We start from the raw sequence: 64827 nt of genomic DNA, 5'->3' as shown, positions 1-64827 counted from the left end.
TATACATTCGGAAATACGAATAAGAATGTGCCATGAACGCAAATACGATTTTCAGGATCGTAAATCCCGAAAATACGAATACGCATAGGATCACGGATTCAGTATTGAGTCCCGGCGGTCGGGATCCCGGCGTTCAGAATCCCGACGCCGGAATCCCGACAGCCGAAATCCCGACAAGGAGGGGACGTGGATCGCCCCCCCCTTGCGGGCTCGCTGCGCTCGCCACGCAGCGGGCCCGGTGCCTCGCTACGCTCGGCACACTAATTTATTCTCCCTCCAGGGGTGTCGTGGACACCCACTGAGGGAGAATGTGTCGGCATTTCGGCGGTCGGGATTCCGGCGTCGGGATTCTGAACGCCGGGATCCCGACCGCCGGGATTGTAACTGCATCCCGGTATCACATGGTTACAACACTGCATGCTGGTAAAACACAATGCTACATAGGGAGAGTAAAAAAAAAAAATTATGAAAAAAAAAATCAGAATATATTTATATAGGCAATAATAAACATACAAAATTTATTTATAAGCAAAATGACAATAAATGACATTGATTCATTTAAATACTACATAAATAAAATACTATTTTATGTTTTGTAGAGCAGTCCCGACAGAAGAAATTGTCTAGTTCATTTTGTCTAAAGCCTGCCTGAAAACTGTAGAATCCATTTAGACAATCACACACTGAATAGGCTAAATCAGATTAACATGGCTGAGTTTAGACAAAGCGAAACAAAAAGTCCAAATGACTCATTTAGACAGGCGAGGCAAACGAAAAGAGTTGACAGGTGAAATGCTTTAGACTGTCTAGAAAAAATGATAGTGAATACTACAATTCATCTAGACTTTTTTTTCAGGCGTAAAATATGCTGTTTTAGACAGAATGGACCTAACGACCAACAGTGAATACACCCCTGTGCGCGGAAGCCTTACATCCCTGCCTATTATTGGTTTCATTTGGTGGACACCAGTCCACAAACTCCTCAGGTGACATACAATATATCAAGCCACCTCATGAGAGGATATACACCTTTGTGAGCGGAAGCCTATTCATCACCTCCAGCGGCAGCCCACAGCTTGGTAACAATTGTGAGGATAACCAGCATATAAAAAAGGGAAACAATTAATACTGATTAATGGTATACAAGTATCGGTAATGTGCACATACCTAAATTGTTTTGGGCAATCCAATATTTCTTTATCATTCTAATCCTGTGGCACAGAACTATTTCTATTCATTTTATTATTTTTCATGTTTTTGTGAAAGTAAATTCTATATTGTTTCAAACACTGAATATTGGTAATTTATGTCCTAGCACTGCTCACATACCTTGTGTGTGAATCCTGATATTCTAGAGCATGTGGTCCTCCAGATGTTGTGAAACTATAAATCCCAGCATGCCCTGCCGCAGTTTTAACTCTCCCTTATAGCAAAACTGTGGCAAGGCATGCTGGGATTTGTAGTTTCACAACATCTGGAGGGCCACAGTTTGAAGACCCATGTTCTAGAGGCTGCAGCAATCTCCACACAGCATTTATGTGACGTAAGATATACAACCTGGTTCCCTCCATAGCTGCAACTTCCATTAGCCGAGCATGCATATATATATTTGGTTATGGCAGCACCCAGAAGCAAAGGCATACCCAGAGGCAAAATTGCATATATAATTCAGTCAGCAACCTAACAGTCATGATGCCGGCATCGGTATACTTAATGCCGGCATGCTGCCTTTAGAAGACTGGCGCCAGAGTGCCAAAATCTTGATTCCTAATTGGTGAGTATGCAGAGAGGGTTAGGTTTAAGGACTAGTGGGGGGACATAGGAAATAGACTGCGGGGAATATGCCCATTAAATAATTATGGTTGACTAATTGGCATGCAGTGTATTTGGCCATGGACCAAATTGCATGTAGACAAAATCGGCTCCATGCACTTTACTGGCCATAGCCAGAATTGCACCATGTACAGTATATGCCCCATCTGAGTACTTTGTTGTACTCAATTTAAGTCAGGCAGCTGAAAAACATGAGATGCCGCCTGTGCACTCTCACCTGACTGGCCAGAAAAGGGGTAATGGGGCGGAGGCGCAGTTGGTAGAAGTTTTGCCTAGGGTGCCAAGAACCTTTGCACCAGCCCTGTTCTTTCCTCTTACAATCATCTCTTTATGAACTTCTAGAGTGGGCGTAGTTGAAATGTTTATCTTCGATGGTTGTCCTGCTTCTAGATTTGGCTTCTGCTAGGAGAGTTTCGGACTTAGGAGCTCTGTATTGCCATCCTCCATATTTAATATTTCATCCTGATGGAGTAGATGTACTAGGAGGTCTTTTCTTCCTAAAGTCATTCCAGTTTCCACATGGTTCCTGTCTTCTCAGATGATTCTCCTTCTTCAAGGTCTCTAAACATGGTATGTAGACAGAACTGCTTCTTTGTGGAAGTGAGATCTGCCATTTGTATGGTATGAGGTTGCTTGGCCGTCTTCTAACAGATGTTGGTGTGTTTGATTCGTCTAATGATTAGGCAAGCTGTCCTGGCTGCATCCAAGTTTTTTCTGGTGGTGAAAGCTCACTTCACTTCAGTCACTCAGTGCGACCCTCATGGGCAACTGCTTATGGGGGTCTCCATCGACCAATCTGTGAAGAGCGGCTATGTGGTCAAACCGCCATGCAACCTTTGCAGCTTCTGTGCCGCAATTTGGCTGTGTAGTTTTGCAGGGTTCTCAGCGCTCTTACACCCTGGTTGGGAGCTCTGGGATGTCCCCATTGTAAAAATCACTCCAGTGTCCCCTGCTAGATGAAAGAGCAAACATTTTCCTAGCTCTTCTCGGACATGATAAATAAAATGGCATGTAGGAGGGTGTACACACTAACCCAGAGGTTCCCAACCCTGGTCCTCAAGTACCCCTAACAGTGCACGTTTTCCATGTCTCCACACAGAATCACAAGTTAAATAATTAGCGTCACATGCAGATCTTTTAAAATGTGTCTGAATAATGAGTGTGCCTGTGCATTTGCTGGGTGACCTAGAAAACATGCATTGTTAGGACTCCTTTCGTCTGCAGGGACATACATTTGTCCAAAAGGATCACATAGCAATATGGATAGATCCTGTCTGGATCTCTTTGCATAAGCAATACAATCCTCCCTACTGTCCCAATTTTCACAGGGCCATCTTGGTTTCTTGGGACTGGCCTGGCAGTGTCCTGCAGTGGGGGGGGGGGGGGGGCAGTTGGGAGTCCCCCTAATTTCCAGTGCACACCACTCATGTCCCTTCTCCACTGCCACCAATGTTGAGAGGTATGTGCAATCCTATAATAAAATAAGAAATGGCCATCAACACATCCCCCATCAATGGCTTTTTGAAAAGCAACTATCAATGATTATAAAGTATGCTATCATCTACCAGTGATGGTTCCCACTATCGAATAGCTGCGCATGAGTGATGCATGGGCGTACCTCCCAGCTGGCTGCTGGCGCTGTGTAACCACATGATGTGTGCATTCAGTTTCATCATTGCAGCCTGCCTCTGTGCGCTGCAGTACAGCACCATTTCAGACTGCATAATGTGTCTGTGGAACCGCAGTGCACATTGGTCTTGTGGCTGCAGCAGCAGTGATATGTATGACAGGACAGCAAAATCACTCAGTCACTGCATGATCAGCTAGTGCTGGCAAGGATGGAGGAGGTAGGGACTGGGAGGGTGCGGGGTCCGGTACGGGTCCGGGGGAATATCAGATTATGGAAAAGTCCAGAGCTGGCTCTAGCCAATATGATGCCCTAGGTAAACTTTTGCCTGGTGCCCCCTAGCACTGCTGCTAGTTCCACCTCTGATCCAGTTCCCCTCTCCCTGCAAAGCACCCATAACTGAACAGCACAGATCACAGAAACAGTCAGCAACACTCAACATCCACTGGCATATATAATGGGTGCAAGGTTTGCAACGTACGCGGTCACCTGGGGGCCCTACACACTGTACACCCTGCACCCATTTCATTTAATTCTACTCACCTCTCCATTGCTTCGGCATAGCAGCGTTAACAATCACTGGGAAAATGGCTGCCTATACATAACGCCCACACCAGTTGTCAACAGTAGTAGCGCTGCCTATACACATGCCCACACCAGTTGACGACAGTAGTAGCGCCACTTATACATATGCTCACACCAGTTGCCAATGGTAGTAGCGCTGCCTATACATAATGCCCACACCAGTTGCCAACAGTAGTAGCGCTGCCGAAACATATGCCCACACCAGTTGCTGACAGTAGTAGTGCTGCTGATACATATACCCACACCAGTTTCCATCAGTAGCAGCACTGCTTACACACATGCCCACACTAGTTGCCGACAATAGTAGTGCTGCCTATACACATGCCCACACCAGTTGCCAATGGTAGTAGCACTGCCTATACACATGCCCACACCAGTTGCTGACAGTAGTAGCGCTGCCTAAACATATACCCACACCAGTTATAGTCAGTAGTATGCTTACACTTTACTCACCTAGTTTAGGTTGGCAGATCATCCTCTCTTGCTTCCTTTTTCAACACTCTTGCTCCCATATAGCCCCGCCCCCTATGTTCTGAGTAGCCCTGCCCCACCCATGTAGCCCCGCCCGTTTTTGGTATCTGCCGCTGGCAACTGGGTTTAGGGGCTGGGAAGGAGCTTTGTGCTGCCTGTCATGCAGTGTGACAGGCACAGTGGCAGACGGCAACCACAGAGGACCACAGGGAATGTAGGCAGGAAGAGCGCCTCTACTGCCCAGCATCCTCTGCTGAGTGGGTAGCACTGGCCCTAAGCGACATGATTCTTACGGTAGCTAGCAGAACCTCTGCAGTAGCCCCGGCGCTCCCCCTCCTTGTAGACTAAACTCAGTCAACTCTGCTGTGTTCACTGTGCTGCTGGCTACCCCAATCTCCGCTCATTCAGGCTGCGCGATCGGGTGTCCCACCAATTTAAAATGAGCTGCCCCTAGCCATGGCAAGTGCTCTAGACCACAGGTCTTCAACCTGTGGCCCTCCAGATGTTGTGGAACTACATGTCCCAGCATGCCCTGACAGTTTTGGCATGCTCTTATAGGAAAAAATGTGGCAATGCATGTTGGGACATGTAGTTTCACAACATCTGGGGGGCCATAGGTTGAAGACCCATGCTCTAGACAATTGCCTAATTTGGGTATGCCTAGGGCCAACTATGGATACGGCCGCAGTACGTAGTGTGCACACGCCCATACCATAGGCTGGCTGCACTAAATCGCTGATTGCACAGCAGTGTGAGAGTGATGGCAGTGCTTCCACCATTGAAACTTTCGATGCGATGGTAACTAACCATCGCATCAAAAGTATTCGATGGTGAAAACTAGTTATATGACTAGCGCATGCGCAAAAGCCTGTATTGCCATTTGTAAGCTGGTAATTGGGTTTGGTGACAGGGCCCAGGCTCTGAGCAACATATTACTTTATCACTGGACATTGTGTGTATAATATACATATATAATATTCACACAATGCCCAATGATGAAATAGTATATTAATTTTGTACACATTATTAACACTTTAACAGCAAGTAATCAAAATGTAATAAAATTAGATAAATTGTAAACCAACTCGCTTTAGGTTTCACTATATTTTCCAGATAGGAAATTGTCTTTTTATTAAGGCAAGTGTAACTACACACACAAATAATGGAGATGACGGTACAGTGGTCATCACATCATTTTTATGGTGAGATAAATATTGCAAAGAGCAGGGCCAGCTCTACCATTAGGCAGCTGCCTAGGGTGCCAAGATCTGTGGGGCTCTACTAATAATGCTACACACTAGGCGATTCTAGCTTCCATCGTCAGCTATATGGTCGCTCAGTGACCATATTGCCGGTGATACCTAGCAACCTTCGCCGTGTGTGCGCTCCCACCGCAGCCCAGCGGTCGCAGGAACTTGCTAGAATCGCTGGTCACCAGTAAAATACTGATAACCAGCAATTCAGTCGCTGAGCGACCAATCGCTAGCGACCAGGTCACGTAATATAAAAAATAGTTCACTATATATAAAAACAGTTAAGGTGCCCCTACACTGAGGCGATTTGGTCCGATTTTGGCCAATTGCGACCAATCGACCCGTTAAATCGGACCAAATCGCCTCTCCCTGACATGCTGTTGGGTCCCGTGCGCATCGGACCCGACCAGGTGGTCGGACCGGCAGGCCGTCCACCCGTTCCTCCTGTCGGTGAGGCGGGCCGGAAGCAGGGACGCATGCAATCTATCACAACGGATCGCATGCGTCCGTGCATGCAGGCTGTCGGGTGTCCGTACACTGCTGCGAGGCGTCACAGCAGTGTATGGGCACCTTTAGCTTGGTCGATTCCACTGGTACCCCAGGACTGTGTATATTGTTCCTCACTATATTGACAGAAACAGACAATCTCTGACCAACACTTCACTGATGATCATATAGTGGTTGCTGCCTGGTAATACTAATGCAGCTTATTAATGAGTGTTGTATGTGACTGACATTCACAAATATCTGTAGCTAGTTGTATTGTGTACTTATTATTATTATTTTAGCTTGCCTGAGCTGGTATAACATTCAGTGACGTCACTGTCTCCTCCTCTCTGAATCCTCCAGGGCTCAGTGTGTCTGTGAAATTTGCTGCTGTTTGAGTGACTGGTGCTGCAGGGTGAGGTTTGTGCTCTGATTGGCTCTCTGAGTCAGTGAGAGCCAATAAGAACTAGCAGTGGGCCCTGTTGCCTAGCAGCTACAGCAATCATAGAGAGGGAGGGAAGCAGAGAGAAAGTCAGACAGCCTCCAACGTACCTAGGAAGTAGGGATGGGACATCGAAAGAAAACATCGGTCAAATGATGTTTTTCAACATTGGTTGCAAAACATCATTTAGACCTAAACATTGGTACTGTGAACCCAATGTTAACCGATGTTTCGATATTTTTTAAAATAAACTGGTTACCAAAGCATATAATACACTTAAAAGCTTCTGAAATGATAAATAATCCCTCTATTAAGTTTATCTTGTTGGGGTGGGTGCAGTTGCACTCTCAAATCCACCACTTAAGTATAAAAGATGCAACATTGGCAAAATCAAACATATGAGCAACCCTATTGTTGCTTAGAATAACCATCAGAACAAAGACGCTGGAGCCAGTACAACTGCAAATTAATGTTTGAAACACGTCTGCATTTGACAAACCAGCCCCCATCCCCTCCCTCAAATAGAAACTACTGTACCTGTCACTCAGTATCTGCGTCCGAAGTCACTGCACATGTGCATTGTGACTGACATTGCATTTCAAAGAAATAAACTGTGCAAATGTCTGCATCCACAACTGAATCAGGCCCTTTGTAAGGTGCTGTGATATGCTTGCTGCATAATAATAAATCAATTGATAGATTGTAAGCTTGTGAGCAGGGCCCTCATACCTTTGACTGACTGTAAATACCCTGTTTGTTGTATCACTGTCTCCTATTGCAAAGCGCAAGTGAATATGCTGCGCTATATAGGAAACTATTAATAAATAAATAAATATGAAGGGAGTTCACCACAATGTCACTACTAGTGACTATCGTACTATACTGTTCATTCTAGCACCCACTATCTTTGAAAACCCATGCAGTTCCTCTTCCCTGCCTGGAGTGTCGCTGCCTGCTGTAGTGCTTCTAGCACAGTGTGGTCTGTATATCAGCACTGATATGCAAACCAGACCTGTGCTAGAAACACCACAGCAGACAGCGACAGTGACTCACTAACAGCACCAGTTGCAGTGAGGCAGGGGTGGGGCTGTCCTGTGTGCTGCTGCTGAATGGCTGGCCAGACTGTCTTTCACTGTCAGCTACCACTCACAGCAGCAGCACACAGCCACACACACATATGAAAGCCCAGCCAGCAGTGATACTGTCATGTTTGTTAATGTTTTTTATCAGTCTCTTAAGTTTTTAATGAATATAAATCAAGGAGAGAGTGAGCTGGCTGCAAAGCATTGAAAGCATCACACATTGACACACAAAAGAAAAAACATTGGAAGATTGAGAAAAACATTGGGGGAGAAATCTAGCGATGTTGATGAAACATTGGATCCTCAACATTGCAGGGTTAAACATCGAACATTGGAACCATAAATCCGATGTTACCGATGAAACATCATATGATTACCCATCCCTACTAGGAAGTTTCCCTGACACAGACACAGCAGCCAGGGGAGGCATATCTTTTGGGAATTACAAAAAATAAGCCACCATCGGTACACCATCGAATGATTAGCATTCGATGGTGACAAACATCGGAAGGTCACCATTAAATGGCAAAAACACTAACATCGAAAGAAAAACATCGATGTTTCTGAAACACCGACCATCGATGTCTATCCCTAGAGTGATGCAGCAGCGGGAGAGACGGGATATACGGGGCATGCCAAGGACATGAGATGAAAACTATTTTGGGTACGTATGTAATATCTGGGCTCCCGTTTTTCTTATGAGACAGCGTGCGCTCGCCACACTATATAAAATCAACTCCATGCGTCGTTGGATAGTAGGGGTATGAAAAAATGGGGTGCATTTAACATGGGAGCCCAGATAATACATAAGTACCCTATTTTGCTATTATATATTAAGTTTCTTATATAGTGCATACATACTCTGCAGCGCTTTACAGAGTATTGTTGAACAGTCACATCAAAACATAGAGCAATAGGTCTCAACCATCTATGTATCTGGGACATCGATAGCTCAGCTGATGACCATCCCTACCTAGCTGAATGATGTATAAAAGATAACACAGATAGAACTCTCCCCCTATTAAAAATGACAGGAAGGCTCAGCAATCAGCACACACATGCAGTGCAGGGAAGAAATGTCGCTTATGGCGTGCTTATCGGTGAAATAAGACATAACAAACCCTATGTATCACACTGTATAGCCTTTATCCATTGTATGACACGCAAAACGGTACAGGGGTCGTCAACAATATCGCGCAGCGCACACGTTTTCCGTCATGCGTCTACTAGTGGTCACATGATACAGTGACGTTTCGCAGACGGGTGCCACATGACTTCGATGTCATCGCGGGCGTTGTTCTGTGTGCTGGGGTGAGCATGGAGGGGACATTGGTGTCCGCTGATGGGAAGAACTCGCGTGCGGTTCTGTGCCAGTGCTGCGGCTGCCGGGTCCTGTCGGTCGGTATGGCCACCCTGGCGAAGCGAGAGGTCAGAATGTGTGGCTGGCTCTCGATGCGGGGTGGGAGGTGTGACTGCCCAGGGCGGGCTTACCCAGCCACTGTCGCTTTCTGAGTAACTCAGAATGCATTGGGGGGTCAGAACATGGGTCCCCTCCCTGGGTTACCATAAGTAATCTGCTTCAGAACATCATTAAATGTGTTCAGAACAGTAAATGTCTATCCGCGCCATCATTTAGTTTCACTGCTATAGGGATGGACATCCAAATGATTTTTAACTTCGATACGCTCTAACCATCAAATCAAAAATAATTTGATAGAAAGGTATGTGATTTGCGCATGCACAAAAGCAACTTGTGGTTGATTGTGATGGTAAACAGTTGAATTATGGTGTATTTAAACATTAGATGGCTATAGAATCCTCAGCGTTCAATAGCTGCTACCACCAGAAAGTCGCCATCAAATGGGAAAAAAACACAAACATCCGAAAATAACATGGTTATGAACCATCCGAATCTGATGTCTATCCCTATGCTGTAATGCTAGACCAGGGTAACCCTTTCCCTGAACTAGGTAAAGGCTGCAGTATTTAACCAAATGCTATATTACTGATAAAAAGTTAAAATTATTTTAAACTCAAGACAAATGCGTGTTTGCTCTGTCTGCAACTCCATTTATCAATATTACTGCTGAGTTGCTGAAAGCCTTTTTAAACAGGGTGCATGCGTCCATGGCGAATAAACTGTTCGCTTGGTGCACATACCTATCCTTGCAGGGGTCGGCCTATTAGCATATGGAAATGGCCAGTGTTTAATGGGCATTCCCATGACAATGCTGGGCGTTCTCATGCTGTCGATGACGCGGGGGGCGGATGTCAGCTGCCTGCCCACTTCCCTCCGAATGTGCTTGCAGATCTAAGGTTGCTTTTTTCCATTCACAAGGAGGGATCTGGTTCACTAGCAAGGGTGTGAATTCGCATCCGAGCGAATGAACCAGAATAAGGTTGGCTATCCAACCTCCACCACAGCCGATATAGTATGTGATATTGGCCACGAGTGGCCAAATTTTGTGTACACTAAATGATATAGTTCAGTGGTGTATCGGGACCTGCGTAACTTGCGTGTCCTTGGCAATATAGCCAAATTGACCTGCATGTTAAGCCTAGAGGGGGGGTCATTAGCGATGCTTGGGAGTGTACATCATTAATGAGATTTAGCATACTTTTATTTTAAAAGTTACTGTTCAGAATCCCCTTTCTGAACTAAGGACCAGATGCACTAAGCTTCAAAAGTGATAAAATGGAGAGTTATAAACAGTCAGCCAATCAGCTCCTACCTGTCATGTCACAGACTGTGTTGGAAAATGTCAGGCAGGAGCTGATTGGTTGGTTGTTCATCACTTAGTGTATCTGGCCCTATATCTTTTACAATATCCTATCGTGTGTATGGGGCTTTATCACAGTGATGCCAACAAATCTGCTGCTACTTTATAACATAGCCTTCTCTGTGTTGACTTTCACTCTGCTGGTCAGTCTGCTACTGTCAGCACCCTGTCACCATGTAATGCTTATGCACAATGTCCATATGCGCATTGCATTTCCACCCTGATGGGATTACGCTGGGGCCCCTTTGCTGATATTGGTCACTGTACCAATAATATCTGTAGATTTTGCACAGCGAGCGATCTGAGCTATGCTGAGCGATCTAACTAGATTTATCCAATGTGCTGGATCTTTATCTCCGGGTGATAGTGGTGCATGGGGCTGCACATCGCTATCGCCATAGCCCCAACACACGATGTAGAGACATTTTCTAAGTGATCCAGTCAAATTAAGTCCGATCACTTAGAAAATGCCCTGAAATTGCCCCATAGGATTGGTGAGTGCTAAATGAACAGGGGTCATAATTGGTGAGTGCTAAATGGCTTATGTCAGTGATGGCTAACCTTGACACTCCAGCTGTTGTTGAACTACACATCCCAGCATGCCCTGCTACAGTTTTACTATTTGGCCATGCTAAAATTGATGCAGGGCATGCTGGGTTGTGTAGTTCAATAACAGCTGGAGTGTCAAGATTAGCCATCACTGGCTTATGTGTTCTTAAATGGAACCCAAAGTTTAAAGTTATAATGACATCATAATACTAAAAATATTTTTGTTTCTTGAATTCTTTATCTCTAGCTCCTTTTGCCTTCAATGAAGAAGAAATCCTCCTTGGCTGAGGGTTCGCATCCAGATTGTGAGCTTCTTGTTGAGCACTGGCTAGTACATGATATGTTCACTTTTGACAATGTTGGATTCACCAAGGATGTGGGAAGTGTAAAGTTCCTGGTCTGTGCAGACTGCGAAGTGGGACCTATTGGCTGGCACAGTCTGGAGGAGAAGAGTAACTTTTATGTAGCATTGGAACGCGTTCGGCATGAGTGAGGAGCACAAGCTTTACAGTAGTCATAAGGGAACAGCAAATTAAACCAGACTGACAATACAACCTTTTGATTTGATTGGTTTTACCTGCACTTTACATCTGTGCCATGCTCATCTTACAAATACTAACAGAGTGTTTTAAACAAATGTAAACAACCATATAATATGGTTATCTTCTTTGTATTTTAGGCCTATGTGTTCTAAGGTTTGGAGTTGAAATAGACTCTGCACTCTGTTCCATTGTTATTATGGAGATTTCACAGCAGCTTTTTGTTGGACTCCTATCACAGAATTTCCTTTACATTTGCATTTTTATGTCATTTGTAACCATAATGTGGAGTTGCTTGTTGTACTGTATCCATTGATTCTGTTTATGCCCCAGCTCTGTGTATTACCCCTATACAATCCAACAACAAACAGAAACTTACGTTTACAAATCAGTTTTGAGTGGAAAACTGGTGAGTGATTGACCATTTGTGTAAATTTGTATTTGGTGGGTTTAATAAACCTATTCATAAGGAGTGTCTATAGGTAAAGTTGTTCTTTAAGAAAAAAAATCGGTACTTGTTTCCTAGCAGGGTGCCCAGATTTCTTATGTACGCCCCGAAGTGTGGCGAGCGGCAGCGGAACGCGTCCTCCTACCTTTTCATACCCCCACTATCCATGTCGGCGTGGAGTTGAAGTTAGATAGTGTGGCGAGCCCGAAGAATGTTAAATGCACCCCATTGGCAACGCCACCCCAACTATCAACACCAACCCGAAGCGTGTTGAGCGGCGGCGGTACGCGTCCTCCGACCTTTTCATACCCCCACTATCCAACGTCAGGCTTGGAGTTGATTTTAGATAGTGTGGAGAGCGCAGCGAGCGGACACGGATTACTTTACATGTATTGTGCGTCCGCTCGCCACGCTTCGGGCTTGTATTGCGCGTCCCCTCGCGGACCAGCGCTCTCTCGCCATTCTTCGGAATCGCTGCGCTCGCCACACTATCTAACATCAACTCCACTCCGATGTGGATAGTGCGGGTATGAAAAGGTCAGAGGATGCGTTCCGCCTCCGCTCGCCGCGCTTCTGGGTGGCGTGGATAATGGGGTTGATGCTAAACAATGGCGTAGTTGCAGGTGCTTACAATTGTAAGCACCCATCACATACTATGCACACATCACATAGCATCACATCTCATTGTAAGCACCCATCACATCTCATGACTTGTACAATCAAATATCGCATTGCATCTGGTGCCATGCGATCCTATGCAATATTTCATTGTATAAGCACTCCTGTGCAGTTAACATGGACATCGCATCGCACAGCACTATAGATGGTACGCAATGCAATGCGATGCGATTTTCCTACGCAGAATAGCACACTAAGCTATTTGCTTAGTGGGCGCCCTGCTAGTACCAAAAAATCTAAATAGCAGAGGCAACTCTATTTCTTTATTTACAGTTTCTTATGTAGTGCCACATATTCCATTGCACTTTACAATTGGGAACAACAGTGATTAAACTAACTGGGTAGATACAAACCGACATGGAGGTAGGAGGACCCTGCTCGCAAGCTTACAATCTATAGGGATAATAGGAGGGATACATAAGGATAGAATTCCATAGCATGGCAGTCCCATCAGATTACAAGCCAGTCCTGATGAGATGCAATTAGATATAAATTCTACTGGAGGTTCCTGAATATGATCAGCTTGCCTGAAGAGGTGAGTTTTCAGCGAGCAGTCACAGGGACACTGCGTAAGAAATTCCAAAGTTCTTCTTTTACTTTGTGCTACAGGTGAGACTATTCACATCATAAACACATTGCCGCTTTTGGGGGTTTGGTAAACACGTATTCAAAATCCAGCCAATAGAAGCAGGGGAAGAGGATAGCTGAAGGGTGAGATGTGGAGGCATTAAGAAAAGCTAGTCTCTTAAATTGGGTACACACTGGCTGATCTTTTGGCTATTCAATTGAACGACCAACATAGTGTGAATGTGCTTCGGCAGTTGTCACAGACATATTGCAGCACATGTACAGCACAGTTATCTTCAGATATATTTTTTCATAATGTCTTTGGTGACTGACATCAAAAAGGGGCGGATACATTGTGACATTAGGCACAGTACATCAGTCTAACGCAGTGGTAGCCAACCCTAGCCCTCGAGAGCTACCAACAGTTCACATTTTCCAGACAACCTAGCTGCTGCACAGCTGCACTCATTACTCACTAACACATTTTAAAAGATACACAGATGGAGCTAATTAGCTCACTTGTGATTCTGTGAGGAGACCTGCAAAACATGCACTGTTGATAGCTCTCGAGGACTAGGGTTGGCTACCCCAGGTCTAACGAGTCACCAGAGATGGATTATATCAAAACAGACTGTTGGCTTTATTATGCATTTTAGAGGGGGGAAGTCTGCTCTGAAAGAGCAATTGAAGAGTTTGAGATCCAGCGTGAGAGATGCTTCTATTAGACTTCAAATCTCGATATTCATTACCAAGATAAGAGTTGGAAATTATGTGGTTGTCCTTATAACTATCATTGACATAGGTGACCCATGCTTAGATCTAGCCTAAAGAATCATGGTTAGTAAAGCTAGACATAGATTTCAGTCTTTATGTTCTCATTCAGCTTTGGTATAAAAATCACTTTTTGGTAACGCAATGTTATGGTAACGTGGTAATCTTTATTATAGATGTCATTGCTGAAAAACACATTTTGTTGTGATTATTCACCTGAGTAATATTATTATGGGAATTCTTTACAGCAAAAGCACCTTCGTCACTCAGCTTTGGTAGAATTTCAGTGCTTAGTAATGAAATGCCAAAAACAAGCTGAATCTGCTCATATAATATCTCCCATTTTAAGGTTAACTTGTGTTATTCTTAATTTTATTAAAAAAAAAAAAAAAGTTAAATGGCTAGCTTTATGCAAAGAGATGCACATAAAAAATACATAGGGGTATATTCAATTGCAGTCGGAAAGATGGCACTTTCTGTCTGATTTCGGTCGGAAGGGGTTCCGACCTATTCATTGCTGGCTACTTTTTTCAGACAGGTCGGAATGTTCCTACCTGTTGGAAACCAAATGGATTGGCCAAATCCTGGTAACCAAGTGGATTGGCGGATTAGGTCCGACAGGTTTTGGCCCCATATCCAGGAATCTCAATCTGACTTGAGGATGGTGCCTTGTGAGTAGCAGAAGCTCACCTGGTGCCAGCCCGGCTCCCGCTGCCTCACCCAGTTGCTCAACCAATCCCGCCTCACGCCGTTGCTCACCCAGCCGGATAAGCAGAAATTTGCTGCCAAATCAACATTCAGATTTGGCCACTAATTTGAATAGGTAGTGGCGGATACAGGCCCTTATTCAGATCTGATCGCAGTACAAATTTGTTCTCAAAATGGGGAAAACCATGTGCACTGCAGGTGGGGCGGATGTAACATGTGCAGAGAGTTACATATGGGTGTGGTGTGTTGAATCTACAACACAAAAAGAAGCTAAATTGCAGTGTAAAAATAATGCAGCTAGTATTTACTCTGCACAGAAACAAAATAACTCGCACTAATGTAGCTCTCTCTATACATGTTATATCTGCCCCACCTGCAGTGCACATGGTTTTGCCCATTTTGAGAACAAATTTGTACTGCGATAAGATCTGAATAAGGACTACAGTCCAACAAATGAGTGTGGGAATGGATCCAACACTAATTGAATGTATGCCGTTGTTGGATATATAATCCAGGTGGACTAAACATAGAAACGTAGAATTTGACAGCAGATAAGAACCACTTGGCCCATCTAGTCTGCCCTTTTTAAAATATGTTACCTCAAACCATATTTGATCCTTATTTTTTTTTGTAAGGATATCAATATGCCTATCCCAAGCATGTTTAAATTGTACTACTATATTTGCAGGGATCAAAAAAGGGGTGGGGCTAAAGCCCAGAGGGGGTGGAGCTACAGGACTTTCTATTGGAAAAGGAAGGAGAGGATGAGCTGCCAGCCTCAGCCTGAAGTGCCCTGAACTAGTTAAGTAAAATGTGAGTGTACTTTAACTGGTGTGGGCATGTGTACAAGCAGCGCTACTAGTGTCCGCAACTGGTGTGAGCATATGTACATGCAGCGCTACTAGCGTCGGCAACTGGTGTGGACATATGTATAATCAGCGCTACTAGTGTCGGCAACTGGTGTGGACAAATGTACAGACAGCGTTACTAGTGTCGGCAACTGGTGTGAGCATATGTATAATCAGCGCTACTAGTGTCTGCAACTGGTGTGGGCATGTGTACAAGCAGCGCTACTAGTGTCGGCAACTGCTGTGGGCATATGTACAAGCAGCGCTACTAGTGTCGGCAACTGGTATGGGCATATGTACATGCAGCGCTACTAGCGTCGGCAACTGCTGTGGGCATATGTATAATCAGCGCTATTAGTGTCGGCAACTGGTGTGAGCATATGTATAATCAGCGCTACTAGTGTCGGCAACTGGTGTGGACAAATGTACAGACAGCGTTACTAGTGTCGGCAACTGGTGTGAGCATATGTATAATCAGCGCTACTAGTGTCTGCAACTGGTGTGGGCATGTGTACAAGCAGCACTACTAGTATCGGCAACTGGTGTGGGCTTATGTACATGCAGCGCTACTAGTGTCGGCAATTGGTGTGGGCATATGTACAAGCAGCGCTACTAGTGTCGGCAAGTGGTATGGGCATATGTACATGCAGCGCTACTAGCGTCGGCATATGTACAAGCAGCACTACTAGTGTCGGCAACTGGTGTGGGCATATGTACATGCAGCGCTACTAGCATCGGCAACTGGTGTGGGCATATGTATAATCAGCGCTACTAGTGTCGGCAACTGGTGTGGACATAAGTACAGGCAGCGTTACTAGTGTCTGCAACTGGTATGGGCATTTGTACATGCAGCGCTACTAGCGTCGGCAACTGGTGTGGGCATATGTATAATCAGCGCTATTAGTGTCGGCAACTGGTGTGGACATATGTACAGGCAGCGTTACTAGTGTCGGCAACTGGTGTGAGCATATGTATAATCAGCGTTACTAGTGTCTGCAACTGGTGTGGGCATGTGTACAAGCAGCGCTACTAGTGTCGGCAACTGGTGTGGGCATATGTACAAGCAGCACTACTAGTGTCGGCAACTGGTGTGGGCATATGTACATGCAGTGCTACTAGTGTCGGCAACTGGTGTGGGCATATGTATAATCAGCGCTACTAGTGTCGGCAACTGGTGTGGACATATGTACAGGCAGCGTTACTAGTTTCGGCAACTGGTGTGGGCATATGTACAGGTAGTGCTACTAGCGTTGGCAACTTGTGTGGGCATATGTATAATCAGCGCTACTTGTGTCTGCAACTGGTGTGGACATATGTACAGGCAGCGTTACTAGTGTCGGCAACTGGTGTGGGCATATGTATAATCAGCGCTAGTAGTGTCGGCAACTGGTGTGGACATATGTACAGGCAGCGTTACTAGTGTCGGCAACTGGTGGGGGCATATGTATAGGCAGCACTACTGCTGTTGCGACTGGTGTCGGTGTGGGCGTTACGTATAAGCAGCGCTACTACTGTCAGAAACTGGTGCGGGTGTTATGTATAGGCAACGCTACTATTGTCGGCAACTGGTGTGGGTGTTACGTATAAGCAGCGCTATTATTTTTGGCAACTGGTGTGGGTAATACGTATAAGCAGCGTTACTCCTTTCGGCAACTGGTTTGGGCATTACATATAAGTTGTGATACTACTACTGTCGGCAACTGATGTGGACGTTATCTACAGTATAAGTTGCGCTGCTACTGTCGGTAACTCTGGGCATTATGTAGTCATATGCAGGTGTACTCGGGGCATTGCGTGGAGCATAATGTGTGTCGTAATATCATATGGGTATTATGGTGTGCTGCATGTTGTGTGGCATAATACATAATGGGCATTACTGTGTGTGGTATAATGTGTTATGAACATTATAATGTTATTAGTACTTTTACTAACTCCTCTTCCCCATGAAGTATCACTCCTACATTTTGCAGTGCGCCTTCGGCTCTTTCTCCTATTTTTAGTGTGGTGGTGGGGCATGCACCAATTTACTTTCTGGCACAGGGTACCAAAATGGCTAGTTATGCCACTGGTTCTGGCATAACTAGCCATTTTGGTACCCTGTGCCAGAAAGTGGGAGCATCCTGTGGGGGTCCTAATATTATACAGGGGAGCAGCCTGTGGTGTCCTATTCTTGTTTTTTTATTTATTAATACATATACAAAAAAACTTTTATTAATACATATACGAAAAACCTCCATTTAACGATGCGCTGTTACTTAAGTGCCGGTGCTCTGGCCTTGCCCCCCAGGCTAAAAGTTGCCAGCCAGCCAGCCCCTGTCTCTCATCCAAATACTAACCAGGCCAAACACTGCTTAGCTGCCAAGACTGGACTTGATTGGGACTATCCAGTGTGATAGAGCTGTAGGTGAAGACTATAAACTTTTTTGCCCCCTTATACTTATATCTAACAGCTGGAATTGGGCCTATGCAGTGTGCTAAAGATTTTGTTCAAGGATAAGGTGTCTGTTTGACCCCTTCCTTTTCTCTATACTATTAATCCAAAGAAAAAAAATCCAATTCGAATAGCTACAGAAAAGAAGCATTTTCCAGAAATGTCAAAGTCGCTACTGCACCTGGTGTTCCCATTTGGTCTCCCATCCAATTACTAAACAGGACAAACACTGCTTAGCTGCCAAGACTGGACATGATTGGGACTATCCAGTGTTATACAGCTGCAGGTGAAGACTATCAACTATTTTGCCCCCTTATACTTATATCTACAAGTAATCTACTGAAAAAAATTCCAAACTGTATTGTTGGAGATAAAAAAATCATGTGTTGGTAATGTAAAAAGATCTACAGGACCTGGTACAAGCAGATGGTCTCAAGTAAAACTACTAATCAGACACAGCACAGTTTAGCTGCCAAAAGCAGATGGAATTGGGCCTAAGCAGTGTGGTAAAGATTTTGTTCAAGGATACAGTGTCTGTTTGACTCCTTTCATTTCTCTCTACTATTAATCCAAAGAAAAAATTTGAATAGCTACAGAAAAGAAGCATTTTCCAGAAATGTCAAAATTCCTACCGCACCTGGTGTTCCCATGTGGTCTCCCATCCAAATTCTAACCAGGCCAAAAACTGCTTAGCTTCCAAGAATAGACCTGATTGGGATTATCCAGTGTGATACAGCTGTAGGTGGAGACTGTCAACTTCTTTGCCCCCTTTTACTTATATCTACAAGTAATCTACTGAAAAAGTTTCCAAACTGTATTATTGGAGATAAAAAATATCATGTGTTGGTAATGTAAAAAGACCTACAGGACCTGGCACTAGCAGATGGTCTAAAATAAAACTACTTTCCCCAAAGAAAAAGTTATCAAATTGAATAGCTGGAGAAAATAAGCATTTGCTAGTAATGTCAAAATGCTTACAGCACCTGGTGTTCCCACGTGGTCTCCCATCCAAGTACTAACCAGGCCTAACACTGCTTAGCTGCCAAGATTGGACATGATTGGGCCTAGCCAGCGTGGTACAGCTGTAGGTAAAGACTAACAACGTTTTTGCCCTCTTTTACTTACTTTATATCTACAAGTAATCTACTGAAAAAGTTTCCAAACTGTATTGTTGGAGATAAAAAAAATCGGTACTCTTTACTTAGTTGGGCGCCCATCGCGGGCATCGCGGCCAGTACATTAACGGCCGCGACGCGATGCCCGCGATCACCGCGATCACCGCGATTTCCCATAGGGTTCAATGTTAAATTTAGTGCTGCCCGCGATTTTACATTCAATGCTTCAATGGCCGCGATTTGGCCATAGGAATCAATGTTAAATGGGCTACAGAGCCCAAATAGGCACAATTAACACTTAAATGTCCCCCCAAATTTGTAACGCCACCCCACGATCCACGGCAACCCAAAGCGCAGCGAGCCCGCGAGGGGCGGCGTGATGCGTCCTCCGACCTTTTCATACCCCCACTATCCACGTCGGCGTGGAGTTGAGAATAGAATAGTGTGGCGAGCGCAGCGAGGGGACGTGGATACCTGTGAAGCCCGCGTAGGGCCACGTTTACCTGTGAAGGTATCCGCGTCCCCTCGCGGGGCTCGCTGCGCTCGCCACGCTTCGGGCCTCGGTGGCTCGCTGCGCTCGCCACACTATTCTATTCTCAACTCCACGCCGACGTGGATAGTGGGGGTATGAAAAGGTCGGAGGACGCATCACGCCGCCCCTCGCGGGCTCGCTGCGCTTCGGGTTGGCGTGGATCGTGGGGTGGCGTTACAAGTAATCTACTGAAAAAATTTCCAAACTGTATTGTTGGAGATAAAAAAAATCATGTGTTGGTAATGTAAAAAGATCTACAGGACCTGGTACTAGCAGGTGGTCTCAAATAAAACTACTAACTAGGCACAGCGCGGTTAAGCTGCCAAAAACAGCTGGAATTGGGCCTAAGCAGTGTGGTAAAGATGTTGTTCAAAGATACAGTGTCTGTTTGACCCCTTCCTTTTCTCTATACTATTAATCCAAAGACAAAAAATTCCAATTTGAATAGCTACAGAAAAGAAGCATTTTCCAGAAATGTCAAAATTATTACTGCATCTGGTGTTCTAATGTGGTCTCCCATCCAAGTACTAACCATGCAAACCACTGCTTAGCTGCCAAGACTGTACATGATCGGGACTATCCAGTGTGATACAGCTGTACGTGAAGACTGTCAACTTTTTTGCCCCCTTATACTTATATCTACAAGTAATCTACTGAAAAAGTTTCCAAACTGTATTGTTGGAGATAAAAAAATCATGTGTTGGTAATGTAAAAAGACCTACAGGACCTGGTACTAACAGATGGTCTAAAATAAAACTACTCTCACCAAAGAAAAAGTTATCAATTTGAATAGCTGGAGAAAAGAAGCATTTGCTAGTAATGTCAAAATTCTTATAGCACCTGGTGTTCCCACGTGGTCCCCCATCCAAGTACTAACCAGGCCTAACACTGCTTAGCTGCCTAGATTGGACATGATCGGGCCTAGCCAGTATGGTACAGGTGTAGGTGAAGATTGGCAACAGTTTTCCCTCTTCTACTTACAGGTATATCTACAAGTAATCTACTAAAAAAGTTTCCAAACTGTATTGTTGGAGATAAAAAAAATCATGTGTTGGTAATGTAAAAAGACCTACAGGACCTGGTACTAACAGATGGTCTAAAATAAAACTACTCTCCCCAAAGAAAAAGTTATCAATTTGAATAGCTGGAGAAAAGAAGCATTTGCTAGTAATGTCAAAATTCTTATAGCACCTGGTGTTCCAACGTGGTCTCCCATCCAAGTACTAACCAGGCCTAACACTGCTTAGCTGCCAAGATTGGGCCTAGCCAGTATGGTACAGCTTTAGGTGAAGACTAGCAACGGTTTTGCCCTCTTTTACTTACAGGTATTTCTACAAGTAATCTACTGAAAAAGTTTTCATACTGTATTGTTGGAGTTAAATAAAATCATGTGTTGGTAATGTAAAAAGACCTACAGGACCTGGTACTAGCTGGTGTTCTCAAATAAAACTACTAATCAGACACAGCACTGTTTAGCTGACAAAAGCAGATGGAATGGGGCCTAAGAAGTGTGGTAAAGATTTTGTTCATGGATATATTGTCTGTTTGACCCATTCCTTTTCTCTATACTATTAATCCAAAGAAAAAAAAATCAAATTTGAATAGCTACAGAGAAGAAGCATTTTCCAGAAATGTCAAAATTCCTACTGCACCTGGTGTTCCCATTTGGTCTCCCATCCAAGTACTAACCAGGCCAAACACTGCTTAGCTGCCAAGACTGGACATGATTGGGACTATCCAGTGTGATACAGCTGGAGATGAAAACTATCAACTATTTTGCCCCTTTATACTTATATCTACAAGTAATCTACTGAAAAAGTTTCCAAACTGTATTGTTGGAGATAAAAAAATCATGTGTTGGTAATGTAAAAAGACCTACAGGACCTGGTACTAACAGATGGCCTAAAATAAAACTACTCTCCCCAAAGAAAAAGTTATCAATTTGAATAGCTGGAGAAAAGAAGTATTTGCTAGTAATGTCAAAATCTTACAGCACCTGGTGTTTTCACGTGGTCTCCCATCCAAGTACTAACCAGACCTATCACTGCTTAGCTGCCAAGATTGGACATGATTGGGCCAAGCCAGTATGCTACAGCTGAAGGTGAAGACTAGCAACGGTTTTGCCCTCTTCTACTTACAGGTATATCTACAAGTAATCTACTGAAAAAGTTTCCAAACTGTATTGTTGGAGTTAAATAAAATAATGTGTTGGTAATGTAAAAAGACCTACAGGACCTGATACTAGGTGGTGGTCTAAAATAAAACTACTAATCAGACACAGCACTGTTTAGCTGCCAAAAGCAGATGGAATGGGGCCAAAGAAGTGTGGTAAAGATTTTGTTCATGGATATATTGTCTGTTTGACCCCTTCCTTTTCTCTATACTATTAATCCAAAGAAAAAAAAATCCAATTTGAATAGCTACAGAGAAAAAGCATTTTCCAGAAATGTCAAAATTCCTACTGCACCTGGTGTTCCCATTTGGTCTCCCATCCAAGTACTAACCAGGCCAAACACTGCTTAGCTGCCAAGACTGGACATGATTGGGACTATCCAGTGTGATACAGATGGAGACGAAAACTATCAACTTTTTTGCCCCCTTATACTTATATCTACAAGTAATCTACTGAAAAAGTTTCCAAACTGTATTGTTGGAGATAAAAAAATCATGTGTTGGTAATGTAAAAAGACCTACAGAACCTGGTACTAACAGATGGTCTAAAATAAAACTACTCTCCCCAAAGAAAAAGTTATCAATTTGAATAGCTGGAGAAAATAAGCATTTGCTAGTAATGTCAAAATTCTTATAGCACCTGGTGTTCCAACGTGGTCTCTAATCCAAGTACTAACCAGGCCTAACACTGCTTAGCTGCCAAGATTGGACATGATTGGGCCTAGCCAGTATGGTACAGCTGTAGGTGAAGACTAGCAACGGTTTTGCCCTCTTCTACTTACAGGTATATCTACAAGTAATCTACTGAAAAAGTTTTCATACTGTATTGTTGGAGTTAAATAAAATAATGTGTTGGTAATGTAAAAAGACCTACAGGACCTGGTACTAGCTGGTGGTCTCAAGTAAAACTACTAACCAGGCACAACACTGTTTAGCTGCCAAAAACAGATGGAATTGGGCCTAAGCAGTGTGGTAAAGATTTTGTTCAAGGATACAGTGTCTGTTTGACCCCTTCCATTTCTCTCTACTATTAATCCAAAGAAAAAAATTCAAATTTGAATGGCTACAGAAAAGAAGCATTTTCCAGAAATGTCAAAATTTCTACTGCACCTGGTGTTCCCATGTGGTCTCCCATTCAATTAATAACCAGGCCAAACACTGCTTAGCTGCAAAGACTGGACCTGATTGGGACTATCCAGTGTGATACAGCTGTAGGTGAAGCCTATCAACTTTATGCCCCCTTATACTTATATCTACAAGTAATCTACTGAAAAAGTTTCCAAACTGTATTTTTGGAGATAAAAAAAATCATGTGTTGGTAATGTAAAAAGACCTACAGGACCTGATACTAACCGGTGGTCTCAAATAAAACTACTAATCAGACACAGCACTGTTTAGCTGCCAAAAGCAGATGGAATGGGGCCTAAGTTGTGAGGTAAAGATTTTGTTCATGGATATATTGTCTGTTTGACCCCTTCCTTTTCTCTATACTATTAATCCAAAGGAAAAAAATCCAATATGAATAGCTACAGAGAAGAAGCATTTTCCAGAAATGTCAAAATTCCTACTGCACCTGGTGTTCCCATTTGGTCTCCCATCCAAGTACTAACCAGGCCAACTGCTTAGCTGCCAAGACTGGACATGATTGGGACTATCCAGTGTGATTTTGCCCACTTATACTTATATCTACAAGTAATCTACTGAAAAAGTTTCCAAACTGTATTGTTGGAGATAAAAAAAATCATGTGTTGGTAATGTAAAAAGACCTACAGAACCTGGTACTAACAGATGGTCTAAAATAAAACTACTCTCCCCAAAGAAAAAGTTATCAATTTGAATAGCTGGAGAAAAGAAGCATTTGCTAGTAATGTCAAAATTCCTACAGCACCTGGTGTTCCCACATGGTCTCCCATCCAAGTACTAACCAGGCCTAACACTGCTTAGCTGTCAAGAATGGACATGATTGGAGCTATCCAGTGTGATACAGCTGTAGGTGAAGACTATCAACTTTTTTGCCCCCTTATACTTATATCTACAAGTAATCTACTGAAAAAGTTTCCAAACTGTATTGTTGGAGATCAAAAAATCATGTGTTGGTAATGTAAAAAGACCTACAGGACCTGATAGTAGCCGGTGGTCTCAAATAAAACTACTAATCAGACACAGCACTGTTTAGCTGCTAAAAGCAGATGGAATTGTGGTAAAGAAGTGTGGTAAAGATTTTGTTCATGGATATATTGTCTGTTTGACCCCTTCCTTTTCTCTATACTATTAATCCAAAGGAAAAAAAAAATCAAATTTGAATAGCTACAGAAAATAAGCATTTTCCAGAAATGTCAAAATTCCTACAGCACCTGGTGTTCCCATTTGGTCTCCCATCCAATTACTAACCAGGCAAAACACTGCTTAGCTGCCAAGACTGGACATGATTGGGACTATCCAGTGTGATACAGCTGGAGGTGAAAACTATCAACTATTTTGCCCACTTATACTTATATCTACAAGTAATCTACTGAAAAAGTTTCCAAACTGTAATGTTGGAGATAAAAAAAATCATGTGTTGGTAATGTAAAAAGACGTACAGGACCTGGTACTAACAGATGGTCTAAAATAAAACTACTCTTCCCCAAAGAAAAAGTTATCAATTTGAATAGCTGGAGAAAAGAAGCATTTGTTAGTAATGTCAAAATTCGTACCGCACCTGGTGTTCCCATGTGGTCTCCCATCCAAGTACTAACCAGGCAAAACACTGCTTAGCTGCCAAGACTGGACATGATTGGGACTATCCAGTGTGATACAGCTGGAGGTGAAAACTTTCAACTATTTTGCCCCCTTATACTTATATCTACAAGTAATCTACTTAAAAAGTTTCCAAACTGTAATGTTGGAGATAAAAAAAATCATGTGTCGGTAATGTAAAAAGACCTACAGGACCTGGTACTAACAGATGGTCTAAAATAAAACTACTCTCCCCAAAGAAAAAGTTATCAATTTGAATAGCTGGAGAAAATAAGCATTTGCTAGTAATGTCAAAATTCTTATAGCACCTGGTGTTCCAACGTGGTCTCTAACCCAAGTACTAACCAGGCCTAACACTGCTTAGCTGCCAAGATTGGACATGATTGGGCCTAGCCAGTATAGTACAGCTGTAGGTGAAGACTAGCAACGGTTTTGCCCTCTTCTACTTACAGGTATATCTACAAGTAATCTACTGAAAAAGTTTTCATACTGTATTGTTGGAGTTAAATAAAATAATGTGTTGGTAATGTAAAAAGACCTACAGGACCTGGTACTAGCTGGTGGTCTCAAGTAAAACTACTAACCAGGCACAACACTGTTTAGCTGCCTAAAACAGATGGAATTGGGCCTAAGCAGTGTGGTAAAGATTTTGTTCAAGGATACAGTGTCTGTTTGACCCCTTCCATTTCTCTCTACTATTAATCCAAAGAAACAAAATTCAAATTTGAATGGCTACAGAAAAGAAGCATTTTCCAGAAATGTCAAAATTTCTACTGCACCTGGTGTTCCCATGTGGTCTCCCATTCAATTAATAACCAGGCCAAACACTGCTTAGCTGCAAAGACTGGACCTGATTGGGACTATCCAGTGTGATACAACTGTAGGTGAAGCCTATCAACTTTATGCCCCCTTATACTTATATCTACAAGTAATCTACTGAAAAAGTTTCCAAACTGTATTTTTGGAGATAAAAAAATCATGTGTTGGTAATGTAAAAAGACCTACAGGACCTGATACTAACCGGTGGTCTCAAATAAAACTACTAATCAGACACAGCACTGTTTAGCTGCCAAAAGCAGATGGAATGGGGCCTAAGTTGTGAGGTAAAGATTTTGTTCATGGATATATTGACTGTTTGACCCCTTCCTTTTCTCTATACTATTAATCCATTTGAACAGCTACAGAGAAGAAGCATTTTCCAGAAATGTCAAAATTCCTACTGCACCTGGTGTTCCCATTTGGTCTCCCATCCAAGTACTAACCAGGCCAACTGCTTAGCTGCCAAGACTGGACATGATTGGGACTATCCAGTGTGATACAGCTGGAGATGAAACCTATCAACTATTTTGCCCCCTTATACTTATATCTACAAGTGATCTACTGAAAAAGTTTCCAAACTGTATTGTTGGAGATAAAAAAAATCATGTGTTGGTAATGTAAAAAGACCTACAGAACCTGGTACTAACAGATGGTCTAAAATAAAACTACTCTCCCCAAAGAAAAAGTTATCAATTTGAATAGCTGGAGAAAAGAAGCATTTGCTAGTAATGTCAAAATTCCTACAGCACCTGGTGTTCCCATGTGGTCTTGTATCCAAGTACTAACCAGGCCTAACACTGCTAAGCTGTCAAGAATGGACATGATTGGAGCTATCCAGTGTGATACAGCTGTAGTTGAAGACTATCAACTTTTTTGCCCCCTTATACTTATATCTACAAGTAATCTACTGAAAAAGTTTCCAAACTGTATTGTTGGAGATAAAAAAAATCATGTGTCGGTAATGTAAAAAGACCTACAGGACCTGGTACTAACAGATGGTCTAAAATAAAACTACTCTCCCCAAAGAAAAAGTTATCAATTTGAATAGCTGGAGAAAATAAGCATTTGCTAGTAATGTCAAAATTCTTATAGCACCTGGTGTTCCAACGTGGTCTCTAACCCAAGTACTAACCAGGCCTAACACTGCTTAGCTGCCAAGATTGGACATGATTGGGCCTAGCCAGTATGGTACAGCTGTAGGTGAAGACTAGCAACGGTTTTGCCCTCTTCTACTTACAGGTATATCTACAAGTAATCTACTGAAAAAGTTTTCATACTGTATTGCTGGAGTTAAATAAAATAATGTGTTGGTAATGTAAAAAGACCTACAGGACCTGGTACTAGCTGGTGGTCTCAAGTAAAACTACTAACCAGGCACAACACTGTTTAGCTGCCAAAAACAGATGGAATTGGGCCTAAGCAGTGTGGTAAAGATTTTGTTCAAGGATACAGTGTCTGTTTGACCCCTTCCATTTCTCTCTACTATTAATCCAAAGAAACAAAATTCAAATTTGAATGGCTACAGAAAAGAAACATTTTCCAGAAATGTCAAAATTTCTACTGCACCTGGTGTTCCCATGTGGTCTCCCATTCAATTACTAACCAGGCCAAACACTGCTTAGCTGCAAAGACTGGACCTGATTGGGACTATCCAGTGTGATACAACTGTAGGTGAAGCCTATCAACTTTATGCCCCCTTATACTTATATCTACAAGTAATCTACTGAAAAAGTTTCCAAACTGTATTTTTGGAGATAAAAAAAATCATGTGTTGGTAATGTAAAAAGACCTACAGGACCTGATACTAACCGGTGGTCTCAAATAAAACTACTAATCAGACACAGCACTGTTTAGCTGCCAAAAGCAGATGGAATGGGGCCTAAGTTGTGAGGTAAAGATTTTGTTCATGGATATATTGTCTGTTTGACCCCTTCCTTTTCTCTATACTATTAATCCATTCGAACAAATTTGAATAGCTACAGAGAAGATGCATTTTCCAGAAATGTCAAAATTCCTACTGCACCTGGTGTTCCCATTTGGTCTCCCATCCAATTACTAACCAGGCCAACTGCTTAGCTGCCAAGACTGGACATGATTGGGACTATCCAGTATGATACAGCTGGAGATGAAAACTATCAACTATTTTGCCCCCTTATACTTATATCTACAAGTAATCTACTGAAAAAGTTTCCAAACTGTATTGTTGGAGATAAAAAAAATCATGTGTTGGTAATGTAAAAAGACCTACAGGACCTGATAGTAGCTGGTGTTCTCAAATAAAACTACTAATCAGACACAGCACTGTTTAGCTGCCAAAAGCAGATGGAATGGGTCCTAAGCAGTGTGGTAAAGATTTTGTTCATGGATATATTGTCTGTTTGACCCCTTCCTTTTCTCTATACAATTAATCCAAAGAAAAAAAAATCCAATTTGAATAGCTACAGAAAATAAGCATTTTCCAGAAATGTCAAAATTCCTACCGCACCTGGTGTTACCATGTGGTCTCCCATCCAAGTACTAACCAGGCAAAACACTGCTTAGCTGCCAAGACTGGACATGATTGGGACTATCCAGTGTGATACAGCTGGAGGTGAAAGCTATCAACATTTTGCCCACTTATACTTATATCTACAAGTAATCTACTGAAAAAGTTTCCAAACTGTAATGTTGGAGATAAAAAAAATCATGTGTCGGTAATGTAAAAAGACCTACAGGACCTGGTACTAACAGATGGTCTAAAATAAAACTACTCTTCCCCAAAGAAAAAGTTATCAATTTGAATAGCTGGAGAAAATAAGCATTTGCTAGTAATGTCAAAATTCCTACAGCACCAGGTGTTCCCATGTGGTCTCCAATCCAAGTACTAACCAGGCAATACACTGCTTAGCTGCATGGACTGGACATGATTGGGACTATCCAGTGTTAAACAGCTGGAGGTGAAAACTATCAACTATTTTGCCCCCTTATACTTATATCTACAAGTAATCTACTGAAAAAATTTTCAAACTCTATTGTTGGAGATAAAAAAATCATGTGTTGGTAATGTAAAAAGATCTACAGGACCTGGTACTAGCAGGTGGTCTCAAATAAAACTACTAACTAGGCACCAGCGCGGTCTAGCTGCCAAAAACAGCTGGAATTGGGCCTAAGCAGTGTGGTAAAGATGTTGTTCAAAGATACTGTGTCTGTTTGACCCCTTCCTTTTCTGTATAATATTAATCCAAAGAAAAAAAATCCAATTTGAATAGCTACAGAAAAGAAGCATTTTCCAGAAATGTAAAAATTCCTACTGCATCTGGTGTTCCCATGTGATCTCCCATCCAAGTACTAACCAGGCAAAACCCTGCTTAGCTGCCAAGACTGTACATGAGCGGGACTATCCAGAGTGATACAGCTGTATGAGAGGATTATCAACTTTTTTGCCCCCTTATACTTATATCTACAAGTAATCTACTGAAAAAGTTTCCAAACTGTATTGTTGGAGATAAAAAAATCATGTGTTGGTAATGTAAAAAGACCTACAGGACCTGGTGCTAGCAGATGGTCTAAAATAAAACTACTCTCCCCAAAGAAAAAGTTATCAATTTGAATAGCTGGAGAGAAGAAGCATTTGCTAGTAATGTCAAAATTCCTACCGCACCTGGTGTTCCCACGTGGTCTCCCATCCAAGTACTAACCAGGCCTAACACTGCTTAGCTGCCAAGATTGGACATGATTGGGCCTAGCCAGTGTGGTACAGCTGTAGGTGAAGACTGACAACGTTTTTGCCCTCTTCTACTTACTGTATATCTACAAGTAAACTACTGAAAAAGTTTCCAACTGTATTGTTGGAGTTAAATAAAATAATGTGTTGGTAATGTTAAAAGATCTACAGGACCTGGTACTAGCAGGTGGTCTCAAATAAAACAACTAACTAGGCACAGCGCGGTTTAGCTGCCAAAAACAGCTGGAATTGGGCCTAAGCAGTGTGGTAAAGATGTTGTTCAAAGATACAGTGTCTGTTTGACCCCTTCCTTTTCTCTATACTATTAATCCAAAGAAAAAAAATTCCAATTTGAATAGCTAAAGAAAAGAAGCATTTTCCAGAAATGTCAAAATTACTACTGCATCTGGTGTTCTAATGTGGTCTCCCATCCAAGTACTAACCAGGCAAAACACTGCTTAGCTGCCAAGACTGTACACGATCAGGACTATCCAGTATGATACAGCTGTCAACTTTTTTGCCCCCTTATACTTATATCTACAAGTAATCTACTGAATGAGTTTCCAAACTGTATTGTTGGAGATAAAAAAATCATGTGTTGGTAATGTAAAAAGACCTACAGGACCTGATAGTAGCCGGTGGTCTCAAATAAAACTACTCTCCATAAAGAAAAAGTTATCAATTTGAATAGCTGGAGAAAAGAAGCATTTGCTAGTAATGTCAAAATTCTTACAGCACCTGGTTTTACCACGTGGTCTCCCATCCAAGTACTAACCAGGCCCATCACTGCTTAGCTGCCAAGATTGGACATGATTGGGCCTAGCCAGTATGGTACAGCTGTAGGTGAAGACTAGCAACTGTTTTGCCCTCTTCTACTTACAGGTATATCTACAAGTAATCTACTGAAAAAGTTTGCAAACTGTATTGTTGGAGTTAAATAAAATAATGTGTTGGTAATGTAAAAAGACCTACAGGACCTGATAGTAGCCGGTGGTCTCAAATAAAACTACTAATCAGACACAGCACTGTTTAGCTGCCAAAAGCAGATGGAATGGGGCCTAAGAAGTGTGGTAAAGATTTTGTTCATGGATATATTGTCTGTTTGACCCCTTCCTTTTCTCTATACTATTAATCCAAAGGAAAAAAAAAAAAATCAAATTTGAATAGCTACAGAAAATAAGCATTTTCCAGAAATGTCAAAATTCCTACAGCACCTGGTGTTCCCATTTGGTCTCCCATCCAAGTAATAACCAGGCAAAACACTGCTTAGCTGCCAAGACTGGACATGATTGGGACTATCCAGTGTGATACAGCTGGAGGTGAAAACTATCAACTATTTTGCCCACTTATACTTATATCTACAAGTAATCTACTGAAAAAGTTTCCAAACTGTATTGTTGGAGATAAAAAAAATCATGTGTTGGTAATGTAAAAAGACCTACAGAACCTGGTACTAACAGATGGTCTAAAATAAAACTACTCTCCCCAAAAAAAAAGTTATCAATTTGAATAGCTGGAGAAAAGAAGCATTTGCTAGTAATGTCAAAATTCCTACAGCACCTGGTGTTCCCACGTAGTCTCCCATCCAAATACTAACCAGGCCTAACACTGCTTAGCTGTCAAGAATGGACATGATTGGAGCTATCCAGTGTGATACAGCTGTAGTTGAAGACTATCAACTTTTTTGCCCCCTTATACTTATATCTACAAGTAATCTACTGAAAAAGTTTCCAAACTGTATTGTTGGAGATAAAAAAATCATGTGTCGGTAATGTAAAAAGACCTACAGGACCTGGTACTAACAGATGGTCTAAAATAAAACTACTCTCCCCAAAGAAAAAGTTATCAATTTGAATAGCTGGAGAAAATAAGCATTTGCTAGTAATGTCAAAATTCTTATAGCACCTGGTGTTCCAACGTGGTCTCTAACCCAAGTACTAACCAGGCCTAACACTGCTTAGCTGCCAAGATTGGACATGATTGGGCCTAGCCAGTATGGTACAGCTGTAGGTGAAGACTAGCAACGGTTTTGCCCTCTTCTACTTACAGGTATATCTACAAGTAATCTACTGAAAAAGTTTTCATACTGTATTGCTGGAGTTAAATAAAATAATGTGTTGGTAATGTAAAAAGACCTACAGGACCTGGTACTAGCTGGTGGTCTCAAGTAAAACTACTAACCAGGCACAACACTGTTTAGCTGCCAAAAACAGATGGAATTGGGCCTAAGCAGTGTGGTAAAGATTTTCTTCAAGGATACAGTGTCTGTTTGACCCCTTCCATTTCTCTCTACTATTAATCCAAAGAAACAAAATTCAAATTTGAATAGCTACAGAAAAGAAGCATTTTCCAGAAATGTCAAAATTTCTACTGCACCTGGTGTTCCCATGTGGTCTCCCATTCAATTACTAACCAGGCCAAACACTGCTTAGCTGCAAAGACTGGACCTGATTGGGACTATCCAGTGTGATACAACTGTAGGTGAAGCCTATCAACTTTATGCCCCCTTATACTTATATCTACAAGTAATCTACTGAAAAAGTTTCCAAACTGTATTTTTGGAGATAAAAAAAATCATGTGTTGGTAATGTAAAAAGACCTACAGGACCTGATACTAACCGGTGGTCTCAAATAAAACTACTAATCAGACACAGCACTGTTTAGCTGCCAAAAGCAGATGGAATGGGGCCTAAGTTGTGAGGTAAAGATTTTGTTCATGGATATATTGTCTGTTTGACCCCTTCCTTTTCTCTATACTATTAATCCATTTGAACAGCTACAGAGAAGAAGCATTTTCCAGAAATGTCAAAATTCCTACTGCACCTGGTGTTCCCATTTGGTCTCCCATCCAATTACTAACCAGGCCAACTGCTTAGCTGCCAAGACTGGACATGATTGGGACTATCCAGTGTGATACAGCTGGAGTTGAAAACTATCAACTATTTTGCCCCCTTATACTTATATCTACAAGTTATCTACTGAAAAAGTTTCCAAACTGTATTGTTGGAGATAAAAAAAATCATGTGTTGGTAATGTAAAAAGACCTACAGAACCTGGTACTAACAGATGGTCTAAAATAAAACTACTCTCCCCAAAGAAAAAGTTATCAATTTGAATAGCTGGAGAAAAGAAGCATTTGCTAGTAATGTCAAAATTCCTACAGCACCTGGTGTTCCCACGTGTCCTCCTATCCAAGTACTAACCAGTCGTAACACTGCTTAGCTGTCAAGATTGGACATGATTGGGGCTATCCAATGTGATACAGCTGGAGGTGAAGACTATCAACATTTTGCCCCTTATACTTATATCTACAAGTAATCTACTGAAAAAGTTTCCAAACTGTATTGTTGGAGATAAAAAAAATCATGTGTTGGTAATGTAAAAAGACCTACAGGACCTGATAGTAGCCGGTGGTCTCAAATAAAACTACTAATCAGACACAGCACTGTTTAGCTGCCAAAAGCAGATGGAATGGGGCCTAAGAAGTGTGGTAAAGATTTTGTTCATGGATATATTGTCTGTTTGACCCCTTCCTTTTCTCTATACTATTAATCCAAAGGAAAAAAAAAAATCAAATTTGAATAGCTACAGAAAATAAGCATTTTCCAGAAATGTCAAAATTCCTACCGCACCTGGTGTTACCATGTGGTCTCCCATCCAAGTACTAACCAGGCAAAACACTGCTTAGCTGCCAAGACTGGACATGATTGGGACTATCCAGTGTGATACAGCTGGAGTTGAAAACTATCAACTATTTTGCCCCCTTATACTTATATCTACAAGTAATCTACTGAAAAAGTTTCTAAACTGTAATGTTGGAGATAAAAAAAATCATGTGTCGGTAATGTAAAAAGACCTACAGGACCTGGTACTAACAGATGGTCTAAAATAAAACTACTCTTCCCCAAAGAAAAAGTTATCAATTTGAATAGCTGGAGAAAAGAAGCATTTGCTAGTAATGTCAAAATTCCTACAGCACTTGGTGCTCCCATGTGGTCTCCCATCCAGGTACTAATCAGGCAATACACTGCTTAGCTGCATGGACTGGACATGATTGGGACTATCCAGTGTGAAACAGCTGGAGGTGAAAACTATCAACTATTTTGCCCCCTTATACTTATATCTACAAGTAATCTACTGAAAAAATTTCCAAACTCTATTGTTGGAGATAAAAAAATCATGTGTTGGTAATGTAAAAAGATCTACAGGACCTGGTACTAGCAGGTGGTCTCAAATAAAACTACTAACTAGGCACCAGCGCGGTTTAGCTGCCAAAAACAGCTGGAATTGGGCCTAAGCAGTGTGGTAAAGATGTTGTTCAAAGATACTGTGTCTGTTTGACGCCTTTCTTTTCTCTATACTATTAATCCAAAGAAAAAAAATCCAATTTGAATAGCTACAGAAAAGAAGCTTTTTCCAGAAATGTAAAAATTCCTACTGCATCTGGTGTTCCCATGTGATCTCGCATCCAAGTACTAACCAGACAAAACACTGCTTAGCTGCCAAGACTGTACATGATTGGGACTATCCAGAGTGATACAGCTGTAGGTGAGGATTATCAACTTTTTTGCCCCCTTATACTTATATCTACAAGTAATCTACTGAAAAGGTTTCCAAACTGTATTGTTGGAGATAAAAAAATCATGTGTCGGTAATGTAAAAAGACCTACAGGACCTGGTGCTAGCAGATGGTCTAAAATAAAACTACTCTCCCCAAAGAAAAAGTTATCAATTTGAATAGCTGGAGAAAAGAAGCATTTGCTAGTAATGTCAAAATGCTTACAGCACCTGCTGTTCCCACGTGGTCTCCCATCCAAGTACTAACCAGGCCTAACACTGCTTAGCTGCCAAGATTGGACATGATTGGGCCTAGCCAGTGTGGTACAGCTGTAGGTGAAGACTAACAACGTTTTTGCCCTCTTCTACTTACTGTATATCTACAAGTAATCTACAGAAAAAGTTTCCAAACTGTATTGTTGTAGTTAAAAAAAAGAATGTGTTGGTAATGTAAAAAGATCTACAGGACCTGGTACTAGTAGGTGGTCTCAAATAAAACTACTAACTAGGCACAGCGCGGTTTAGCTGCCAAAATCAGCTGGAATTGGGCCTAAGCAGTGTGGTAAAGATGTTGTTCAAAGATACAGTGTCTGTTTGACCCCTTCCTTTTCTCTATACTATTAATCCAAAGAAAAAAAATTCCAATTTGAATAGCTACAGAAAAGAAGCATTTTCCAGAAATGTCAAAATTACTACTGCATCTGGTGTTCTAATGTGGTCTCCCATCCAAGTACTAACCAGGCAAAACACTGCTTAGCTGCCAAGACTGTACACGATCGGGACTATCCAGTATGATACAGCTGTAGGTGAAGACTATCAACTTTTTTGCCCCCTTATACTTATATCTACAAGTAATCTACTGAAAGAGTTTCCAAACTGTATTGTTGGAGATAAAAAAATCATGTGTTGGTAATGTAAAAAGACCTACAGGACCTGGTACTAACAGATGGTCTAAAATAAAACTACTCTCCATAAAGAAAAAGTTATCAATTTGAATAGCTGGAGAAAAGAAGCATTTGCTAGTAATTTCAAAATTCTTACAGCACCTGGTTTTCCCACTTGGTCTCCCATCCAAGTACTAACCAGGCCTATCACTGCTTAGCTGCCAAGATTGGACATGATTGGGCCTAGCCAGTATTGTACAGCTGTAGGTGAAGACCAGCAACGGTTTTGCCCTCTTCTACTTACAGGTATATCTACAAGTAATCTACTGAAAAAGTTTGCAAACTGTATTGTTGGAGTTAAATAAAATAATGTGTTGGTAATGTAAAAAGACCTACAGGACCTGATACTAGCCGGTGGTCTCAAATAAAACTACTAATGAGACACAGCACTGTTTAGCTGCCAAAAGCAGATGGAATGGGTCCTAAGCAGTGTGGTAAAGATTTTGTTCATGGATATATTGTCTGTTTGACCCCTTCCTTTTCTCTATACTATTAATCCAAAGAAAACAAAATCCAATTTGAATAACTACAGAGAAGAAGCATTTTCCAGAAATGTCAAAATTCCTACTGCACCTGGGGTGAAATGTAATAGGGTGAGAGATTCAGAAAGTGAGAGATTTGGTAAGAAATCTCCAGTTTTTTTAAAGCGGCAATCATTCACACTGCAAAATCAAACTGGTTTTGCAGTGTGAATGATTGCCGCTTTAAAAAAACTGGAGATTTCTTACCAAATCTCTCACTTTCTGAATCTCTCAACCTATTACATTTCACCCCTGATGTTCCCATTTGGTCTCCCATCCAAGTACTAACCAGGCAAAACACTGCTTAGCTGCCAAGACTGGACATGATTGGGACTTTCCAGTGTGATACAGCTGGAGGTGAAAGCTATCAACATTTTGCCCACTTATACTTATATCTACAAGTAATCTACTGAAAAAGTTTCCAAACTGTAATGTTGGAGATAAAAAAAATCATGTGTCGGTAATGTAAAAAGACCTACAGGACCTGGTACTAACAGATGGTCTAAAATAAAACTACTCTTCCCCAAAGAAAAAGTTATCAATTTGAATAGCTGGAGAAAATAAGCATTTGCTAGTAATGTCAAAATTCCTACAGCACCTGGTGTTCCCATGTGGTCTCCCATCCAAGTACTAACCAGGCAATACACTGCTTAGCTGCATGGACTGGACATGATTGGGACTATCCAGTGTGAAACAGCTGGAGGTGAAAACTATCAACTATTTTGCCCCCTTATACTTATATCTACAAGTAATCTACTGAAAAAATTTCAAAACTCTATTGTTGGAGATAAAAAAATCATGTGTTGGTAATGTAAAAAGATCTACAGGACCTGGTACTAGCAGGTGGTCTCAAATAAAACTACTAACTAGGCACCAGGGCGGTTTAGCTGCCAAAAACAGCTGGAATTGGGCCTAAGCAGTGTGGTAAAGATGTTGTTCAAAGATACTGTGTCTGTTTGACCCCTTTCTTTTCTGTATAATATTAATCCAAAGAAAAAAAATCCAAATTGAATAGCTACAGAAAAGAAGCATTTTCCAGAAATGTAAAATTCCTACTGCATCTGGTGTTTCCATGTGATCTCCCATCCAAGTACTAACCAGGGAAAACCCTGCTTAGCTGCCAAGACTGTACATGATCGGGACTATCCAGAGTGATACAGCTGTATGAGAGGATTATCAACTTTTTTGCCCCCTTATACTTATATCTACAAGTTATCTACTGAAAAAGTTTCCAAACTGTATTGTTGGAGATAAAAAAATCATGTGTTGGTAATGTAAAAAGACCTACAGGACCTGGTGCTTGCAGATGGTCTAAAATAAAACTACTCTCCCCAAAGAAAAAGTTATCAATTTGAATAGCTGGAGAGAAGAAGCATTTGCTAGTAATGTCAAAATTCCTACCGCACCTGGTGTTCCCACGTGGTCTCCCATCCAAGTACTAACCAGGCCTAACTCTGCTTAGCTGCCAAGATTGGACATGATTGGGCATAGCCAGTGTGGTACAGCTGTAGGTGAAGACTGACAACGTTTTTGCCCTCTTCTACTTACTGTATATCTACAAGTAATCTACTGAAAAAGTTTCCAACTGTATTGTTGGAGTTAAATAAAATAATGTGTTGGTAATGTTAAAAGATCTACAGGACCTGGTACTAGCAGGTGGTCTCAAATAAAACAACTAACTAGGCACAGCGCGGTTTAGCTGCCAAAAACAGCTGGAATTGGGCCTAAGCAGTGTGGTAAAGATGTTGTTCAAAGATACAGTGTCTGTTTGACCCCTTCCTTTTCTTTATACTATTAATCCAAAGAAAAAAAATTCCAATTTGAATAGCTAAAGATAAGAAGCATTTTCCAGAAATGTCAAAATTCCTACCGCACCTGGTGTTACCATGTGGTCTCCCATCCAAGTACTAACCAGGCAAAACACTGCTTAGCTGCCAAGACTGGACATGATTGGGACTATCCAGTGTGATACAGCTGGAGTTGAAAACTATCAACTATTTTGCCCCCTTATACTTATATCTACAAGTAATCTACTGAAAAAGTTTCTAAACTGTAATGTTGGAGATAAAAAAAATCATGTGTCGGTAATGTAAAAAGACCTACAGGACCTGGTACTAACAGATGGTCTAAAATAAAACTACTCTTCCCCAAAGAAAAAGTTATCAATTTGAATAGCTGGAGAAAAGAAGCATTTGCTAGTAATGTCAAAATTCCTACAGCACTTGGTGCTCCCATGTGGTCTCCCATCCAGGTACTAATCAGGCAATACACTGCTTAGCTGCATGGACTGGACATGATTGGGACTATCCAGTGTGAAACAGCTGGAGGTGAAAACTATCAACTATTTTGCCCCCTTATACTTATATCTACAAGTAATCTACTGAAAAAATTTCCAAACTCTATTGTTGGAGATAAAAAAATCATGTGTTGGTAATGTAAAAAGATCTACAGGACCTGGTACTAGCAGGTGGTCTCAAATAAAACTACTAACTAGGCACCAGCGCGGTTTAGCTGCCAAAAACAGCTGGAATTGGGCCTAAGCAGTGTGGTAAAGATGTTGTTCAAAGATACTGTGTCTGTTTGACGCCTTTCTTTTCTCTATACTATTAATCCAAAGAAAAAAAATCCAATTTGAATAGCTACAGAAAAGAAGCTTTTTCCAGAAATGTAAAAATTCCTACTGCATCTGGTGTTCCCATGTGATCTCGCATCCAAGTACTAACCAGACAAAACACTGCTTAGCTGCCAAGACTGTACATGATTGGGACTATCCAGAGTGATACAGCTGTAGGTGAGGATTATCAACTTTTTTGCCCCCTTATACTTATATCTACAAGTAATCTACTGAAAAGGTTTCCAAACTGTATTGTTGGAGATAAAAAAATCATGTGTCGGTAATGTAAAAAGACCTACAGGACCTGGTGCTAGCAGATGGTCTAAAATAAAACTACTCTCCCCAAAGAAAAAGTTATCAATTTGAATAGCTGGAGAAAAGAAGCATTTGCTAGTAATGTCAAAATGCTTACAGCACCTGCTGTTCCCACGTGGTCTCCCATCCAAGTACTAACCAGGCCTAACACTGCTTAGCTGCCAAGATTGGACATGATTGGGCCTAGCCAGTGTGGTACAGCTGTAGGTGAAGACTAACAACGTTTTTGCCCTCTTCTACTTACTGTATATCTACAAGTAATCTACAGAAAAAGTTTCCAAACTGTATTGTTGTAGTTAAAAAAAAGAATGTGTTGGTAATGTAAAAAGATCTACAGGACCTGGTACTAGTAGGTGGTCTCAAATAAAACTACTAACTAGGCACAGCGCGGTTTAGCTGCCAAAATCAGCTGGAATTGGGCCTAAGCAGTGTGGTAAAGATGTTGTTCAAAGATACAGTGTCTGTTTGACCCCTTCCTTTTCTCTATACTATTAATCCAAAGAAAAAAAATTCCAATTTGAATAGCTACAGAAAAGAAGCATTTTCCAGAAATGTCAAAATTACTACTGCATCTGGTGTTCTAATGTGGTCTCCCATCCAAGTACTAACCAGGCAAAACACTGCTTAGCTGCCAAGACTGTACACGATCGGGACTATCCAGTATGATACAGCTGTAGGTGAAGACTATCAACTTTTTTGCCCCCTTATACTTATATCTACAAGTAATCTACTGAAAGAGTTTCCAAACTGTATTGTTGGAGATAAAAAAATCATGTGTTGGTAATGTAAAAAGACCTACAGGACCTGGTACTAACAGATGGTCTAAAATAAAACTACTCTCCATAAAGAAAAAGTTATCAATTTGAATAGCTGGAGAAAAGAAGCATTTGCTAGTAATTTCAAAATTCTTACAGCACCTGGTTTTCCCACTTGGTCTCCCATCCAAGTACTAACCAGGCCTATCACTGCTTAGCTGCCAAGATTGGACATGATTGGGCCTAGCCAGTATTGTACAGCTGTAGGTGAAGACCAGCAACGGTTTTGCCCTCTTCTACTTACAGGTATATCTACAAGTAATCTACTGAAAAAGTTTGCAAACTGTATTGTTGGAGTTAAATAAAATAATGTGTTGGTAATGTAAAAAGACCTACAGGACCTGATACTAGCCGGTGGTCTCAAATAAAACTACTAATGAGACACAGCACTGTTTAGCTGCCAAAAGCAGATGGAATGGGTCCTAAGCAGTGTGGTAAAGATTTTGTTCATGGATATATTGTCTGTTTGACCCCTTCCTTTTCTCTATACTATTAATCCAAAGAAAACAAAATCCAATTTGAATAACTACAGAGAAGAAGCATTTTCCAGAAATGTCAAAATTCCTACTGCACCTGGGGTGAAATGTAATAGGGTGAGAGATTCAGAAAGTGAGAGATTTGGTAAGAAATCTCCAGTTTTTTTAAAGCGGCAATCATTCACACTGCAAAATCAAACTGGTTTTGCAGTGTGAATGATTGCCGCTTTAAAAAAACTGGAGATTTCTTACCAAATCTCTCACTTTCTGAATCTCTCAACCTATTACATTTCACCCCTGATGTTCCCATTTGGTCTCCCATCCAAGTACTAACCAGGCAAAACACTGCTTAGCTGCCAAGACTGGACATGATTGGGACTTTCCAGTGTGATACAGCTGGAGGTGAAAGCTATCAACATTTTGCCCACTTATACTTATATCTACAAGTAATCTACTGAAAAAGTTTCCAAACTGTAATGTTGGAGATAAAAAAAATCATGTGTCGGTAATGTAAAAAGACCTACAGGACCTGGTACTAACAGATGGTCTAAAATAAAACTACTCTTCCCCAAAGAAAAAGTTATCAATTTGAATAGCTGGAGAAAATAAGCATTTGCTAGTAATGTCAAACTTCCTACAGCACCTGGTGTTCCCATGTGGTCTCCCATCCAAGTACTAACCAGGCAATACACTGCTTAGCTGCATGGACTGGACATGATTGGGACTATCCAGTGTGAAACAGCTGGAGGTGAAAACTATCAACTATTTTGCCCCCTTATACTTATATCTACAAGTAATCTACTGAAAAAATTTCCAAACTCTATTGTTGGAGATAAAAAAATCATGTGTTGGTAATGTAAAAAGATCTACAGGACCTGGTACTAGCAGGTGGTCTCAAATAAAACTACTAACTAGGCACCAGGGCGGTTTAGCTGCCAAAAACAGCTGGAATTGGGCCTAAGCAGTGTGGTAAAGATGTTGTTCAAAGATACTGTGTCTGTTTGACCCCTTTCTTTTCTGTATAATATTAATCCAAAGAAAAAAAATCCAAATTGAATAGCTACAGAAAAGAAGCATTTTCCAGAAATGTAAAATTCCTACTGCATCTGGTGTTTCCATGTGATCTCCCATCCAAGTACTAACCAGGGAAAACCCTGCTTAGCTGCCAAGACTGTACATGATCGGGACTATCCAGAGTGATACAGCTGTATGAGAGGATTATCAACTTTTTTGCCCCCTTATACTTATATCTACAAGTTATCTACTGAAAAAGTTTCCAAACTGTATTGTTGGAGATAAAAAAATCATGTGTTGGTAATGTAAAAAGACCTACAGGACCTGGTGCTTGCAGATGGTCTAAAATAAAACTACTCTCCCCAAAGAAAAAGTTATCAATTTGAATAGCTGGAGAGAAGAAGCATTTGCTAGTAATGTCAAAATTCCTACCGCACCTGGTGTTCCCACGTGGTCTCCCATCCAAGTACTAACCAGGCCTAACTCTGCTTAGCTGCCAAGATTGGACATGATTGGGCATAGCCAGTGTGGTACAGCTGTAGGTGAAGACTGACAACGTTTTTGCCCTCTTCTACTTACTGTATATCTACAAGTAATCTACTGAAAAAGTTTCCAACTGTATTGTTGGAGTTAAATAAAATCATGTGTTGGTAATGTAAAAAGACCTACAGGACCTGATAGTAGCTGGTGTTCTCAAATAAAACTACTAATCAGACACAGCACTGTTTAGCTGCCAAAAGCAGATGGAATGGGGCCTAAGAAGTGTGGTAAAGATTTTGTTCATGGATATATTGTCTGTTTGACCCCTTCCTTTTCTCTATACTATTAATCCAAAGGAAAAAAAAAATCAAATTTGAATAGCTACAGAAAATAAGCATTTTCCAGAAATGTCAAAATTCCTACCGCACCTGGTGTTACCATGTGGTCTCCCATCCAAGTACTAACCAGGCAAAACACTGCTTAGCTGCCAAGACTGGACATGATTGGGACTATCCAGTGTGATACAGCTGGAGGTGAAAACTATCAACTATTTTGCCCCCTTATACTTATATCTACAAGTAATCTACTGAAAAAGTTTCCAAACTGTAATGTTGGAGATAAAAAAAATCATGTGTCGGTAATGTAAAAAGACCTACAGGACCTGGTACTAACAGATGGTCTAAAATAAAGCTACTCTTCCCCAAAGAAAAAGTTATCAATTTGAATAGCTGGAGAAAAGAAGCATTTGCTAGTAATGTCAAAATTCCTACAGCACCTGGTGTTCCCATGTGGTCTCCCATCCAAGTACTAACCAGGCCTAACACTGCTTAGCTGCCAAGATTGGACATGATTGGGCCTAGCCAGTGTGGTACAGTTGTAGGTGAAGACTAACAACGTTTTTGCCCTCTTCTACTTACTGTATATCTACAAGTAATCTACAGAAAAAGTTTCCAAACTGTATTGTTGTAGTTAAAAAAAAGAATGTGTTGGTAATGTAAAAAGATCTACAGGACCTGGTACTAGTAGGTGGTCTCAAATAAAACTACTAACTAGGCACAGCGCGGTTTAGCTGCCAAAATCAGCTGGAATTGGGCCTAAGCAGTGTGGTAAAGATGTTCAAAGATACAGTGTCTGTTTGACCCCTTCCTTTTCTCTATACTATTAATCCAAAGAAAAAAAATTCCAATTTGAATAGCTGCAGAAAATAAGCATTTTCCAGAAATGTCAAAATTATTACTGCATCTGGTGTTCTAATGTGGTCTCCCATCCAAGTACTAACCAGGCAAAACACTGCTTAACTACCAAGACTGTACACGATCGAGACTATCCAGTATGATACAGCTGTAGGTAAAGACTATCAACTTTTTTGCCCCCTTATACTTATATCTACAAGTAATCTACTGAAAGAGTTTCCAAACTGTATTGTTGGAGATAAAAAAATCATGTGTTGGTAATGTAAAAAGACCTACAGGACCTGGTACTAACAGATGGTCTAAAATAAAACTACTCTCCATAAAGAAAAAGTTATCAATTTGAATAGCTGGAGAAAAGAAGCATTTGCTAGTAATGTCAAAATTCTTACAGCACCTGGTTTTCCCACGTGGTCTCCCATCCAAGTACTAACCAGGCCTATCACTGCTTAGCTGCCAAGATTGTACATGATTGGGCCTAGCCAGTATTGTACAGCTGTAGGTGAAGACCAGCAACGGTTTTGCCCTCTTCTACTTACAGGTATACAAGTAATCTACTGAAAAAGTTTGCAAACTGTATTGTTGGAGTTAAATAAAATAATGTGTTGGTAATGTAAAAAGACCTACAGGACCTGATACTAGCCGGTGGTCTCAAATAAAACTACTAATCAGACACAGCACTGTTTAGCTGCCAAAAGCAGATGGAATGGGTCCTAAGCAGTGTGGTAAAGATTTTGTTCATGGATATATTGTCTGTTTGACCCCTTCCTTTTCTCTATACAATTAATCCAAAGAAAAAAAAATCCAATTTGAATAACTACAGAGAAGAAGCATTTTCCAGAAATGTCAAAATTCCTACTGCACCTGGTGTTCCCATTTGGTCTCCCATCCAAGTACTAACCAGGCAAAACACTGCTTAGCTGCCAAGACTGGACATGATTGGGACTATCCAGTGTGATACAGCTGGAGGTGAAAGCTATCAACATTTTGCCCACTTATACTTATATCTACAAGTAATCTACTGAAAAAGTTTCCAAACTGTAATGTTGGAGATAAAAAAAATCATGTGTCGGTAATGTAAAAAGACCTACAGGACCTGGTACTAACAGATGGTCTAAAATAAAACTACTCTTCCCCAAAGAAAAAGTTATCAATTTGAATAGCTGGAGAAAATAAGCATTTGCTAGTAATGTCAAAATTCCTACAGCACCAGGTGTTCCCATGTGGTCTCCAATCCAAGTACTAACCAGGCAATACACTGCTTAGCTGCATGGACTGGACATGATTGGGACTATCCAGTGTTAAACAGCTGGAGGTGAAAACTATCAACTATTTTGCCCCCTTATACTTATATCTACAAGTAATCTACTGAAAAAATTTTCAAACTCTATTGTTGGAGATAAAAAAATCATGTGTTGGTAATGTAAAAAGATCTACAGGACCTGGTACTAGCAGGTGGTCTCAAATAAAACTACTAACTAGGCACCAGCGCGGTCTAGCTGCCAAAAACAGCTGGAATTGGGCCTAAGCAGTGTGGTAAAGATGTTGTTCAAAGATACTGTGTCTGTTTGACCCCTTCCTTTTCTGTATAATATTAATCCAAAGAAAAAAAATCCAATTTGAATAGCTACAGAAAAGAAGCATTTTCCAGAAATGTAAAAATTCCTACTGCATCTGGTGTTCCCATGTGATCTCCCATCCAAGTACTAACCAGGCAAAACCCTGCTTAGCTGCCAAGACTGTACATGAGCGGGACTATCCAGAGTGATACAGCTGTATGAGAGGATTATCAACTTTTTTGCCCCCTTATACTTATATCTACAAGTAATCTACTGAAAAAGTTTCCAAACTGTATTGTTGGAGATAAAAAAATCATGTGTTGGTAATGTAAAAAGACCTACAGGACCTGGTGCTAGCAGATGGTCTAAAATAAAACTACTCTCCCCAAAGAAAAAGTTATCAATTTGAATAGCTGGAGAGAAGAAGCATTTGCTAGTAATGTCAAAATTCCTACCGCACCTGGTGTTCCCACGTGGTCTCCCATCCAAGTACTAACCAGGCCTAACACTGCTTAGCTGCCAAGATTGGACATGATTGGGCCTAGCCAGTGTGGTACAGCTGTAGGTGAAGACTGACAACGTTTTTGCCCTCTTCTACTTACTGTATATCTACAAGTAAACTACTGAAAAAGTTTCCAACTGTATTGTTGGAGTTAAATAAAATAATGTGTTGGTAATGTTAAAAGATCTACAGGACCTGGTACTAGCAGGTGGTCTCAAATAAAACAATTAACTAGGCACAGCGCGGTTTAGCTGCCAAAAACAGCTGGAATTGGGCCTAAGCAGTGTGGTAAAGATGTTGTTCAAAGATACAGTGTCTGTTTGACCCCTTCCTTTTCTCTATACTATTAATCCAAAGAAAAAAAATTCCAATTTGAATAGCTAAAGAAAAGAAGCATTTTCCAGAAATGTCAAAATTACTACTGCATCTGGTGTTCTAATGTGGTCTCCCATCCAAGTACTAACCAGGCAAAACACTGCTTAGCTGCCAAGACTGTACACGATCAGGACTATCCAGTATGATACAGCTGTCAACTTTTTTGCCCCCTTATACTTATATCTACAAGTAATCTACTGAATGAGTTTCCAAACTGTATTGTTGGAGATAAAAAAATCATGTGTTGGTAATGTAAAAAGACCTACAGGACCTGATAGTAGCCGGTGGTCTCAAATAAAACTACTCTCCATAAAGAAAAAGTTATCAATTTGAATAGCTGGAGAAAAGAAGCATTTGCTAGTAATGTCAAAATTCTTACAGCACCTGGTTTTACCACGTGGTCTCCCATCCAAGTACTAACCAGGCCCATCACTGCTTAGCTGCCAAGATTGGACATGATTGGGCCTAGCCAGTATGGTACAGCTGTAGGTGAAGACTAGCAACTGTTTTGCCCTCTTCTACTTACAGGTATATCTACAAGTAATCTACTGAAAAAGTTTGCAAACTGTATTGTTGGAGTTAAATAAAATAATGTGTTGGTAATGTAAAAAGACCTACAGGACCTGATAGTAGCCGGTGGTCTCAAATAAAACTACTAATCAGACACAGCACTGTTTAGCTGCCAAAAGCAGATGGAATGGGGCCTAAGAAGTGTGGTAAAGATTTTGTTCATGGATATATTGTCTGTTTGACCCCTTCCTTTTCTCTATACTATTAATCCAAAGGAAAAAAAAAAAATCAAATTTGAATAGCTACAGAAAATAAGCATTTTCCAGAAATGTCAAAATTCCTACAGCACCTGGTGTTCCCATTTGGTCTCCCATCCAAGTAATAACCAGGCAAAACACTGCTTAGCTGCCAAGACTGGACATGATTGGGACTATCCAGTGTGATACAGCTGGAGGTGAAAACTATCAACTATTTTGCCCACTTATACTTATATCTACAAGTAATCTACTGAAAAAGTTTCCAAACTGTATTGTTGGAGATAAAAAAAATCATGTGTTGGTAATGTAAAAAGACCTACAGAACCTGGTACTAACAGATGGTCTAAAATAAAACTACTCTCCCCAAAAAAAAAGTTATCAATTTGAATAGCTGGAGAAAAGAAGCATTTGCTAGTAATGTCAAAATTCCTACAGCACCTGGTGTTCCCACGTAGTCTCCCATCCAAATACTAACCAGGCCTAACACTGCTTAGCTGTCAAGAATGGACATGATTGGAGCTATCCAGTGTGATACAGCTGTAGTTGAAGACTATCAACTTTTTTGCCCCCTTATACTTATATCTACAAGTAATCTACTGAAAAAGTTTCCAAACTGTATTGTTGGAGATAAAAAAATCATGTGTCGGTAATGTAAAAAGACCTACAGGACCTGGTACTAACAGATGGTCTAAAATAAAACTACTCTCCCCAAAGAAAAAGTTATCAATTTGAATAGCTGGAGAAAATAAGCATTTGCTAGTAATGTCAAAATTCTTATAGCACCTGGTGTTCCAACGTGGTCTCTAACCCAAGTACTAACCAGGCCTAACACTGCTTAGCTGCCAAGATTGGACATGATTGGGCCTAGCCAGTATGGTACAGCTGTAGGTGAAGACTAGCAACGGTTTTGCCCTCTTCTACTTACAGGTATATCTACAAGTAATCTACTGAAAAAGTTTTCATACTGTATTGCTGGAGTTAAATAAAATAATGTGTTGGTAATGTAAAAAGACCTACAGGACCTGGTACTAGCTGGTGGTCTCAAGTAAAACTACTAACCAGGCACAACACTGTTTAGCTGCCAAAAACAGATGGAATTGGGCCTAAGCAGTGTGGTAAAGATTTTCTTCAAGGATACAGTGTCTGTTTGACCCCTTCCATTTCTCTCTACTATTAATCCAAAGAAACAAAATTCAAATTTGAATAGCTACAGAAAAGAAGCATTTTCCAGAAATGTCAAAATTTCTACTGCACCTGGTGTTCCCATGTGGTCTCCCATTCAATTACTAACCAGGCCAAACACTGCTTAGCTGCAAAGACTGGACCTGATTGGGACTATCCAGTGTGATACAACTGTAGGTGAAGCCTATCAACTTTATGCCCCCTTATACTTATATCTACAAGTAATCTACTGAAAAAGTTTCCAAACTGTATTTTTGGAGATAAAAAAAATCATGTGTTGGTAATGTAAAAAGACCTACAGGACCTGATACTAACCGGTGGTCTCAAATAAAACTACTAATCAGACACAGCACTGTTTAGCTGCCAAAAGCAGATGGAATGGGGCCTAAGTTGTGAGGTAAAGATTTTGTTCATGGATATATTGTCTGTTTGACCCCTTCCTTTTCTCTATACTATTAAAACATTTGAACAGCTACAGAGAAGAAGCATTTTCCAGAAATGTCAAAATTCCTACTGCACCTGGTGTTCCCATTTGGTCTCCCATCCAATTACTAACCAGGCCAACTGCTTAGCTGCCAAGACTGGACATGATTGGGACTATCCAGTGTGATACAGCTGGAGTTGAAAACTATCAACTATTTTGCCCCCTTATACTTATATCTACAAGTTATCTACTGAAAAAGTTTCCAAACTGTATTGTTGGAGATAAAAAAAATCATGTGTTGGTAATGTAAAAAGACCTACAGAACCTGGTACTAACAGATGGTCTAAAATAAAACTACTCTCCCCAAAGAAAAAGTTATCAATTTGAATAGCTGGAGAAAAGAAGCATTTGCTAGTAATGTCAAAATTCCTACAGCACCTGGTGTTCCCACGTGTCCTCCTATCCAAGTACTAACCAGTCGTAACACTGCTTAGCTGTCAAGATTGGACATGATTGGGGCTATCCAATGTGATACAGCTGGAGGTGAAGACTATCAACATTTTGCCCCTTATACTTATATCTACAAGTAATCTACTGAAAAAGTTTCCAAACTGTATTGTTGGAGATAAAAAAAATCATGTGTTGGTAATGTAAAAAGACCTACAGGACCTGATAGTAGCCGGTGGTCTCAAATAAAACTACTAATCAGACACAGCACTGTTTAGCTGCCAAAAGCAGATGGAATGGGGCCTAAGAAGTGTGGTAAAGATTTTGTTCATGGATATATTGTCTGTTTGACCCCTTCCTTTTCTCTATACTATTAATCCAAAGGAAAAAAAAAAATCAAATTTGAATAGCTACAGAAAATAAGCATTTTCCAGAAATGTCAAAATTCCTACCGCACCTGGTGTTACCATGTGGTCTCCCATCCAAGTACTAACCAGGCAAAACACTGCTTAGCTGCCAAGACTGGACATGATTGGGACTATCCAGTGTGATACAGCTGGAGTTGAAAACTATCAACTATTTTGCCCCCTTATACTTATATCTACAAGTAATCTACTGAAAAAGTTTCTAAACTGTAATGTTGGAGATAAAAAAAATCATGTGTCGGTAATGTAAAAAGACCTACAGGACCTGGTACTAACAGATGGTCTAAAATAAAACTACTCTTCCCCAAAGAAAAAGTTATCAATTTGAATAGCTGGAGAAAAGAAGCATTTGCTAGTAATGTCAAAATTCCTACAGCACTTGGTGCTCCCATGTGGTCTCCCATCCAGGTACTAATCAGGCAATACACTGCTTAGCTGCATGGACTGGACATGATTGGGACTATCCAGTGTGAAACAGCTGGAGGTGAAAACTATCAACTATTTTGCCCCCTTATACTTATATCTACAAGTAATCTACTGAAAAAATTTCCAAACTCTATTGTTGGAGATAAAAAAATCATGTGTTGGTAATGTAAAAAGATCTACAGGACCTGGTACTAGCAGGTGGTCTCAAATAAAACTACTAACTAGGCACCAGCGCGGTTTAGCTGCCAAAAACAGCTGGAATTGGGCCTAAGCAGTGTGGTAAAGATGTTGTTCAAAGATACTGTGTCTGTTTGACGCCTTTCTTTTCTCTATACTATTAATCCAAAGAAAAAAAATCCAATTTGAATAGCTACAGAAAAGAAGCTTTTTCCAGAAATGTAAAAATTCCTACTGCATCTGGTGTTCCCATGTGATCTCGCATCCAAGTACTAACCAGACAAAACACTGCTTAGCTGCCAAGACTGTACATGATTGGGACTATCCAGAGTGATACAGCTGTAGGTGAGGATTATCAACTTTTTTGCCCCCTTATACTTATATCTACAAGTAATCTACTGAAAAGGTTTCCAAACTGTATTGTTGGAGATAAAAAAATCATGTGTCGGTAATGTAAAAAGACCTACAGGACCTGGTGCTAGCAGATGGTCTAAAATAAAACTACTCTCCCCAAAGAAAAAGTTATCAATTTGAATAGCTGGAGAAAAGAAGCATTTGCTAGTAATGTCAAAATGCTTACAGCACCTGCTGTTCCCACGTGGTCTCCCATCCAAGTACTAACCAGGCCTAACACTGCTTAGCTGCCAAGATTGGACATGATTGGGCCTAGCCAGTGTGGTACAGCTGTAGGTGAAGACTAACAACGTTTTTGCCCTCTTCTACTTACTGTATATCTACAAGTAATCTACAGAAAAAGTTTCCAAACTGTATTGTTGTAGTTAAAAAAAAGAATGTGTTGGTAATGTAAAAAGATCTACAGGACCTGGTACTAGTAGGTGGTCTCAAATAAAACTACTAACTAGGCACAGCGCGGTTTAGCTGCCAAAATCAGCTGGAATTGGGCCTAAGCAGTGTGGTAAAGATGTTGTTCAAAGATACAGTGTCTGTTTGACCCCTTCCTTTTCTCTATACTATTAATCCAAAGAAAAAAAATTCCAATTTGAATAGCTACAGAAAAGAAGCATTTTCCAGAAATGTCAAAATTACTACTGCATCTGGTGTTCTAATGTGGTCTCCCATCCAAGTACTAACCAGGCAAAACACTGCTTAGCTGCCAAGACTGTACACGATCGGGACTATCCAGTATGATACAGCTGTAGGTGAAGACTATCAACTTTTTTGCCCCCTTATACTTATATCTACAAGTAATCTACTGAAAGAGTTTCCAAACTGTATTGTTGGAGATAAAAAAATCATGTGTTGGTAATGTAAAAAGACCTACAGGACCTGGTACTAACAGATGGTCTAAAATAAAACTACTCTCCATAAAGAAAAAGTTATCAATTTGAATAGCTGGAGAAAAGAAGCATTTGCTAGTAATTTCAAAATTCTTACAGCACCTGGTTTTCCCACTTGGTCTCCCATCCAAGTACTAACCAGGCCTATCACTGCTTAGCTGCCAAGATTGGACATGATTGGGCCTAGCCAGTATTGTACAGCTGTAGGTGAAGACCAGCAACGGTTTTGCCCTCTTCTACTTACAGGTATATCTACAAGTAATCTACTGAAAAAGTTTGCAAACTGTATTGTTGGAGTTAAATAAAATAATGTGTTGGTAATGTAAAAAGACCTACAGGACCTGATACTAGCCGGTGGTCTCAAATAAAACTACTAATGAGACACAGCACTGTTTAGCTGCCAAAAGCAGATGGAATGGGTCCTAAGCAGTGTGGTAAAGATTTTGTTCATGGATATATTGTCTGTTTGACCCCTTCCTTTTCTCTATACTATTAATCCAAAGAAAACAAAATCCAATTTGAATAACTACAGAGAAGAAGCATTTTCCAGAAATGTCAAAATTCCTACTGCACCTGGGGTGAAATGTAATAGGGTGAGAGATTCAGAAAGTGAGAGATTTGGTAAGAAATCTCCAGTTTTTTTAAAGCGGCAATCATTCACACTGCAAAATCAAACTGGTTTTGCAGTGTGAATGATTGCCGCTTTAAAAAAACTGGAGATTTCTTACCAAATCTCTCACTTTCTGAATCTCTCAACCTATTACATTTCACCCCTGATGTTCCCATTTGGTCTCCCATCCAAGTACTAACCAGGCAAAACACTGCTTAGCTGCCAAGACTGGACATGATTGGGACTTTCCAGTGTGATACAGCTGGAGGTGAAAGCTATCAACATTTTGCCCACTTATACTTATATCTACAAGTAATCTACTGAAAAAGTTTCCAAACTGTAATGTTGGAGATAAAAAAAATCATGTGTCGGTAATGTAAAAAGACCTACAGGACCTGGTACTAACAGATGGTCTAAAATAAAACTACTCTTCCCCAAAGAAAAAGTTATCAATTTGAATAGCTGGAGAAAATAAGCATTTGCTAGTAATGTCAAAATTCCTACAGCACCTGGTGTTCCCATGTGGTCTCCCATCCAAGTACTAACCAGGCAATACACTGCTTAGCTGCATGGACTGGACATGATTGGGACTATCCAGTGTGAAACAGCTGGAGGTGAAAACTATCAACTATTTTGCCCCCTTATACTTATATCTACAAGTAATCTACTGAAAAAATTTCCAAACTCTATTGTTGGAGATAAAAAAATCATGTGTTGGTAATGTAAAAAGATCTACAGGACCTGGTACTAGCAGGTGGTCTCAAATAAAACTACTAACTAGGCACCAGGGCGGTTTAGCTGCCAAAAACAGCTGGAATTGGGCCTAAGCAGTGTGGTAAAGATGTTGTTCAAAGATACTGTGTCTGTTTGACCCCTTTCTTTTCTGTATAATATTAATCCAAAGAAAAAAAATCAAAATTGAATAGCTACAGAAAAGAAGCATTTTCCAGAAATGTAAAATTCCTACTGCATCTGGTGTTTCCATGTGATCTCCCATCCAAGTACTAACCAGGGAAAACCCTGCTTAGCTGCCAAGACTGTACATGATCGGGACTATCCAGAGTGATACAGCTGTATGAGAGGATTATCAACTTTTTTGCCCCCTTATACTTATATCTACAAGTTATCTACTGAAAAAGTTTCCAAACTGTATTGTTGGAGATAAAAAAATCATGTGTTGGTAATGTAAAAAGACCTACAGGACCTGGTGCTTGCAGATGGTCTAAAATAAAACTACTCTCCCCAAAGAAAAAGTTATCAATTTGAATAGCTGGAGAGAAGAAGCATTTGCTAGTAATGTCAAAATTCCTACCGCACCTGGTGTTCCCACGTGGTCTCCCATCCAAGTACTAACCAGGCCTAACTCTGCTTAGCTGCCAAGATTGGACATGATTGGGCATAGCCAGTGTGGTACTGCTGTAGGTGAAGACTGACAACGTTTTTGCCCTCTTCTACTTACTGTATATCTACAAGTAATCTACTGAAAAAGTTTCCAACTGTATTGTTGGAGTTAAATAAAATAATGTGTTGGTAATGTTAAAAGATCTACAGGACCTGGTACTAGCAGGTGGTCTCAAATAAAACAACTAACTAGGCACAGCGCGGTTTAGCTGCCAAAAACAGCTGGAATTGGGCCTAAGCAGTGTGGTAAAGATGTTGTTCAAAGATACAGTGTCTGTTTGACCCCTTCCTTTTCTTTATACTATTAATCCAAAGAAAAAAAATTCCAATTTGAATAGCTAAAGAAAAGAAGCATTTTCCAGAAATGTCAAAATTCCTACCGCACCTGGTGTTACCATGTGGTCTCCCATCCAAGTACTAACCAGGCAAAACACTGCTTAGCTGCCAAGACTGGACATGATTGGGACTATCCAGTGTGATACAGCTGGAGTTGAAAACTATCAACTATTTTGCCCCCTTATACTTATATCTACAAGTAATCTACTGAAAAAGTTTCTAAACTGTAATGTTGGAGATAAAAAAAATCATGTGTCGGTAATGTAAAAAGACCTACAGGACCTGGTACTAACAGATGGTCTAAAATAAAACTACTCTTCCCCAAAGAAAAAGTTATCAATTTGAATAGCTGGAGAAAAGAAGCATTTGCTAGTAATGTCAAAATTCCTACAGCACTTGGTGCTCCCATGTGGTCTCCCATCCAGGTACTAATCAGGCAATACACTGCTTAGCTGCATGGACTGGACATGATTGGGACTATCCAGTGTGAAACAGCTGGAGGTGAAAACTATCAACTATTTTGCCCCCTTATACTTATATCTACAAGTAATCTACTGAAAAAATTTCCAAACTCTATTGTTGGAGATAAAAAAATCATGTGTTGGTAATGTAAAAAGATCTACAGGACCTGGTACTAGCAGGTGGTCTCAAATAAAACTACTAACTAGGCACCAGCGCGGTTTAGCTGCCAAAAACAGCTGGAATTGGGCCTAAGCAGTGTGGTAAAGATGTTGTTCAAAGATACTGTGTCTGTTTGACGCCTTTCTTTTCTCTATACTATTAATCCAAAGAAAAAAAATCCAATTTGAATAGCTACAGAAAAGAAGCTTTTTCCAGAAATGTAAAAATTCCTACTGCATCTGGTGTTCCCATGTGATCTCGCATCCAAGTACTAACCAGACAAAACACTGCTTAGCTGCCAAGACTGTACATGATTGGGACTATCCAGAGTGATACAGCTGTAGGTGAGGATTATCAACTTTTTTGCCCCCTTATACTTATATCTACAAGTAATCTACTGAAAAGGTTTCCAAACTGTATTGTTGGAGATAAAAAAATCATGTGTCGGTAATGTAAAAAGACCTACAGGACCTGGTGCTAGCAGATGGTCTAAAATAAAACTACTCTCCCCAAAGAAAAAGTTATCAATTTGAATAGCTGGAGAAAAGAAGCATTTGCTAGTAATGTCAAAATGCTTACAGCACCTGCTGTTCCCACGTGGTCTCCCATCCAAGTACTAACCAGGCCTAACACTGCTTAGCTGCCAAGATTGGACATGATTGGGCCTAGCCAGTGTGGTACAGCTGTAGGTGAAGACTAACAACGTTTTTGCCCTCTTCTACTTACTGTATATCTACAAGTAATCTACAGAAAAAGTTTCCAAACTGTATTGTTGTAGTTAAAAAAAAGAATGTGTTGGTAATGTAAAAAGATCTACAGGACCTGGTACTAGTAGGTGGTCTCAAATAAAACTACTAACTAGGCACAGCGCGGTTTAGCTGCCAAAATCAGCTGGAATTGGGCCTAAGCAGTGTGGTAAAGATGTTGTTCAAAGATACAGTGTCTGTTTGACCCCTTCCTTTTCTCTATACTATTAATCCAAAGAAAAAAAATTCCAATTTGAATAGCTACAGAAAAGAAGCATTTTCCAGAAATGTCAAAATTACTACTGCATCTGGTGTTCTAATGTGGTCTCCCATCCAAGTACTAACCAGGCAAAACACTGCTTAGCTGCCAAGACTGTACACGATCGGGACTATCCAGTATGATACAGCTGTAGGTGAAGACTATCAACTTTTTTGCCCCCTTATACTTATATCTACAAGTAATCTACTGAAAGAGTTTCCAAACTGTATTGTTGGAGATAAAAAAATCATGTGTTGGTAATGTAAAAAGACCTACAGGACCTGGTACTAACAGATGGTCTAAAATAAAACTACTCTCCATAAAGAAAAAGTTATCAATTTGAATAGCTGGAGAAAAGAAGCATTTGCTAGTAATTTCAAAATTCTTACAGCACCTGGTTTTCCCACTTGGTCTCCCATCCAAGTACTAACCAGGCCTATCACTGCTTAGCTGCCAAGATTGGACATGATTGGGCCTAGCCAGTATTGTACAGCTGTAGGTGAAGACCAGCAACGGTTTTGCCCTCTTCTACTTACAGGTATATCTACAAGTAATCTACTGAAAAAGTTTGCAAACTGTATTGTTGGAGTTAAATAAAATAATGTGTTGGTAATGTAAAAAGACCTACAGGACCTGATACTAGCCGGTGGTCTCAAATAAAACTACTAATGAGACACAGCACTGTTTAGCTGCCAAAAGCAGATGGAATGGGTCCTAAGCAGTGTGGTAAAGATTTTGTTCATGGATATATTGTCTGTTTGACCCCTTCCTTTTCTCTATACTATTAATCCAAAGAAAACAAAATCCAATTTGAATAACTACAGAGAAGAAGCATTTTCCAGAAATGTCAAAATTCCTACTGCACCTGGGGTGAAATGTAATAGGGTGAGAGATTCAGAAAGTGAGAGATTTGGTAAGAAATCTCCAGTTTTTTTAAAGCGGCAATCATTCACACTGCAAAATCAAACTGGTTTTGCAGTGTGAATGATTGCCGCTTTAAAAAAACTGGAGATTTCTTACCAAATCTCTCACTTTCTGAATCTCTCAACCTATTACATTTCACCCCTGATGTTCCCATTTGGTCTCCCATCCAAGTACTAACCAGGCAAAACACTGCTTAGCTGCCAAGACTGGACATGATTGGGACTTTCCAGTGTGATACAGCTGGAGGTGAAAGCTATCAACATTTTGCCCACTTATACTTATATCTACAAGTAATCTACTGAAAAAGTTTCCAAACTGTAATGTTGGAGATAAAAAAAATCATGTGTCGGTAATGTAAAAAGACCTACAGGACCTGGTACTAACAGATGGTCTAAAATAAAACTACTCTTCCCCAAAGAAAAAGTTATCAATTTGAATAGCTGGAGAAAATAAGCATTTGCTAGTAATGTCAAAATTCCTACAGCACCTGGTGTTCCCATGTGGTCTCCCATCCAAGTACTAACCAGGCAATACACTGCTTAGCTGCATGGACTGGACATGATTGGGACTATCCAGTGTGAAACAGCTGGAGGTGAAAACTATCAACTATTTTGCCCCCTTATACTTATATCTACAAGTAATCTACTGAAAAAATTTCCAAACTCTATTGTTGGAGATAAAAAAATCATGTGTTGGTAATGTAAAAAGATCTACAGGACCTGGTACTAGCAGGTGGTCTCAAATAAAACTACTAACTAGGCACCAGGGCGGTTTAGCTGCCAAAAACAGCTGGAATTGGGCCTAAGCAGTGTGGTAAAGATGTTGTTTAAAGATACTGTGTCTGTTTGACCCCTTTCTTTTCTGTATAATATTAATCCAAAGAAAAAAAATCCAAATTGAATAGCTACAGAAAAGAAGCATTTTCCAGAAATGTAAAATTCCTACTGCATCTGGTGTTTCCATGTGATCTCCCATCCAAGTACTAACCAGGGAAAACCCTGCTTAGCTGCCAAGACTGTACATGATCGGGACTATCCAGAGTGATACAGCTGTATGAGAGGATTATCAACTTTTTTGCCCCCTTATACTTATATCTACAAGTTATCTACTGAAAAAGTTTCCAAACTGTATTGTTGGAGATAAAAAAATCATGTGTTGGTAATGTAAAAAGACCTACAGGACCTGGTGCTTGCAGATGGTCTAAAATAAAACTACTCTCCCCAAAGAAAAAGTTATCAATTTGAATAGCTGGAGAGAAGAAGCATTTGCTAGTAATGTCAAAATTCCTACCGCACCTGGTGTTCCCACGTGGTCTCCCATCCAAGTACTAACCAGGCCTAACTCTGCTTAGCTGCCAAGATTGGACATGATTGGGCATAGCCAGTGTGGTACAGCTGTAGGTGAAGACTGACAACGTTTTTGCCCTCTTCTACTTACTGTATATCTACAAGTAATCTACTGAAAAAGTTTCCAACTGTATTGTTGGAGTTAAATAAAATAATGTGTTGGTAATGTTAAAAGATCTACAGGACCTGGTACTAGCAGGTGGTCTCAAATAAAACAACTAACTAGGCACAGCGCGGTTTAGCTGCCAAAAACAGCTGGAATTGGGCCTAAGCAGTGTGGTAAAGATGTTGTTCAAAGATACAGTGTCTGTTTGACCCCTTCCTTTTCTTTATACTATTAATCCAAAGTAAAAAAATTCCAATTTGAATAGCTAAAGAAAAGAAGCATTTTCCAGAAATGTCAAAATTACTACTGCATCTGGTGTTCTAATGTGGTCTCCCATCCAATTACTAACCAGCAAAACACTGCTTAGCTGCCAAGACTGTACACGATCAGGACTATCCAGTATGATACAGATGTATGTGAAGACTACCCACTTTTTTGCCCCCTTATACTTATATCTACCAGTAATCTACTGAATGAGTTTCCAAACTGTATTGTTGGAGATAAAAAAATCATGTGTTGGTAATGTAAAAAGACCTACAGGACCTGGTACTAACAGATGGTCTAAAATAAAACTACTCTCCATAAAGAAAAAGTTATCAATTTGAATAGCTGGAGAAAAGAAGCATTTGCTAGTAATGTCAAAATTCTTACAGCACCTGGTTTTACCACGTGGTCTCCCATCCAAGTACTAACCAGGCCCATCACTGCTTAGCTGCCAAGATTGGGCCTAGCCAGTATGGTACAGCTTTAGGTGAAGACTAGCAACTGTTTTGCCCTCTTCTACTTACAGGTATATCTACAAGTAATCTACTGAAAAAGTATGCAAACTGTATTGTTGGAGTTAAATAAAATAATGTGTTGGTAATGTAAAAAGACCTACAGGACCTGATACTAGCCGGTGGTCTCAAATAAAACTACTAATCAGACACAGCACTGTTTAGCTGCCAAAAGCAGATGGAATGGGTCCTAAGCAGTGTGGTAAAGATTTTGTTCATGGATATATTGTCTGTTTGACCCCTTCCTTTTCTCTATACTATTAATCCAAAGAAAAAAAATCCAATTTGAATAGCTACAGAGAAGAAGCATTTTCCAGAAATGTCAAAATTCCTACTGCACCTGGTGTTCCCATTTGGTCTCCCATCCAAGTACTAACCAGGCAAAACACTGCTTAGCTGCCAAGACTGGACATTATTGGGACTAACCAGTGTGATACAGCTGGAGGTGAAAGCTATCAACTATTTTGCCCACTTATACTTATATCTACAAGTAATCTACTGAAAAAGTTTCCAAACTGTAATGTTGGAGATAAAAAAATTCATGTGTTGGTAATGTAAAAAGACCTACAGGACCTGGTACTAACAGATGGTCTAAAATAAAACTACTCTTCCCCAAAGAAAAAGTTATGAATTTGAATAGCTGGAGAAAAGAAGCATTTGCTAGTAATGTCAAAATTCCTACCGCACCTGGTGTTCCCATGTGGTCTCCCATCCAAGGACTAACCAGGCAATACACTGCTTAGCTGCCAAGACTGGACATGATTGGGACTATCCAGTGTGATACAGCTGGATGAAAAAACTATCAACTATTTTGCCCCCTTATACTTATATCTACAAGTAATCTACTGAAAAAATTTCCAAACTGTATTGTTGGAGATAAAAAAATCATGTGTTGGTAATGTAAAAAGATCTACAGGACCTGGTACTAGCAGGTGGTCTCAAATAAAACTACTAACTAGGCACCAGCGCGGTTTAGCTGCCAAAAACAGCTGGAATTGGGCCTAAGCAGTGTGGTAAAGATGTTGTTCAAAGATACTGTGTCTGTTTGACCCCTTTCTTTTCTCTATACTATTAATCCAAAGAAAAAAAATCCAATTTGAATAGCTACAGAAAAGAAGCATTTTCCAGAAATGTAAAAATTCCTACTGCATCTGGTGTTCCCATGTGATCTCCCATCCAAGTACTAACCAGGCAAAACACTGCTTAGCTGCCAAGACTGTACATGATCAGGACTATCCAGAGTGATACAGCTGTAGGTGAGGATTATCAACTTTTTGCCCCCTTATACTTATATCTACAAGTAATCTACTGAAAAAGTTTCCAAACTGTATTGTTGGAGATAAAAAAATCATGTGTTGGTAATGTAAAAAGACCTACAGGACCTGGTGCTAGCAGATGGTCTGAAATAAAACTACTCTCCCCAAAGAAAAAGTTATCAATTTGAATAGCTGGAGAAAAGAAGCATTTGCTAGTAATGTCAAAATTCCTACCGCACCTGGTGTTCCCATGTGATCTCCCATCCAAGTACTAACCAGGCAAAACACTGCTTAGCTGCCAAGACTGTACATGATCGGGACTATCCAGAGTGATACAGCTGTAGGTGAAGACTATCAACTTCTTTGCCCCCTTATACTTATATCTACAAGTAATCTACTGAAAAAGTTTCCAAACTGTATTGTTGGAGATAAAAAAAAATCATGTGTTGGTAAGGTAAAAAGACCTACAGGACCTGGCACTAGCAGATGGTCTAAAATAAAACTACTTTCCCCAAGGAAAAAGTTATGAATTTGAATAGCTGGAGAAAAGAAGCATTTGCTAGTAATGTCAAAATGCTTATAGCACCTGGTGTTCCCACGTGGTCTCCCATCAAAGTACTAACCAGGCCTAACACTGCTTAGCTGCCAAGATTGGATATTATTGAGCCTAGCCAGTGTGGTACAGCTGTAGGTGAAGACTTACAACGTTTTTGCCCTCTTCTACTTACTGTATATATACAAGTAATCTACTGAAAAAGTTTCCAAACTGTATTGTTGGAGTTAAATAAAATAATGTGTTGGTAATGTAAAAAGATCTACAGGACCTGGTACTAGCAGGTGGTCTCAAATAAAACTACTAACTAGGCACAGCGCGGTTTAGCTGCCAAAAACAGCTGGAATTGGGCCTAAGCAGTGTGGTAAAGATGTTGTTCAAAGATACAGTGTCTGTTTGACCCCTTCCTTTTCTCTATACTATTAATCCAAAGAAAAAAAAATTCCAATTTGAATAGCTACAGAAAAGAAGCATTTTCCAGAAATGTCAAAATTACTACTGCATCTGGTGTTCTAATGTGGTCTCCCATCCAAGTACTAACCAGGCAAAACACTGCTTAGCTGCCAAGACTGTACACGATCGGGACTATCCAGTATGATACAGCTGTAGGTGAAGACTATCAACTTTTTTGCCCCCTTATACTTATATCTACAAGTAATCTACTGAAAGAGTTTCCAAACTATATTGTTGGAGATAAAAAAATCATGTGTTGGTAATGTAAAAAGACCTACAGGACCTGGTACTAACAGATGGTCTAAAATAAAACTACTCTTTCCAAAAGAAAAAGTTATCAATTTGAATAGCTGGAGAAAAGAAGCATTTTCCAGAAATGTCAAAATTACTACTGCATCTGCTGTTCTAATGTGGTCTCCCATCCAAGTACTAACCAGGCAAAACACTGCTTAGCTGCCAAGACTGTACACGATCGGGACTATCCAGTATGATACAGCTGTAGGTGAAGACTATCAACTTTTTTGCCACCTTATACTTATATCTACAAGTAATCTACTAAAAGAGTTTCCAAACTGTATTGTTGGAGATAAAAAAAAAGCATGTGTTGGTAATGTAAAAAGACCTACAGGACCTGGTACTAACAGATGGTCTAAAATAAAACTACTCTCCATAAAGAAAAAGTTATCAATTTGAATAGCTGGAGAAAAGAAGCATTTGCTAGTAATGTCAAAATTCTTACAGCACCTGGTTTTCCCACGTGGTCTCCCATCCAAGTACTAACCAGGCCTATCACTGCTTAGCTGCCAAGATTGGACATGATTGGGCCTAGCCAGTATGGTACAGCTGTAGGTGAAAACTAGCAACGGTTTTGCCCTCTTCTACTTACAGGTATATCTACAAGTAATCTACTGAAAAAGTTTGCAAACTGTATTGTTGGAGTTAAATAAAATAATGTGTTGGTAATGTAAAAAGACCTACAGGACCTGATACTAGCTGGTGGTCTCAAATAAAACTACTAATCAGACACAGCACTGTTTAGCTGCCAAAAGCAGATGGAATGGGTCCTAAGCAGTGTGGTAAAGATTTTGTTCATGGATATATTGTCTGTTTGACCCCTTCCTTTTCTCTATACTATTAATCCAAAGAAAAAAAAATCCAATTTGAATAGCTACAGAGAAGAAGCATTTTCCAGAAATGTCAAAATTCCTACTGCACCTGGTGTTCCCATTTGGTCTCCCATCCAAGTACTAACCAGGCAAAACACTGCTTAGCTGCCTAGACTGGACATGATTGGGACTATCCAGTGTGATACAGCTAGAGGTGAAAACTATCAACTATTTTGCCCGCTTATACTTATATCTACAAGTAATCTACTGAAAAAGTTTCCAAACTGTAATGTTGGAGATAAAAAAATCATGTGTTGGTAATGTAAAAAGACCTACAGAACCTGGTACTAACAGATGGTCTAAAATAAAACTACTCTTCCCCAAAGAAAAAGTTATCAATTTGAATAGCTGGAGAAAAGAAGCATTTGCTAGTAATGTCAAAATTCCTACCGCACCTGGTGTCCCCATGTGGTCTCCCATCCAAGTAGTAACCAGGCAATACACTGCTTAGCTACCAAGACTGGACATGATTGGGACTATCCAGTGTGATACAGCTGGAGGTGGAAACTAGCAACTATTTTGCCCCCTTATATTTTTCTCTACAAGTAATCTACTGAAAAAATTTCCAAACTGTATTGTTGGAGATAAAAAAATCATGTGTTGGTAATGTAAAAAGATCTACAGGACCTGGTACTAGCAGGTGGTCTCAAATAAAACTACTAACTAGGCACCAGCGCAGTTTAGCTGCCAAAAACAGCTGGAATTGGGCCTAAGCAGTGTGGTAAAGATGTTGTTCAAAGATACTGTGTCTGTTTGACCCCTTCCATTTCTCTATACTATTAATCCAAAGAAAAAAAATCCAATTTGAATAGCTACAGAAAAGAAGCATTTTCCAGAAATGTAAAAATTCCTACTGCATCTGGTGTTCCCATGTGATCTCCCATCCAAGCACTAACCAGGCAAAACACTGCTTAGCTGCCAAGAATGTATATGATCGGGACTATCCATAGTGATACAGCTGTAGGTGAAAACTATCAACTATTTTGCCCACTTATACATATATCTACAAGTAATCTACTGAAACAGTTTCCAAACTGTATTGTTGGAGATAAAAAAATCATGTGTTGGTAATGTAAAAAGACCTACAGGACCTGGTGCTAGCAGATGGTCTAAAATAAAACTACTCTCCACAAAGAAAAAGTTATCAATTTGAATAGCTAGAGAAAAGAAGAATTTGCTAGTAATGTCAAAATTCCTACCGCACCTGGTGTTCCCATGTGGTCTCCCATCCAAATACTAACCAGGCAAAAATTGTATAGCTTCCAAGAATAGACCTGATTGGGACTATCCAGTGTGATACAGCTGTAGGTGAAGACTATCAACTTCTTTGCCCCCTTATACTTATATCTACAAGTAATCTACTGAAAAAGTTTCCAAACTGTATTGTTGGAAATAAAAAAAATCATGTGTTGGTAATGCAAAAAGACCTACAGGACCTGGCACTAGCAGATGGTCTAAAATAAAACTACTTTCCCCAAGGAAAAAGTTATCAATTTGAATAGCTGGAGAAAAGAAGCATTTGCTAGTAATGTCAAAATGCTTACAGCACCTGGTGTTCCCACGTCGTCTCCCATCCAAGTACTAACCAGGCCTAACACTGCTTAGCTGCCAAGATAGGACATGATTGGGCCTAGCCAGTGTGGCACAGCTGTAGGTGAAAACTACCAACGTTTTTGCCCTCTTCTACTTACTGTATATCTACAAGTAATCTACTGAAAAAGTTTCCAAACTGTATTGTTGGAGTTAAATAAAATAATGTGTTGGTAATGTAAAAAGAGCTACAGGACCTGGTACTAGCAGGTGGTCTCAAATAAAACTACTAACTAGGCACAGCGCGGTTTAGCTGCCAAAAACAGCTGGAATTGGGCCTAAGCAGTGTGGTAAAGATGTTGTTCAAAGATACAGTGTCTGTTTGACCCCTTCCTTTTCTCTATACTATTAATCCAAAGAAAAAAAAATCCAATTTGAATAGCTACAGAAAAGAAGCATTTTCCAGAAATGTCAAAATTACTACTGCATCTGGTGTTCTAATGTGGTCTCCCATCCAAGTACTAACCAGGCAAAACACTGCTTAGCTGCCAAGACTGGACATGATTGGGACTATCCAGTGTGATACAGATGGACGTGAAAACTATCAACTATTTTGCCCGCTTATACTTATATCTACAAGTAATCTACTGAAAAAGTTTCCAAACTGTAATATTGGAGATAAAAATATTCATGTGTTGGTAATGTAAAAAGACCTAATGGACCTGGTACTAACAGATGGTCTAAAATAAAACTACTCTTCCCCAAAGAAAAAGTTATCAATTTGAATAGCTGGAGAAAAGAAGCATTTGCTAGTACAGGTCGAGTATCCCGTATCCGAATATCCGTTATCCGAATTATTCCGAAATACGGACATTCCAGAAAGTGAAATTTTTTTTTTTGCTAAAAACTCACTGGGGACATTTGTAACAGCACTACTGAGGACATGACATATAACTGGCACTATATATGTGCAAGAAAATGATTGCTTGCCATTCAAATTCAGTGCTGAGATAGGACACAAATTTTGTTTCACGTTTTGAAACCTTGTTTTTTGAACAATAAAAATATATTTGTGTGTATTTTATGTGGTAATAAAATATATTTGTGTGTATATTATGTGTTTATACAGCATAAATGCAAGATACTTCAAAATACATCATTGAAATATTAAAATATTCCGAAATACGGAATAATCCGTTATCCAAAATTCTCCTGGTCCCGAGCATTTTGGATAAGGGATACTCAACCTGTAATGTCAAAATTCCGACCGCACCTGGTTTTCCCATGTGGTCTCCCATCCAAGTACTAACCAGGCAATACACTGCTTAGCTGCCAAGACTGGACATGATTGGGACTATCCAATTTTATACAGCTGGAGGTCAAAACTATCAACTATTTTGCCCCCTTATACTTATACCTACAAGTAATCTACTGAAAAAGTTTACAAACTGTATTGTTGGAGATAAAAAAATCATGTGTTGGTAATGTAAAAAGATCTACAGGACCTGGTACTAGCAGGTGGTCTCAAATAAAACTACTAACTAGGCACCAGCGCGGTTTAGCTGCCAAAAACAGCCGGAATTGGGCCTAAGCAGTGTGGTAAAGATGTTGTTCAAAGATACTGTGTCTGTTTGACCCCTTCCTTTTCTCTATACTATTAATCCAAAGAAAAAAAATCCAATTTGAATAGCTACAGAAAATAAGCATTTTCCAGAAATGTAAAAATTCCTACTGCATCTGGTGTTCCCATGTGATCTCCCATCCAAGTACTAACCAGGCAAAACACTGCTTAGCTGCCAAGACTATCCAGAGTGATACAGCTGTAGTTGAAAACTATCAACTATTTTGCCCGCTTATACATATATCTACAAGTAATCAACTGAAAAAGTTTCCAAACTGTATTGTTGGAGATAAAAAAATCATGTGTTGGTAATGTAAAAAGACCTACAGGACCTGGTGCTAGCAGATGGTCTAAAATAAAACTACTCTCCCCAAAGAAAAAGTTATCAATAGCTAGAGAAAAGAAGCATTTGCTAGTAATGTCAAAATTCCTACCGCACCTGGTGTTCCCATGTGGTCTCCCATCCAAATACTAACCAGGCAAAAACTGCTTAGCTTCCAAGAATAGACCTGATTGGGACTATCCAGTGTGATGCAGCTGTAGGTGAAGACTATCAACTTCTTTGCCCCCTTATACTTATATCTACAAGTAATCTACTGAAAAAGTTTCCAAACTGTATTGTTGGAGATAAAAAAAAAAAAAATCATGTGGGGGGGCGTGGCCTAGCCGTGCAAGAGACAGGACGCCATTACAGGGAGCTCCTGTACATATTCTCTAAAAAGTGCCCTTCTCTGCCCAGCATACCTGAAATCCCCATAACCTGCAGTGAGGAGTTACCCCAGACGACACCCGATAGGCGGCTGACGGTGCTGCGGAGCCGGGGGGGGGGAGAAATCTCTCCCTGCAGGTTGCGGCCCTCAGCTGCCTTGAAGCCGCGGCCTCAGGTGATTCCTGGCGCCCAGAGGAGAAGCTCCACGACCGCGCGGACGTCAGCAGCGGGTCCCCCGTGGCTGCCAGATGGGGGGTCCCTTCGGGAGGTGGGGAGCGGTGAGAGTGCCCGCCGCCTTCCCGCAGCAGCCCCGAGTCAGAGCTCCGTAGACGGGAGGTGCGGAGGTGCACTCCCTCACCCAAAGCAGCGGCGGACATCTTGGATCCGGCCACTCGTGCCGGAGCGATACCCTCCTCTGGGGCTCCCCGCTACCTCTGGGGGCTTCCCCTGACCGCCCCTGTGCCCTCCGGTGGGAGAAGAATAACAAGAGGGAGGCGAACGCTCTCTGGCGGAGGCCCGGAAACGGAGGCCTGCCGCGAAATTGAAGCCAGGGCCTAAATTTCAACAAGCAGCCGCTGTGTAAGCTCCACAGGTACTGGGAGGCGGTGGGGGGGGGGGGATTCTAGGCCTCCTCACCTCTCCCCAAGCACAGAGGTCTCCTGCCCTGACTTGGGGGCACCCCTGGGATTACCCTAAAGCCCTGAGGAGCCCCACTGGACCTCAACCCA

General features: G+C 40.6%; 1 protein-coding gene and 13 pseudogenes across 1 annotated transcript; 1 reads left to right on the top strand and 13 right to left on the bottom strand.

Annotated features, from left to right (window-relative positions):
* Positions 1-9024: 9024 nt before the first annotated feature.
* On the top strand, positions 9025-12120 carry RABIF (RAB interacting factor). Its single transcript, XM_083173227.1, has 2 exons — positions 9025-9207; positions 11356-12120. The coding sequence occupies exons 1-2, from the start codon at positions 9097-9099 to the stop codon at positions 11599-11601; spliced, it is 357 nt and encodes a 118-aa protein (XP_083029353.1). The 5' UTR covers positions 9025-9096; the 3' UTR covers positions 11602-12120.
* Positions 12121-19069: 6949 nt separating this feature from the next.
* On the bottom strand, positions 19070-19188 carry LOC146061163 (5S ribosomal RNA; annotated as a pseudogene).
* Positions 19189-29103: 9915 nt separating this feature from the next.
* LOC146061081 (5S ribosomal RNA) lies at positions 29104-29222 on the bottom strand (annotated as a pseudogene).
* A 4732-nt stretch (positions 29223-33954) lies between these two features.
* On the bottom strand, positions 33955-34073 carry LOC146061707 (5S ribosomal RNA; annotated as a pseudogene).
* A 2521-nt stretch (positions 34074-36594) lies between these two features.
* On the bottom strand, positions 36595-36713 carry LOC146061058 (5S ribosomal RNA; annotated as a pseudogene).
* A 1506-nt stretch (positions 36714-38219) lies between these two features.
* LOC146061696 (5S ribosomal RNA) lies at positions 38220-38338 on the bottom strand (annotated as a pseudogene).
* A 2521-nt stretch (positions 38339-40859) lies between these two features.
* LOC146061046 (5S ribosomal RNA) lies at positions 40860-40978 on the bottom strand (annotated as a pseudogene).
* A 699-nt stretch (positions 40979-41677) lies between these two features.
* Positions 41678-41796, bottom strand: LOC146061000 (5S ribosomal RNA; annotated as a pseudogene).
* A 2315-nt stretch (positions 41797-44111) lies between these two features.
* Positions 44112-44230, bottom strand: LOC146061070 (5S ribosomal RNA; annotated as a pseudogene).
* Positions 44231-48961: 4731 nt separating this feature from the next.
* LOC146061685 (5S ribosomal RNA) lies at positions 48962-49080 on the bottom strand (annotated as a pseudogene).
* Positions 49081-51601: 2521 nt separating this feature from the next.
* LOC146061128 (5S ribosomal RNA) lies at positions 51602-51720 on the bottom strand (annotated as a pseudogene).
* Positions 51721-53226: 1506 nt separating this feature from the next.
* Positions 53227-53345, bottom strand: LOC146061672 (5S ribosomal RNA; annotated as a pseudogene).
* Positions 53346-55866: 2521 nt separating this feature from the next.
* Positions 55867-55985, bottom strand: LOC146061034 (5S ribosomal RNA; annotated as a pseudogene).
* A 3820-nt stretch (positions 55986-59805) lies between these two features.
* LOC146061867 (5S ribosomal RNA) lies at positions 59806-59924 on the bottom strand (annotated as a pseudogene).
* Between the last annotated feature and the right edge of the window lie 4903 nt (positions 59925-64827).

Source organism: Crinia signifera, chromosome 2 (genome assembly GCF_055691185.1).
Source record: "Crinia signifera chromosome 2, ASM5569118v1, whole genome shotgun sequence".
In the NCBI taxonomy this organism is placed as follows: domain Eukaryota; kingdom Metazoa; phylum Chordata; class Amphibia; order Anura; family Myobatrachidae; genus Crinia; species Crinia signifera.
The sequence above is the reverse complement of the archived record's forward strand: the minus strand, read 5'-3'. Positions and strand labels throughout refer to the sequence as shown.

Coding starts and splice junctions, on each gene's coding strand:
- RABIF (XM_083173227.1), top strand. CDS start 9,097: ATGGAGGGGACATTGGTGTCCGCTGATGGGAAGAACTCGCGTGCGGTT. Junction 9,208..11,355: donor CCACCCTGGCGAAGCGAGAG/GTCAGAATGTGT, acceptor CTTTATCTCTAG/CTCCTTTTGCCTTCAATGAA.